Genomic DNA, 72089 nt, shown 5'->3' with positions numbered 1-72089 from the left:
CCTCTCTGTCTCTCCTCGTTGCTTTCGCAATCCTCCAGGTTTACCCAGAGCTAAACCACTGCCAATTTTTTTATATGCTTATTCGGCAGCAGTGCTTCTGTGGCTCATGTACTCATTTCCCTGCATTTTGCAGCCCACACTAAGCACCGTATCACATTAAGACTTGGTCCTTTTAATCACATGACAAGCACCAGCCCGATCTGAAGCCTGCTTATCACCAACCCCTGCTACTGCGCACGTACGCGGAGCGCCATCTGCATCACCTGAGAAGGCCACATATACTCTGCTCTGGAATTCCACGCTTCGTTCGGCAGCAGTGCTTCTGTGGCGCATGTACTCATTTCCATGCATTCTGCAGGTAAGCCCGCCTTTTCGAGTTCAAAAATATTGTATCCTTTTCTTTGCTGCTACCGAACCAAGTTGTGTTTTACGAGTTGTGCGGAGCTACGTTGTGTCTACAGCTTTTTACCCTGTGTGAGTAGCCTTCTTCTGATCCCATTGGGTCATGACAGGAACAATAGCAAAGAAGTATAGGGACGCGGAAGAATGTACTGAATGCAGCAGCCTCAGGCAGGGACTTCAAAAATTCTCAAAAGAAATGCTGGCTGGGTTCCAGGACCTGAAGAAAAGCGTTGACTTTTGTAGCGAATCAGCGATATATCCGAAACAAAAGTTGACATCAAGGGGGTAAAATTGTTACGAGAGACCAATCAGGCAATGAAAGAAGAAAGCTTGCTCGACGAGTAGATGAACTGGAACAATGTTCCGATAAATAACCTTGAAATAAAAGGGGTTCTAAAGACGGCGACGCAGCAGACGCTGTGGTCAAACTGGGAGCACTCGTTGGCGAACCTACCTCGAAAGCTGACGTTGATGTCTGCCATATAGAGTACCCACCTCAAAAGAAGATGAAATGAACATCATTGTGCGTTTTGCCCGGCGGAAAAAGCGCAATCTAGTGTTAGTAAAGGCAAAGAATACGCGAATAACGACAACCGACCTCGGCTTCAAGCCCGAAAGCGTCGTCTTTGTTAATGAGCATCTAACACACCAATACAAGCAAATGCTAGGGGCTCCCGTCACAAAGAAAGAGCAGGCTAACTCGAAGTTTACATTGACGAAAAATGTAAAAAATCTTTGCGCATCAAGCTGAAAGCACGACTGTACTGCGAATAAACTGCCTGGACGACCCGGAAAAAATGGCTAGGCAAACCGGAACATCATGATTAGACTACCGACCCTGCGCGCCGTCCTGCACCTGCAGTCTTAAATAGTTGTTTTTTGCAATCCTCATGAGAGTGCAACCTTCCAATCTAAAAAATTTCCATGTAAGGGTCTTTTATATTTTCTTCTCACGTTCATTAGAAAACAAGCACGATTGCCTTCATTATTTACTCAGTACAACTGACATTTCTTTCGACGCGATTATGCTATATGAAACGTGGCACACTGATACTCTTGTCCCGTTCCTGTCACACGACTACCAAAACTTTGCGCCAATTTGCCCGCTGAAGCGTGGTGGTGGCGTACTGGTGCTGATGAAAAACAGCTTTAACGTGTACCCTGTTCCTGAGTTTACTGTGACAACTGTAGATTATCTTTCAAAATTTGTGGAGGTTGCTGCCGTGCCCTCTCTCGCTGCCCGCCACGTCATTGACTTTCTGCAAGATCGGTTAGAATGGCGGCGCCACTGGCTCATTCTGCACGAATAACAAACAAGGTGAAATTCAACTGGATAGCTAAGCGGGCAAGTTGGGGATACATTATGCAAAAAACAGCGCGAACAAACGGGGACGAAAGCCAGAATACACAGGAACAAGTGCTGACTCTCAACTAAAGTTTTCTGTTTCCTTTTATGAGCGTGTTTCCTGTGATTAAACTTTAGTTGACAGTCAGCGCTTGTTCCTGTGTATTCTTCTTTTCGTCCCCGTTTGTTCGCGCTGTTTTTTGGATAAACAAGGTGAGGCGGACTGGGACCACCATCTCCGGGCGGCAGCATGCGCAGTCAACCAATCCCTGCAAAGTTCAGCTGGAACAACGCCTTATGAGGTTGTATGCGGACAACAGCCTCAACTTGCAGGCGTGTGCAGCTTGGAAACACCCATTACCACTGGGACCCCGGTGGAACGCCAGGCCGCTTTTCAGCTCATTAGGTATGAAGAACGGAAGCGAGCGTCTCGTGCGCAGCAGACCCAGAAGCGCAACTTCGACTGCCGACGTCGACCAGCTCCTACCTACAGAGTTGGAGACGAAGTGTGGCTGCGACATGGTCTCCAATCGGCAGGGCGTAAACTGGGCGCGAAATACGAAGGGCCCTACGTCATCAACGAACGATTATGCGACAACACGTGGCGTGTGTCTACTTCATATTTTCATGCAGGTTCAGACAGGCGGAGGAGAAACAATTTTGCAGGGCATGTGTCGCGGCTAAAGAAGAAGGTCGTCCGTCGGCAAGACATAACATGTTGTGGTGCCTGTTCCTTTCAGGTCCGCTGTCATGGCCGAGTGTTTTGCCGTGACGAGGAGTGTGACGGAATGGCCGCTGAAGCAAGAAAAGAGGACGACGAAGGCAGAAGAAAGCCAGGCGTTCGAGCGAACGGCCGCGTCTGCTTGTTAAATCACAACATATATATATATATATATATATATATATATATATATATATATATATATATAAGTAAAGAGTTGAAGTACACTTCTTAAAGAAACATTTATTTACCGACGGTTTCGGACGGTGGACCGTCCTTCATCAGGGTAAGAAAACAACCTTACCCTGATGAAGGACGGTCCACCGTCCGAAACCGTCGGTAAATAAATGTTTCTTTAAGAAGTGTACTTCAACTCTTTACTTATGTTGTTAGCAGTCGAGCAAGTTTTTTCATCGTAATATATATATATATATATATATATATATATATATATATATATATATATATATATATATATATATATATATATATATATATATATATATATATATATATATATATATATATATATATAACCGTCTGCTTCCTCTCGTGGCCTCTCCTTCACTGAAGAAGGGTCGGTTTCCTGGTGCTTTGGACTTGCACACCAAATTCAAATAAAAGTAGTCAGCAGTACCTAACAATGACGTTGAAAATTATTTTATAATCCCTCAAATTGGTAAATTGGTTTTTAAGAAAAGGAAATGGCGCAGTATCTGTCTCACTCTCACATATATCGGCGGACACTTGAACCGCGCCGTAAGGGTACCGAGGAAGATGGGAGTGAACGAAGAAAGAGAGAAAGAGGTGCCGTAGTGGAAGTCTCCGGAATAATTTCGACCGCCTGGGGATCCTTAACGTGCACAGACATCGCACAGCACACGGGCGTCTCTTGCGTTTCGCCTCCATCGAAACGCTGCCGCCGCGATCGGGTTCGAACCCGGGTGCTCCGGCTCGGTAGACGAGCGCCTTACCACTGAGCCACCGCGGCATGCTAAATTTAATCCCTAATATCTGAATCGACATTACCTGCTGTGCATGAAAAACTTCATCCCTAGAACATTCTGAATGAGTAAGTGGTATGGTTACCAAATATAATCACTTTCATAAGTTATCCTGATGGTATTTCCCCGTCTGATCCCATTTCATTAACAGGAGGTTCCACGACAGTGTGCACTCTCGCATCTATTTCTAGAGGCAGTATTTCTGTCCACTGTATTTTTGGTCACGCTATAAAATGAAATTTCGGAGAAAAAGTTGTGCCGGCGCCGACAATGATCCGTATAGAGCAAACGTAGTCATCGTCGCACATATGTGATGTGCTGATAGCATGAATCTCAACCGTGGCCTGTTTCTATACTAATGTCAGTCGACCTCGTAAATTTTCTTATACAGTTGTTGCCGCAAAATATTACAACACAGTACACAGTCGTTTGTCGTTGTTTGCCGCAGCTGGCGTATTCCAGCCATTTAGCGTCCCTGCAAACGCTTTTACAGCCTCTATGTGGGAGGTCACGAATATGGCATGGTTACAGCAGCCCGAAGCTTGCATTTCAAGGCCTTCTCTTCCCCTTTTTACGACGGTGCATCGCTACGCACCTCTGCGGCTAACGCTCACACGTCGCATCACCTCAGTTTACGAGTCGTGTCGGCAGCGAACACAATCCGACGATCCGATTATGTTTTTAAAACGCAGAAAAAGTACGAGAGACTGACCAAACATTCACGTTTGATTTACTTTTGACCCGATCTACATTCATTCGGGGGTCGCGAATCACCTCTGGCGACGCGATAGCGTAAGAGCGGACGTTCGGAGGTTACCCCGAGGGCACAATGAAATTCCACATTGGTTGGAGGTGATGTGACGTCACAAGCACATGAACTTCCAAGGGTGACTCAAACACTTCACAACGCTCACAAATAACAAGGGTGATGACGTCACTAGCAGATCGTCACTCATCTACACGGTCGTAACGGCATCGCAGTCCCGTTACATAGTGTCTGGAGAAAAAAAAGCAATTGCGCTGAAAAGAAAAATGACGCGGTCGGGAGTTACACCGCTGCTCCTTGGACCGTGAGCCGGGCGCCCTACTCCTCGAGCACTCACGAACGTTCGTCCAGTGCGACAGTTTTGGAACTTGATGCGACAACCTCACACAGCTAGCTGTCCCATTACACGCTGGAAGCTACTTCAGCGAACCCAGAGTTTTCTTCGTTTTACTGACTGCACCTTGAATCTAGACATCCGCGCAGACTTCCTCTAGAACATGAATGTCGCTGCTTTCGACTTCGACAAAACGCCGTGTTCGCAGACAGCTGCAGTATCACCTAGAAGGAGCGAACAGCCCACTAGCCTTCTTCAAGCCCCCCAATTCTGCACCAAAGAATTTTGTAGCGGGAAACCGTTTATGAACGCGATTTTTTTCATATAATGAACGATTCCGCCATAGCAGTCAATATATCCACAGATCAACCGACGGCGGTATTCTATTTTTTAATAGCGTTTTTGCTATCGTAAAACGCGTTCCCCGTTGCTTTTCTATGATTCGATCGATGGAAACACTTTAAACGAAAGATTTTGCTACATGTCAGAAGAAATACTCCTTTTTTCCACTCACAGTAAGAGAATGGAACAGCCTTGACCACTCTATTACCCGCAGCACATCACTAGACATCTTCACTCAGTCAGTAGAAAATTATCTTCACTCGTAAACACACTTGAATTCTGAACCTTTGTTGAAAACTTCCTTTTTTGCCTTGCTATTTTTCTTACCAGTGCTTGTTCGTTTCTAATGTCATATATATCCCATGTATTGATTATGTTATCTTGTCTTGAACTAACTGTACAATCCGACGATCCTATTGCTGTTCCCGTGACTTTTATGTATTTAACCTTAATTAAGTGCGACACTGTAGTCGTTTATATTGTCCTTCAATCCTTCTTCTTGTTCACTCTTTGTGTCCATTATTCATGACGTTGTTGTAGTTTTTACTTTGATGTGCTTTGTTCCAGCGCCCTTCCTGTTAAAATCTCCAGTGGATTGACAGTATCTCTAAATAAATAAATAAATAAAATTGATCATTACCTTCGATGTTTTCATAACAGTGTTACAATTTTCCCATTTTAAAAATTTTTCTGCTAGAATCTTGGACATTTAACAAACTTTACAAACCACTGCTGCTACTAGCCCCCTTTGATATGCATTCGCCATGTACTGAAAATTTTTTCTCGCTATCTGTACTACGCTGGACTCCTTGACAAGCTTTAAATCTTCTTGTAAACCCCTTCATCTATAACAAAAGGATGTTTAGCGCAACGACACAACACAAGAAAGACGACAACACGGGCGTCTTTCTTGTGTTGTGTCGTTGCGCTAAACATCCTTTAGTATGTCTGAAAACCAACTAGCTCAGCAGTTAACCCTCTTAAAGTATATCCCTTCATCTATTTTATCCACCCGATTCATTGCGACAGTATATTTTTGTTGTTTTTATTCCTGTATTTTTTCCGCGACCTTCTCTAACCGCCTTTCTTTTCAAAACTTCTTGCCAACACAGAGTAGCGTAACAGCGCTTTTTAAACGCCAGCTAGAATTCCCATTCTTCATTTAATAAGGACATACTTGAGAGGGAGAAATAGGGAATTCCCCGCTTTCCACAAGACGATTTCGCTTTTTGATGTACTGCTGGAGTCGCCTTGTTGCTGCCTGCAATTTCAAATGCAAGCTTTCACTAGAAATTTGTATCGGGCAGCGGACCACATCTGCAGTTTGTCGAACTTGGGGCGAGAACAACGCCAGCGGCAATAAAGGCCAGCCATACTGGTTCGGCTCTCGTTCGCTCATGTACGCAAATTCTTCAGCGACGCGTAGAATTCTGAGAAAAAAAAACGCCTTATTTCAGTACTGTGCAAGACAGTGGAAAAGTGAAAAATATCGAAGACTACATGCGAACAAATGTTGTGTTAAAAGATCGCGAAAAGCAGGAGCTAATCTGAAACTTCCGGGAAAGAGAGAGACAGAGAGAAACAGAAGAATGCAAAGGCACGGAGGTTAACCAGGTGACAAAGTTTGCTACCCTACATGGGGGAAGGGGAACGCAGGAGAGACATAGAAAGGGAAGACAGAAACCAGGTCCAGCAACTGGTCGTCCGGAGCACCAGTATATATATATAACCGTCTTCTTTCTTTCGCTACCTCTCTCTCTCACTGAAGATGGCTCGGCTTCCTGGTGTTCTGGACTCGCACACGAAACGCAAATAAAAGTAGTCAGCAGTACGTAATAATGACGTGCAGAATTGTTTTATCATCCCTTATTATACTTGCTACTATTAATAATTGTAGACATTGCTTGCTCTACATGAGAAACGTGATCGCTAGAACCTTCTCAAAGAGTAAGTGGTGTGCTTACCAAATATAACCACTTTCGCCCCTTCATAACAAGAACGAGGACTCGCATGCTACGGCTGACAAGAGAATGTCAGTAATCGGCGCAAAGTACACGTGCACTGCGCAACAACTTACTCCATAGTGGAAGTGACTACTACTCAGATTATATGCTTGGTGGAAATTAGTGCGGTATATGGAATGTAGAGCAAACGTAGCCACCGCTGGTCCCTGAGTGCGACGGAGTTGATTCCAAGAGAAGGCTAACGTTGCGTAGGGTAGCGGCAGTCAGGTTGGCTAGTGAGGTTAGGAAGTTAGCGGGGATGCGATGGTCGCACGTGGCGAAAAGGCAGGCTGAATAATAGGGCAGTGCGGGAGAACTTCGTCCTACAGTGTATGTAGCTATAACCTGATGACGATGCTGATGGTATCAGCAGTATCACGCAAAGAACAATTTTGCGACATACGTCATTTTTTCAGCCCAAGTGTGAATGGCAAATCAGATATCCGGAGACGCCTGAACAGCTTCCTTCGCCTACATTCAAAACCGTAACAAACTTTCCGGCGCACATTTAGCGGATACGTGTAATGAGGTTTTTTTTTCGTAAGTTATGCTGAGGGTATTTCACCGTCTGATCCCATTTCATTAACAGGAGGTTCCACGATGTGGTTCCATTTGTGCATGCAGTATTTCTGTCCATTGTATTTTTGGTCTCGCTATAAAGCGAAATTTAAAGGAAAAAGCTTTCTGCTGGCGTCGACAATGATCTGTATGGAGCAAACGTAGTCATCGTCGCACATATGTGATGTGCTCATAGCATGAGTCTCCGCTGTGGCCTGTGTCTGTGCTTATCGCCGTCGATCTCGTAATTTTTCTTTATACAGTTATTGTCGCAAAATATTACTGCGCAGTACACAGTCGTTTGTCGTTGTTAGCTCCAGCTGGCGTATTCCAAATATTTAGCGTCCCTGCAAACGCTTTTGCAGCCTGTAGGTGGGAGGTCTCGAATCTGGCATGGTTACGTCAGCCCGAAGCCTGCATTTCAGGGCCTTTTCATACCCGTCTGACGACGGCGCATCGCACGCAGCTCTGCGGCTAACAACTGATTCCCCGACCGCACTAATGAAACAACATGGAATAGCGACACTGGAACTGAGAAGAAAAATTCAGCGCTTAAAATTTATGTTCCTTCTTAAAAATAACCTTCTTGCTCTAACTCCTGATCCGTACATAACACTACTTACGGCACGCCGAACACGACATCGACACGATGACTCTCTAACGCCATACAGCACCAGAACTAATGTTTTTAAATATTCTTTTTTCCTCGCACGATAACAGATTGGAACAACTTACCTCTGCCTCTTCTAACCAGCATTGATTCAATTGAAACATTGAATTGCTCTTGAATATTTTTCTTGTCTGCTTTTTGGTTGCCCAAACTGATCGGTTTTTGCCTTGCTGCAAGTTTGACATTTCATTTTTGCATATTTCATTCATTGACTTACTTCTGTTTGTTTATGTTTGACTGTCCCAAATGAAGAGCTCGGTTTGCATTTCGTTTAGTCCTTGTTTTGCTCATGTTCTATTACCCAAAGAACAAGTGTTTTGAAATTATTATTTGCTATCTTCGTTCTGTACACTTATGTCATTTGTATGCCCCTCCTGCTTGGGCCGTAAAGGCCTGCAGTATCGAATAAATAAATAAATAAATAAAACGCTCACACGTCGCATCACTTCAGTTTGCGTGTCATGTCAGCAGCAAACACAATCCGTAGATGCCGCGATCTGATCCTGCGTTTGAAACGTTGAAAACGTACGAGAGACTGACCAAACAATCGAGTGTCATTTACTTTTGACGCTAACTACATGCATTCTTGGGTCGTAAATCGGCTCTGATGCTCATCATCTCATTGGTATGTATTTTCACACGATTGCACTAAAGAGGACGTTCCGCGGATACCGACGAGTCTCTATTCTTCATATAATAAAGACATTCTTAAGAGGGAGAAAGAAGGAATTCTCCGCTTTCAACAAGACGATTTCGCTTTTTGAGGTGCTGCTGGAGTCGCCTTATTTCTGCCTGCAGTTTCAAATTCAAGCTCTCAGTAGACATTTGTGACGGGGAGCGGACGACAGCTGCAGTTTGTCGAAATATCGGCGAGAATAACGCCAGCAGCACCAAAGGCCAGCCATATACAGGTTCGGCCCTCGTTCGCTCATGTACACAACTTCTTCAGCGACGCGCAGAATTCTGCAATAAACGCCTTATTTCAGTACTGTGCAAGACAATGGAAAAGTGAAAAATATCGGAGGCTACGTGCCAAGAAATGTTCTGTTCAAAGAGCGCTAAAATCAGGAACTAATCTGAAACTGCCGAGAAAGAGAGAGACAGATAGAAACAGAAGAATGCCAAGGCACAGAGGTTAACCAGAGTACACAGTTTGCTACCCTACATGGGGGAAGGGGAACGAAGGGAGACAGAAAGGGAAGACAGGAACCAGATGTAGCAACTGGTGGCCCGGAGCCCCAATATATACATAACCACCTCCTTTCTTTCGCCTTCTCTCTCCCTCTCTCTCTCACTGAAGATGGCTCGGCTTCCTGGTGTTGTGGATGCGGACACGAAACGCATATAAAAGTAGCCAGCAGTGCGTAATAAGGACGTTCAGATTTGTTTTATGATCCCTAATTGTACTTGCTGTTATTAATAATCATAGACATTACTTGATGTCCATGAAAAATTTCATCATTAGAACCTTCTGAAAGAGTAAGTGGTATGGCCACCAAGTATAATCTATTTCACCCCTTCATGACATGAACGAGGTCTGGCATGCTACTGCTGAAACGAGAATTTCAGCAATTGCTACAAAGTAAGCGGCACTGTGCGAGAACTTACTCCATAGTGGAAGGGACTACAACTGAGAATATATGCTTGGTGGAAATTAGTACGGTGTATAGAATGCAGAGCAAAGGTAGCCACGGTTGGTCCCTGAGTGCAACGGAGTTGATTCCAAGAGAAGGCTAACGTTGCGTAGGGTAGGGATACGATGGTCGCGCGTGGCGAAAAGACAGGCTGAATAATAGGGCGGTGCGGGAGAACTTCATCCTACAGTGGATGTAGCTAACCTGATGACGATGCTGATGCTATCAACAGTACCACGCAAAGAACAATTTATCGACATGCGTCATTTTTTCAGCCCGAGTGCAAATGGCAAATCAGATTTTCGAAGACGCCTGAGCAGCTTACATTGCCTAAATTTAAAACCGCAACATATCAGGCGCACATTTAGCGGATATGTCTAATGAGCTTTTTCTTGTAAGTTCTCCTGAGTGTATTTCCCCGTCTGATTCAATTTCATTAACAGGAGGTTCCACGACAGTGTTCACTCCGAGATCTGGTTCTACATGCAGTATTTCTGTCCACTGTGGCCCCGCCGCGGTGGCTCACTGGTTACGGCGCTCGGCTGCTGGCCCGAAGGATGCGGGTTCGATTCCGGCCGTGGCGGCCGAATTTCGATGGAGGCGAAATTCTAGAGGCCCGTGTGCTGTGCGATGTCTGTGCACGTTAAAAGAACCCCAGGTGGTCGAAATTTCCGGAGCCCTTCACTACGGCATCCCTCATAGCCTGAGTCTGTCCACTGTATTTGTGGTCTCGCTATAAAGTGAAATTTCAGAGAAAAAGTTGTGCCGGCGCCGACAATGATTCGTATAGAGCAAACGTAGTCATCTCATCGCACATATGTGATGTGCTGATAGCGTGAGTCCCCGCCGTGGCCTATACTAATGCCAGTCGAGCTCATAAATTTTCTTATACAGTTGTTGCCGCAAAATATTACAACACAGTACACAGTCTTTTGTCGTTGTTTGCCGCAGCTGGCGTATTCCACCCATTTAGAGTCCCTGCAAACGCTTTTACAGTCTGTATGTGGGAGGTAATGAATATGGCATGGTTACAGCAGCCCGAAGCTTGCATTTCAAGGCCTTTTCTTCCCAGTTTTACGACGGCGCATCGCTACGCAGCTCTGCGGCTAAAGCCCCGATCTCCATGGGCCCATCCGAAGCGCACGAGCGCAGCGCCTACGAGTACCAGCGTACGCCAGAGCCGGTCTGCGCATGCGCGAGGCGCAGACGCGAGCTGGCGCTGGCGCGTGGCAAATATGTGTCCGTGTCAGATATTCGCGCCTCGCTCGCGCCTCACTCGCGCCGGCGCCGGAAGTGGCTCGCTGGTTTGCGGTCGGTGTAACCAATCAGAGAGCGCAGTTGCCTCGGCATCCGGTACGGCCCTTCGTGCCGTTTTCTTCGCGGAGCTGAGCTGAGTGCGAGTATCAGCGACAGGAGGCGACAGGCCATCGAGTTGGGTATGCTTTCCGACGCCTGTCGCGGCGCGCCGCTGGGCGCGTACGCGCTGCGCTCGTGCGCCTCGGACGTGTCCATGGAGATGGGCCTTAACGCTCACACGTCGATTCACTTCAGTTTACGAGTCGTGTCAGCAGCAAACATAATCCGTCGACCCCACGATCTGATTATGCGTTTAAAACGCAGAAAAAGTACCAGAGACTGACCAAACAATCACGTTTCATTTACTTTTGACGCGATCTACATGCATTCCGAGGTTTCAAATCGGCTCTGGTAACGCGATATCGTTAGAGCGGACGTTTAAGCTAATACCCCGGGGGCACAATGAACTTCCTCATTGGTTGGAGGCGATGTGACGTCAAAACCACATGACCTTGCAAGGGCGACTGTAACAACCCACCACGCCCACAAAGTAAAAGGGTGATGACGTCACTCACAGAGCGTCACTGATCTACACGGTCGTAACGGCACCGCAGTGCCGTTAGGTAGTGCCTCTGGAGAAAAAAAGCAATTGCGCTGTAAAGAAAAATGACGCGGTCGGGACTCAAACCGCTGCTCCTTAGACCGCGAGCCGGGCGCGCTACCACTCGGCCACTGACGAACGTTCGTCCGATGCGATAGTTTAGGAACTTTATGCGTCATCCTCACATAGCATGCAACGCTATGCCTTACTAGCTGGAAGCTACTTCAGTGAACCGAGAATTTTCTTCGTTTTATTCACTGCACCTTGAATCCAGACATCCGCGCAGACTTCCTCTAGATCATGCATGTCTCTGCTATCGACTTCGGCAAAACGTCGTGTACGCAAACAGATGCAGCTATCACCTAGAAGAAGTGAACAGTCCACCACATTTAGCCTTCTTCACACCCGCGTGTTTATAGAGTTTATAGTTTTCTGCAGAAATGAAGGTTTAATTTAAGGCCGCAGAATCTTGGGTCTCTAAGAAGACGAGGATTAATGCGGAGAAGCGTTGCAGGCAGGAGTATGCGCTTCACTTCACTTCACTTTATTACCTTAAAGACCCCCCGTATCGGGGTTATTACAATTTGCAATATTCCCAATATTTTCATTTTTCTAGCAGTTCTGACGAGCTAGGAGGTCTGGCATTGCGATTAGGGGAGAGTGGGCATTGTTAAACGCCCCTCCCAACCACAGGTGACAAAACAGCGGGTGCAAACGGCATGCCGAGCCTCTGAAGGTAGACCATAAGGCTAAAGTCTCCTTTGTAGAAAGTACTCGCTGATGCCTTGCTGCGTCCGCAAACCTGTCAGTGGTATCCGGGCAATGTGGGTATTTCCGTAGTCCGAACGAGCTTCATCGTCAGCTAAGTCGTTTCCGACAATGCCGCTGTGCCGTGGTGGCCACTGGAAGATGATGTTGTGACCCTATTTCAGTGCTCGCAGTTGTAGATATCTTATCTCCACTGCTAATTTCTCGTGGTCACCATGGCAGAAAGCACATTTGAGATATTGTAAGGCCGATATAGAATCTCGGAACAAAGCCAATCTAAGGGGTGCTTGTTGACCGATGTATTGCACAGCCGCCAGAAGAGCGGCCAATTTCCCAACGTTACAGCTGGTCCCATGCGAAATTATTTGGTTAATGCCGACCTGCCTGGCTAGAATAACCACGGCGCAAACCGAGCGTTTAGACGAGGCCGAGCCGTCCATCCCCCGCGGTTATAAGCACGCAACCGGGCTAAAAAAGTCAATCACGAAAAAGGGAGGGTAAACATTTCTGCAGCTGGTAATCAGTGTGGTTACGGCGAGTGACACGAGATATTCATGCTGCGCGAAGTGAAAGAAGGTTGGGAGGTAATGGACAAGACGCAGCTGCTAGGTCTGCTAGCGAAGTCAACTACGCAGCGGATGAGTCTGTTGCTTTTGTCTTTCTTTCACCTTTCTCCCCCCCCCCCCCCCCCCATATCTGCAGTGCTAAACAAACTTTGTAAGCGAACCAACCGGCCGTATATTGTAAAACTCTCAATAATTGCGCAAAAAAAAAATAAGCATGAGAGGAAGCCATACCAGAGGTCATCGCAGGCAAAACCAATTGAAAAAAAGTGAAAATGGGCCAACGCCCGAGAAACAAATTAAAAAGAAATTAGAAAAAGGAAAAAAGCACAAATGTGCTTTTTTCAGCATCGGACGAAGGTGCTTTTAGGGCAGCGAGGCCTCAAAAGAATTGACAATTAAGAAGCAGGAAAAAAAAACATGGTTGAGTCCACTTTGCCCAAGAGCTTCAGACGTTCTCGCAGGTGGCAAGGATGGGGAATATGCGGGGAGCTGTAGGAAGGAAGAAAAGAAAAACAAACTAGAGAAAAAAAAACAGACATATGTGGGCTTCCGAAAGCAGAAGGTGTATATAAAAAAGTGCAGCAAGAGGAAAGTGAACCAAGATAACGAGAAAAAGGTAGGGAGAGAAGAAAAGGTAAAGAGCGATGGGAATTAAAAAGTACCTAAACAGGTAAAAAACGGGAAAAAGAACCGTTAGAATAAATGAAAAAGAAAAGAAATATTAAGAATAGAAAACAAACCAAACAAAAAAATATTAAACAAGAAGGAAACAAAAAAAACTGCGGGTGCACGCAGGCCAGCGGACAGCAAGGCTCCCATGCCCGCTTGGCAGGGGAAGGGCTTCGAGCCACCAAAATTGGCCACATGGTGCCTTCGACCACATGAGACATGTGGGAAGCAGCACTCGTTTCGACGCTCTGGCGTCCGAGAAGAAAGGTCAGGTATGCTGCTGAAAAGGCTAAACGGCTCCAAGGCTATTCGTAGCAACCTTCGCTGGCATAGCAAGACTGTCAAAAGTGGCATGCCACCTCGGTTTATTAGTTTCATCATCAGCCTGACTACTCCCCCCTGCAGAGCAAAGGCCTCTCCCATGCTTCTCAAATTAACCCTGTCCTTTGCCAGTTGCGGCCACCGTATCCCCGCAAACTTCTTGATCTCCTGAACCGCACCGTAGAGGAAGGGAGGAAGTGGGAGTCAAAGAAGAAAGACAAAGATGGCCCGTAATGATGAAAATTAAAATTGTATTTGAGGAAAGGAAATTACGCAGTAACTGTCTCACATATCTCGGTGGACACCCGTCAAAATTCAGGGGGGGGGGGGCGGGGGGGGGCACTTTTTTTACCTAAAGTGCGGTCACTGATGTGTGGTTAAGATTTTAAGCTGCGCCTCTAAGAGTGGAACGCGACAGCGTCTTGCAACGCTGCCAGGGAGTCCATAGAACGCCATCGCCCATTCGGTTCTACGCCTCGCTCGTCGGTAAATTGGTTTTTGAGGAAAGGAAATGTATCTGTCTCTCATATCTCGGTGGACACCTAAAACTCGCCGGAAGGGAAGGGAGGAGGATGGCAGTGAGCGAAGACTAGACGCGCCTTTGTTCATTCCAAACCATCGAGCTGGCTGTTTCTCGCCACTATAATATATTATGTACTGCAAATTATTCATTGCGCAAGACTTCCTATCCAGCGTTTTCACAGGGTTTTCGCTACTTTTGCGTGGGATTCGTCTTTTGAATCCATGAGGCGTGATAACCTTTTTCGGCCTGTAAGCGCTGGCGGCCTAGGTCTAGTTCACCTGTATGTCCGACAGATAGTGTCACGTTTCATGTTTTTCCGTGACACTACACACCCAATAGTACGTTCATTCCTGCAAACAAATTTAGTTCATGTTTTACCCAACCTCATTGTGTCTTCCAATGTTTGTGACCGTCCGTGTTTGTGGGGCATAATGCAAGAGGTGTATTTGGCTGTCCGTTTCCTACTTGTTCGTTTTTCTCCCGAGTTCCTTTTTTTAGTGCCGAGGAAAAAGTTGTACAAGGATTTGATTAGTATGCTCTTCCCTTCGCCCATGTACCGCTCTCTGTATTTTGGTTTACCGGGGCATGACGTGCTCAAAAGAGTACGTAAGATGCCAGTCTCGCCGTGTACAAAGACCCTTTTCTTTAAGTTACACACCGGTACGTTGCCCGTTAGAACATGGTTAGAGAAAAAAGGCATTTTTGTGTCTACTGTTAATTGCCACCTTTGTGATGAACCAGAAACAATTGTGCATTGTTTCATCAGTTGCAAAGACGCAGTACGCTTCTGGGATATCCTGCGACGCACATTTAAAAAAAGAATTCATCTGACTCCACATTCTGTTCGCTATCTCACTGCGCTGCCATTTGTTGATGAACCCCTGGACGTGTTCTTTCTGATTGGACTGCACAGCCTCTGGAAAACCCGCATGATGGACAGACACTGTGAACCTGTTGTGTCTACAAAGGATAACTTCAGTCGAATGGTTGTTCATCTAAGAGACGTGTATGCCCAGACTGAGTACGAACCGGAGTGGCACTCACTATTAGTGATGTGCTCTGCATTGCCCCTTTTCTAGTGCATGGTCTTTTCAATATGTATTGTTTAACACTGTTTTCATAATGGCTTGTATATAGTTCATGTACATAGAACATTACGTCACTGTAATAAATACCATGTTGAAGAAAAAAAAAGCTGGCATGGCGGAGTGGATAGCATGCTCGTCTCGCACTCCGAAGACCGGGGTTCGATTCCCGAGCTCGACCAATTTCTTACTCGGTTTTACTTGTTTATATGGCCTGACTAGAAAAATTAATTAGGCTAATTGGGCAATTAAGCAATTAACTAAGCTCAGTCCCACTTACTTGGAGCATCACTATACGATCCCTTCAATTGGTTGCATGGTTACTAGCCAAAGTGCAATTGGCCCCGTTTGAAATTCGCGCACTGTGACGTCACGACCGTTTCCACCAACTGAAAAGCGTGACAGTTCTGTCGACAACTGCTGCTTACAGCGATGAGACATTAAAGGCTTTCGCCTTAATAAGCTAATCGGTCTGCAATTCTTCAAGTCCTTGACGTCTCCTTATGAATTAAGATATATTAGCGTTCTTCCAAGCTCCTGGTACGCTCCAGGGCATAAGGCATTACGTATACAGGGTGGCTAGTTTCTCGAGCACAATCTCTCCTGCGTCCTTCAACACATCTGCTGTTACCTGATCCTCACCAGCTGCTTTCCCCATTTGCATTGCTCCTAAGGCTTTCTTTACTTCCTCCTTCGTTACTCGCGGGACGTCCCATTGCTGTGCTCGACTGCCTCTCTCAGTAACATTCTGATTACATTCGCTACTGTATAGATCGGTGTAAACCTCTTCGGCTACTTTAACTATCTTATCCATGTTGCTAATGACATTGCCCTCTTTGTATCTTAGCGCATACATCTGGTTTTTACCTATACCTAGTTTTCTCTTCACTGCTTGTAGGCTACCTCCGCTCTTTAGAGCATGCTCGATTTTCTCCATGTTAAACTTTCGTATGTCGACTACCTTGCGCTTATTTATTAACTTAGGTTGGTTTATGGGGTTTAACGTCCCAAAGCGACTAAGGCTATCAGAGACGTCGTAGTGGAGGGCTCCGGAAATTTCGACCACCTGGGGTTCTTTAACGTGCACTGACATCGCACAGTACACGGGCCTCTAGAATTTCTCCTCCAAAGAAATTCCAGCCGCCGCGGCCGGGATCGAACCCGCGTCTTTTGGGTCAGCAGCCGAGCACCATAACCACTGAGCCACCACGGCGGCATTTATTTAACTTAGATAGCTCTGCAAGTTCCATTCTGTCTGTGGAGTTACACGTCCTCATGCTTTGGCGTTTCTTAATCAGATCTTTAGTCTCCTGAGATAGCTTGCCAGTATCCTGTCGAACCATTACCACCTATTTCTGGGGCACGCTCCGTAACAATAACTGGGAGATTTTCGTTCATTGTTTCAACATTACGGTCGTCTTCTTCAGCTAGTGTGGAAAATCTGTTCTGCAGCGAAGTCCTGAGTTCCTCTCCTTTCCGTCTTAACGCTAACTTGTTAATAGCCTTTCGCTTCACCAGTTTCCTCCGTTCGCTCTTTAAATCTAAGCTAATACGAGACCTTATCATTAGGTCTTTTTATTAATTTATGAACGCTTAAATCGACCCCTCTAGCTCCCTCTCTTATCACTGCTGCTTTAGGCGTCCATACAACACGTCTATAATGAGATGTTGCAGCAGTGTTCATACAACGGTGCTTTGCGCAGCTGAGGGTCACACAGCAGATTTGGTTTACAGGTGTGCGAGCCACACGAACTACAAGGGCTCACAAACTTCAAATGTCGGATCGGAAAATGTTGCTTTCTATTCGGCTTTTGACCATATAAATCTATCCTGCCATTTAATTTGCGCTCTCGCCAAGCTGTGCGCAGCCGTTGAAACCAGCGAAACTGTCGTGGTCACTACCTTACATAGAAGCTTTTTGTATTTTCTCTTGTTTTTAGTTCTTTGTCGAGCTCAGAAAATAATGAAGGGGAAGACCTAGGGTAGGGAGTACCTCAGTTCATTTGGTTGCCAGTGCAATTTGCACGGTGCAATTGCAGTAAGCACGAAAGCCCGTAATAGTTGAAATATATCATAAGAATATCTTTTCTGCTCATATACGTGTACTGATAGCATTCCTGTTCTGTTCGCACTGATCTGCAGAGACCGTTGTGTTCGCTGTCTAGGCGGATGCTCCTCTTCCGGCCTCCTCTCCTCTTTTTTACCCACGTGTACCCACGTGTACGTGTACTGGCTTATGGCGCAGCCCGTTACTGCCGCTTTATGCGAGCTTGAAAGGAAAAGCCGAAACACAAAACGTCTTGTTTTAGTTAGAGGTTTCCGGCCATACAACGCGTGCCTTTCGGGAATGAAGCAGGAAGCGCGTGCTTCAATTCGCCCCTTCACTCTATTCTCATCCTTCCTTTTGCATTGTTGCCTTAGCATTGCCACCATGTCTGAAAGTTCAAATAAACCTGGCGCTGACACCAAAATTTGTTTTCGCGATCGCCTATTAGGGATATTTTGCCCTCTACTAATGTAGGCGGCGCTTCCGGCGTGTGAAGGCACAGCTGTTTTTGCTCACTTTTCACTCTCTACATCCATCACCCGTGCCAGGCGGAGTACCCTCCGAAGTGGAGAGGATACTACGCTCAGGTTCGTTGTTCCATCATAAGTTTTTACTTCTGTGCAGAAATTGAAACGCTATACGCGAATTCCGCTTTCCCAGGATGGGCTACGTGAAGCAAGTCATTCCTTGAATGGCGCTTAATGGCTTTCATTTAAGCAGCACAGCTGTAGAGAAAAAGTAGACGCCTAAGGCAGTGCTCGCCAGAATATAATTTTGGCTTGCCGACTATTTCTTTGGTTTGAGCATTTTGTTTGAACCCTCAGCACCATCAGCCCAGCTATGGCCAGTGCGGGAGATGGGCATCTCCCACTGGTCTTCAGTTAACCTGGTCTTGTGTCAACTGCGTGCACTTTAGCCCCTAAACTTCTTATCGTAATCCGGCCACCCCACTCCACTACGGCGTCTCTCATAGCCCTAGTCGCTTTTGGACGTTAAACCCCACAAAACAAAACCACTCCCTGACGAACTTTCCGCGTTTGCCTTTCTTTGAAATCTCTTCCGTTGCCCTAGGGAAGCATCAACTGTCTTCCTTTTCCATTACATTCCCTGCCATGCCCACTTCATGATTTCGTTCCACTTAATGTTCTGTTAATCTCCCGAAGGCATCACTTACAGGTGGAGCAAACACAAGATTTCTCTCCGGGTAGGAACACCTGGAAACAGTGAAATAACAATTAGGTAAGTGGAAAAAAAACCAACAATATTCAGTAGTTGAGCAAATAACGCGTGAGATAAACAGAGCTTTGTAAAAGGCACGTGTAGTTTTTTCTCGCAGGAACCGCAACAGCACAAATATGAAAACACAAAATGCTGCAGCAACAAGCACAGTGCAACATACATGGCATCAGAAAAACTCAAATAATAATTACCAGTCCAAAAAATTACGAAATATATACAGGCCGAAAGAGTTGTCTTCATGAAAAATGGTCGTTTAGCTTCTCACGCTAATATTTACGGCCAGTGCATGATACAATAGTATTTTACAGGGGGTTCTATTGGCTACGTCATCAAGGGAAAATGAAAAGTTTAGTGTTGACTCACTGCTGTTGACGCGTCCATTGTGCTATGATCATGGTTTCAGTCAGCCAGTTATTCCGTGTGGATGTCGTAGTTTCGCGTGTCTCACGTGTGGGTGGCAATAGAAATTATGAAGAAGACAGAGGCGGGAAACGATGTGGCGTAATATGAGCTTTGGAGGGGAAACAGTGTTTTGTGTCGTTATGCTGCCTTTTTTCTAATAACATTGAGTTATCAATCCGCTGGCGGCATTGTGTACCGCCTCAAGGTCGGCGGCGAGATATGATTGTGATGGGTGCCAGGTGGATGACGCCTATTTTAGCTTTGGACGTCGTAAACGGCAGAGCGTGCATGACGCTTCTGCACAAATATTTTTAACGCGCGTTTCCGGTGATAGCGATGGCGTTGGATAAAGACCAAGATATATGCAAGATAATCCGCAGCCAATGGAAAGTAAGGCACTCCGGTACTGTCCGAATGCGTTTGCCTATTAATGAATTCGATCTGGAATTTTAATGTTCAAGGAGAGGAATGATTTATTACGCGCAGATGCGAGTCTCTTGAGGTCGGATGGCAGCAAACATGCATATTTAGTTTGGTTTACGGTTTTGCGGGGTTTAACGTCCCAAAGAGACTCAGGCTATGAGATGCGATGTAGTGAAGGGCTGCGGAAATTTCGAACACCTGAGGTTCCTTAACGTGCACTGATGGCGCACAGTACGCGAGCTTCTGCCACTTCGCCGCCATCGAAATCCCAACCACTGAGCCACCGCGGCGGCAAACTTGTATATTCAGTCTATTTATTTATTTATTTATTTATTTATTTATTTATACAGAATACCCCTAAAGGCCCTCGAGAGGGTATTACTTAGGGGGGGGGGGGGGGGGGGCACAGGCAATTGAACAGAATAAAACAAAACCACAAATATAAAACAAACAATAAAAACACAGATAAGACACTTTGGATGACATAGGTAAGCAAAAGAATCAATCAAAAACACAAATAAGACACTTTGCATGACATAAGTAAGCTAAAGAATCAAAAGAATGGCAGCGCCGCAAAGAACGAAGATTACTGCAGTATTAAAATTATACAAACAGAAAACTAGTACAATGAATCTTTTTAGTAACAAACCCTTCAAAAAAGGAAGCCATGAAGAAATAAAATAACAATGTATGCGAAGAGTTAAGCAGTAGTTATTGAAGGTATAAGTTTAAAATATTTATCCGGATCAGTGGTGGTTGCGATATGGGAAGGCAGAGTGTTCCAGTCAGATATTGTGCGTGGTAAGAATGAATGCGCATAGGTAAATGTTCTGCACGTGAAACGTCTAACTTTAAAGGGATGATCGCGGCGGTCAAAAATCGAAGGAGGCAAAGAAAAAAAGTCGTTAAGAAGTGATGGATGATGATAAAGTTTATGAAAAAGTGATAGTCGTGCAATTTTACGGCGGAGACATAAATCCTGGAGACCTGCGCGTTTCTTTAAGGCTGTGATGCTGGTGTTACGTGAATAATCGGAGTAAATAAAACGAACGGCGCGGTTCTGCAATGATTCAATGTTATTTATTAGGTAAGATTGGTAAGGGTCCCAAATAGCCAAGGCATATTCAATTTTAGGTCGAATTAGAGTGGTATAGGCATGAGCACCGAGGTGAGGAGGAGCATGCTTTAGGTTATGTTTTAAGAAACCTAATGACCGATTAGCAGATGCAAGCATAAGGTCAATATGGTGGTTCCATGCTAAGTCTGAATGAAGGTGAAGTCCTAAGTACTTATACGTGGTGACTAGCTCGAGTGAGCTATTATTTAAGGAGTATGCTGTTTGAATTCGAGACATTCGGTTAGTAAAAGACATCAATTTAGTTGTTGAATGATTAAGTTGCATAAGCCAGGTTGAGCACCATGCTGTTACTGAATCCAGGTCAGATTGAAGGGACTGGCAATCGGTGTTAGAATAAATTTTGCGATAAATTACACAATCATCAACAAAAAGTCTGATATGGGAAGAAATGGAATCCGGTAAATCGTTGATAAATATTAGGAAAAGTAAGGGGCCAAGCACACTTCCTTGTGGGACGCCAGAGTGTACTTGGCTGAAAAACGAATTGGGTTATTGACAGTTGTGAATTGAGACCTGGAAAAGAGAAAATCTTTAACCCAAGCAATGACAAGAGGGTGAATATTAAGCAGTGCTAGTTTCATTAATAACCGGTTGTGAGGTACTCTGTCGAAAGCTTTAGAAAAATCAAGAAATATGGAATCTACTTGAATGCCAGCATCAATCGATGAATGTATGTCTTGAATGAATCCGGCAAGTTGCGTTTCGCATGAGTAGCCTTTAAGGAACCCATGTTGATATTTAAAGATAATGTTATGTTCTTCAAGATAGTTAATTCCAAATTACTCCGTAAAAGTCCCACAGGGTCATCTGGTACATGCAGATGTTGCTAACTTGAGACACCACGGGCTCTAGAGCATCCGCAAAGGCATACCCGCAGCAGAGGGATGATGGTGAGCAGTGCGTCACCACCGAACCGAGCACCCGCGCTTAGCCGTGCGTGGCGGCCGTGTCCAGGGAAAAGGGGATCCTGGTGGTTGATCCGATGCGGAGCGTTTCAACTTTCAAGACCCCTCGACGGAGGCACCACACAACTTTGGTCCCAGCTTCCTGTAGACGGCAAGTCCGGCCTGACCTGACCGGGGGAAATCGGCAGTCGCCTTTTCCTGTCCTCCCCTCCATCTTTCACTTTCCTATCTCTTTCTTGTAACTGTCCTATCTTCTACTGCCTTCTTGGTCTTTTTTTTTCTTTTTTGCAGCGAACGCTTTACTAGCTCCGTCGAGCAAAGGCCTGTGCGGACTTTGCCCCTCGTTTTCTCCTTTTGGTTATGCTTATGAACGTGGCTTATGAACGTAGGTGGCGCTGATGAACACTCTCAAGCTTAGGTTACTTGTAAACATTAATACCCGCGAAAGCAGAAGGTTTGACAGCTGTCGCCGTAGCTCAGAGGTAGAGCACCGGACGCGTAATTCGGAGGTCGTGGGTTCGGATCCCACCGGCGGCATGTGGTTTTTTTTCTTCTGCTTTTCTAGCAATTAGCTTTAAGCGATAACATATTCAGCAATATTCTAAATTGATCAACACCACAAAATGAAAAATATTAATAAAAAAAATCCCCTATGCCCCTTGGTTTCTGTGGCTGTTGGCTTCTGTCACACACACACACACACACACACACACACACACACACACACACATATATATATATATATATATATATATGTTCTTTCGAACATCTCCATATATATATATATATATATATAAGGTAAACTCACCAGAAATTGAAAAACATAACAGAATTTAATTCACGACGTTTCTGTCGAAAAAGTCTGGTCCTCCATCCGAAACGTCGTGAATTAAATCCTGTTATGTTTTTCAATTGCTGGTGACTATCTTATATTGATCAATCAGCTGCCAAAAAATCATTTTTGTAATATATATATATATATATATATATATATATATATATATATATATATATATATATATATATATATATATATTGGTTTGTGGGGGTACATGCACATATGAAAGAAAATAGATGTGAAAAAACACTACATTTCTTGACGTTTCGGCTCGTCCACGGCTGAAACATTCAGCAAAGTATTTATATTTTTCAAACCTTCCAACTGGTCGCTGTTATTTGCGTTTTTCTGATGCCATATATTTTGTACTGTACTTGCTCCTGTCTTACATTTTGTGCTCTTATACTTGTATTGTTGCGGTTCCCTCAAGAAAAATAATTACATGTACCTTTTACATAGCTCTGCTTATTCCAAGCGTCATTTCTTCAACTGCTATATATTTCTGTTTATTGTTTCCATTTATCCTGGTTATTTCTCTCTTTCGACGTGTTCCTACCAGCAGAAAAATAGGCTTTGCTCCACCTTTCATGCTTTCAGGTCATGCCTTCGGGACATTAACAGAGAAGTAAATGACCCAGAGTCATGAATATGTGGGTGTGGCAGGGAATGTAATGAAAAGGAAGACAGCTGTTGGTTCTGTAGTGTAACGGCATAGATTCCAAGAAATGGCAAACGCGGAAAGGTGCGGAATTGGATGGGCAGATGACATTAAGAAGTTTAGGGGGTAAGGTGCCCGCAGTTGGCACAGGACTGGGTTAACTGGAGACCAGTGGGCGATGCCCATCTCCGCATTGGCCGTGGCTGGGCTGACAGTGTTGCGGGCTCAAAGCAAAGAAATTGTAAGCAAGGCAGTTTTCCTCATACTAACACCAGCATGCGTGGACGTTGGAGTAAAGTTGTTCGTTTCATGTCCAACAATTTTTGACAAACATTTTGGAAATTGAAAAGTCGTAATATACTTTTACGGAAATATGGTCCATTATTCTGATATATAACAAAATCTTTTGTTTAAAATGTTTCCATCGATCACATCGAACAGTTAAGACTCCCATCGAAAACCAATGGGGAACGCTGTGGACTTTAGAAAAAACTTTATTAGAAAAAAAAATCACGACTGCCGTCGAGTGATCGGCAGGTTGTATTGATTTTTATAGTGTAATCTTACAGTATATGAAAATTTGCGTTCATACATGGTTTCCTGCTCACAAATGCCTTTGTCCAGAATCGTAGGGTATGTTTTACCATGGCTCGATCCACCTGCTTTTTTGTTTCACTGGATGCATACGACCTTCAATTTCCCCTTTATATATATATATATATATATATATATATATATATATATATATATATATATATATATATATATATATATATTGTAAGGCTAAAGAAGATGCGTCTGATGGTTTTGCAAAGACGAAGACGAAGTGACAGTGCTCTCGAGAGTCTTTGGCCAGCGCTACGCTTGTGTGCTTTTCGCCGACCTGATCCCGGACTGCTGCCGTTGCCATTCCCGTCGCCCCAGTACCTCGTACTAAACCCCCCGTTACATTTGGTGGAGGTACCGGGGTAAAAACATCGGCCCTGGAGCTCCGTAGTCGTGCTCTCCCGACGCGCAAGATGCCTGAGGACGTCCAACACCAGGCCGTACAAGTGGGCCAGGCTGTCATCTGTGCCGGCTCCCTTCGTCAACGGGACCCGACCATTTTCAGCGGCACCGACGAGAACGATGTTGAAGATTGGCTCACATCGTACGAGCGGGTGAGCGTATACAACAAATGGGACGATGTGACGAAGCTAAACAACGTCATCTTTTACCTCGCCGGTGTGGCTAACCTCTGGTATCGCAACCATGAGGCAGATATTCAAACCTGGTCCACCTTTAAGACTAAATTTTCCGAAGTATTTGGTCGGCCGGCTGTCAGGCAACTCCGAGCCGAACAGCGATTGCGCGAACGATCTCAGCAGGCTAGTGAAAGCTTCACTAGCTACATTGAGGATGTCGTCGACTTGTGCAAGCGGGTCAACGCTCGTATGTCGGAAGCCGACAAGATCCAACACATCTTGAAAGGCATCGATGACGACGCTTTTCAGATGCTTCTAGCGCGCGACTTGCGTACCGTTGCTGAAGTTGTCACGCTGTGTCAAAGCTTTGAGCAGTTGCGCAAGCAGAGGATGCTGACACGCCAGCGGCCACAGCAGGTTGAGTCGCTTGCCGGGCTCACGCCTGCTCCTGACCCATCGCTGCTACAGCAGATTAAAGACTTCGTGCGGGAAGAAGTGGCACGTCAACTTTCCTTTCTGCCGAGCGCTCACGACCGACCATCATATCTGGCTCCAGCCCTCCGACATACAATTCAAGAACAAATTGCTGAGGCTCTTCCACCGGCCCATCCGTCACCACCTGTCACGGTTCCGCTGACATACGCTGACGTTGTCGCCAGACCACAACCTGTGGCGGCTCCGCTCACATATGCCGAAGCCGTCGCAAGACCGCCTCCTGTCGCGGCTCCAGTGACGTATGCCGATGTCGTCGCAAGACCGCCGCCGCAAATCTATAATGCGCCTCCGGCGCATTTGCGAGGGCCAGTGGCTTACCGTCGACCTACTCCAAGGGTCAGCGATTATTGGCGCACAACGGACAATCGGCCGATTTGCTTCTTTTGTGGTCTCCCAGGTCATGTATCTCGGCATTGCCGCCGTCGTCGCCCGGACGCGGAAATTCCTCCCCAAGCTCCTGGGTACTGGCCTCCACCGAGTCAGTACTCTGTGCCAGCTGCGCCGCCGCAAAGTCGTACTTTCTCGCCGGACCGTTCTACCCTCTCCAGCCGCCGGCCCTCTTCTCCACGACGCCGGTCTATCTCGCCTATGCGACGTCGCCCCACCGCTAACCAGGAGGAAAACTAGGCGCCGCAGTTCCTGAGGCGAGAACTGCGTCCACAACGAACTTCGAAAGGCCTCATCCGTCAGCCGCTAACCTCATTGAAATTTCCGTCGACGGCGTTTCTGTCATGGCGCTTGTCGACACTGGTGCTGCGGTTTCCGTCATGGACGCAAAGCTGTGTAGTTCTTTAAGAAAAGTAAGGACGCCAATTGCTGGACTCTCACTGCGCACTGCCAGCGCTCAGAACATCCAGCCGTCAGCAGCGTGTACCGCTCGCGTTGTCATCCAGGGGACCATCTATGCCGTCGAATTCGTCGTATTGCCCTGCTGTTCTCATGCTGTTATCCTGGGCTGGGATTTCCTATCGCGCCATGCTGCTATCATCGATTGTGCTCGAGCTGAAATCGAGTTCTCTCACCTGCCCGAAGCTGTCTTGGACACTGCCCCCCCTTCTGGTGCCTGTGTTAAGGCCCTCGTTGCCGAAGACATTGACCTGCCTCCCTGCTCTTCTGTCCTCGTACCCCTTTCTTGCGGCCCTCTTCGCGACGACACTGTCCTCTTCACTCCGTCCTCTATCTTTCTGCACCGCAAGTGCCTGCCTCTGCCATACGCCGTACTGACTATATCCGCTGGCCTCTCCGTACTGTTCGTGTCTAACCCATTCTCGTTCCCCAACGCCTTGCGCCTAGGTGAATGTCTCGGCACTGTACAGCCATTCGCGTCTCTGCTCATCCGCGAAGAGGCGGACGACGCGCCGCACCTCTCCATAGCCGCACTCAGCCCACCTACTGCTGCGCCCGATCCCTCCTCAACCGAAGCATTCCTTCGCTCCATCGACGACAACCTTCCAGCGCCGCAAAGGGCACAGCTTCTCACTTTACTTGATCAGTTTCGCTCCTCATTTGACTCACATCAAAGTTCCTTGGGCCAAACTTCCACTGTCACCCATGCCATCGACACAGGTGACCACGCACCGCTGCGACAACGTCCCTATCGTGTGTCTGTCGCCGAGCGCCAAGTTATTGAAGACCAAGTCGACAAGATGCTCCAGAGCGGCGTCATTCAGCCCTCAAGCAGCCCATGGGCGTCGCCTGTGGTACTCGTCAAAAAGAAGGATGGCTCCATCCGCTTCTGTGTAGATTACCGCCGCCTTAATAAGATTACGCGCAAAGATGTCTATCCCCTCCCGCGCATAGACGACGCTCTGGACTGTTTGCAAGGGGCCGAACTCTTTTCCTCCCTCGATTTGCGTTCCGGGTACTGGCAAGTTCCTATGAAAGAAGCCGATCGCCCCAAAACCGCCTTTGTGACACCGGATGGCTTGTATGAATTTACGGTGATGCCCTTCGGGCTTTGTAACGCCCCCGCGACTTTTGAGAGGATGATGGACACCATTTTGCGCGGACTTAAGTGGAAGACATGCCTTTGCTACCTCGACGACGTTGTGGTCTTTTCCCCGGACTTTGACACCCACCTCTCCCGTTTGAAGCACGTCTTGACCTGCCTCTCTGACGCCGGCCTGCAGCTGAACTTAAAAAAATGCCGTTTTGCCGCCCGTCAATTAACCATCTTAGGTCATGTTGTCTCTAAGCAGGGTGTCAGTCCCGACCCAACGAAACTTCGTGCTGTGGTTGACTTTCCCAAACCCACCTCCATCAAAGACCTGCGCAGCTTCCTGGGTTTGTGCTCGTATTTCCGCCGATTTATTCGCAACTTTGCGTCCATTGCTGCGCCTTTGACTCAACTGCTGTCTGGAAGTGCGGATCTATCACTGTGGTCTCCAGCGTGCGACGACGCATACAACACCTTGCGCCGTCTCCTCACGGCGCCGCCCATTCTGCGCCATTTCGACTCGGCCGCTCCTACCGAAGTTCACACGGACGCCAGCGGTGTTGGCCTCGGCGCTGTCCTCGCCCAACGAAAACCTGGCTTTGACGAATACGTCGTTGCTTATGCTAGCCGCACACTCACACCAGCAGAACGCAATTACTCCGTAACTGAAAAGGAGTGTTTGGCGATTGTATGGGCCCTCGCGAAGTTTCGACCGTACATCTATGGGCGCCCTTTTGACGTTGTGACCGACCACCATGCGCTCTGTTGGCTTTGCAACCTGAAAGACCCCTCCGGCCGCCTCGCTAGATGGGCCCTTCGCTTGCAAGAATATGATATCCGCGTCGTGTATCGCACCGGCCGCAAGCATCAAGACGCCGATGCACTGTCACGCTGCCCCCTTCCAGCCGAGATCGCCAGCCTTTCCACCTTTTCCACCTCCGGCGCTTCTCTGCCCTTGCTTCGTCTCAGCGACATGCCTTCAGCGCAACGCATGGATCCGTGGATCGCTTCCCTACTCGACTTTCTCGCCAACCCGACGGCTGCTTCCCCGTCACGTGCGCTCCGCCGCCAAGCTGCCCATTTTGCGATTCGTGACAACCTACTTTATCGCCGTAACTACAGCTCCGAAGGTCGCAAGTGGCTGCTCGTTATTCCACGCCACTTACGCTCGGAGATATGCGCATATTTCCATGCTGCCCCCCACAGTGGTCACGCGGGCGTTTTCAAGACCTATACCCGCATACGGCTGCGCTACTACTGGCGCGGAATGTACACCTTCATCATGAAGTACGTACGCTCATGCATTCCCTGCCAACGTCGCAAGACACCTCCCCATCGTTTTGCTGCTGAGCTGCAGCCGTTACCATGCCCTCCACGCCCATTCGACCGCGTTGGCATTGATTTATACGGTCCGCTTCCCTACACTGCAGCCGGCAACCGTTGGGCTATTGTAGCGGTGGATCACCTTACACGATATGCCGAAACTGCTGCCCTTCCGGCTGCCACAGCGACGGACGTTGCCTCCTTCATTTTGCACCGATTCATCCTTCGTCACGGTGCACCTCGTGAACTGCTCAGTGACCGAGGCCGCGTGTTCTTATCTGAGGTGGTGAAGGCGCTTCTCAAAGAGTGCAACACGATTCACCGAACTACCACCGCCTATCATCCGCAGACCAATGGCCTCACTGAACGATTTAATCGAACCCTCGGAGACATGCTCTCCAAGTACGTCGCTTCTGATCACACGAATTGGGACCTAGTTCTTCCGTACGTTACTTATGCGTACAATACCGCTACGCAGTCCACCACCGGCTTCTCTCCTTTCTTCCTACTTTACGGCCGCCAACCCTCTGCTACTATCGACACAATTCTCCCTTACCACCCTGATGAATCTGAATATCGGCCTGTTTCCCAAGCCGCGCAACACGCCGAAGCCTGCCGCCAAATCGCCCGCTCACTCACGACTGACACCCAGTATCACCAGCGCTCTCGCATCGACCAAGACCAAACCTCACCGAACTATTCTTCTGGAGCACTTGTGTGGCTCTGGATCCCTTCAGGCACTCCCGGTCTCTCTTCAAAATTTCTGGCAAAGTACCATGGTCCCTACCGTGTACTGGAGCGCACCTCTCCGGTTAATTATGTCGTGGAACCCCTCACGCCGTCTCCTGATCTCCGCCGCCGAGGCCGGGAGACCGTTCATGTCCAGCGCCTCAAGCCCTACTACGACCCCGCCGTCTTGCCATCATCCTAAGTCGCCAGGATGGCTCCTCTTGTCCCCGGGGCGATTGTAAGGCTAAAGAAGATGCGTCTGATGGTTTTGCAAAGACGAAGACGAAGTGACAGTGCTCTCGAGAGTCTTTGGCCAGCGCTACGCTTGTGTGCTTTTCGCCGACCTGATCCCGGACTGCTGCCGTTGCCATTCCCGTCGCCCCAGTACCTCGTACTAAACCCCCCGTTACAATATATATAAGAGAAGCCAACAGCAACAGAAGCCAAGAGACACGGGGGATTTTTTAAATTTATTTATTTATTTTGTTGTCTTGATCAATTTAATATATTACTGAATATGTTATCCTGAAAGATAATTGATTAGAAAATAAATTATATATATATATAAAGAGAGAAAACGAATATTATTTTGCGGCTATATATATATATATATATATATATATATATATATATATATATATATATATAGGGTGTATACATATAGCCCCAAAATATTATTCATTACAGTATACGTATTAGTATTACTATTATATAAAATAGTATTAGTGTATACATGTTTATATATATATATACATATATATGTATTAGAGAAACCTAGGAACACAGAGAATATTTTTATATAATTATATATTTCGTGGTATTGATCAATGAAGAATATTACTGAATATGTCATCGCTTAAAGATAATTGATTCTAATCAATTATCTTTGAGCGATAACATATTTAGTAATATTCTTCATTGATCAGCAGCACAAAGTAAAAAAAATATAAAAATTTCCGTGTGCTCCTTGGTGTCTATGGCTTCTCTAATATGTTAACGAACCCCTCAATCTCCCTTCCCATATATATATAACCCCATTATAGTCTTCGTTTGTTCACAGGTTTCTATGTTTATCCTGGGTGGCACGCGGTGTTACCACTTTTTCAGGCGAGGAGGGAACAGATTTCACAGGAATGACTAAAACCTTTGGACCATTTTTGTATGATGTTCGAAGCTCTCTTTTAGGCAGCTCAGCTTGATATTTCTTCGTCACCTCTAAACTAACAACAGCCGAGACTGACCAGGGCTTTCATTAAGTACCGCCTAGGACACTTAACGTATAGCCGCCGCCGAGTTAAGTTCCTTTGGGCCACCAGGTTCACTCAATAAGCAGCTTCCTTTGAAAGCTATCAGCTGTCTTCTTGAAGTCTAACTCCCGCTCACATGTACCAATCATTTTGGTGATGGGCTGGTTGTCACAAATACAACTGAAGTTTTCGCCCTTTTTCTTTGCATTAATCCAGATGGCGATATTCTTTTCAGAATTCCTTGATTAGAAAGAATAAATACTACTGCGTATATCATTACTGTTCGCTTTTCTTGGAAATTTATGTAAACATTTAAATCGTTCTGAAAAGAATGACAGGTTCCAAGGTTTCAAACATAACCATTTTATTTTCTTGATGCCAGAGGTGAGATGAACAAACATTAATGAAATGTGCAAGCCGTCATACATGCGGGGGGAATATAAGACCGCAAAACATGTCCTCTCGTGATTCTTTGTTGCTTCATCCATGTACATTTGCCAAAAACGTAGAAGTAACCTTCCCTTTAATTCCGTAATATGACCTCATCATTCTCCCTTCACTGTCGTCAGAAATGAACCGAACAACTACTTTGGTTCGTTTAAAGCACTCATACCGAACCGAAAATTGTTCTTCCAGTTTCGTTTTTTTTTTCAGCTGCAATGTAATGTCCTGGTGTGCTTGACTCGTCGTTTAATCTGATCGTACTTGGCTTCGCGGGATTCACTCTCCAGTGCTGCTAAAGCTTGAACAAATGACCACTACGTGTGGCACAGTGAACAAGCGATAGCGTATGACGTCGTCTCACTCATGTACACGAATTAGTGCTTGCGATTCGAGGTTTCGCCAATATACCAGCTGCATCAATGTGCACGGCGGTGAAGCCACATGAATATTTTAGATGAGCACTTTCTCTCGCACGGCGGTGAAGCCACATGAATATTTTAGATGAGCACTTTCTCTCGCATAAAATTGAAAGCAACACATGAAATATGAATAGCTCAGATCATTTGCATGTTTACAAGGCACAATTTCCAACAAAAACAAAGATATACAGCTTAAAATAGATATTTTTGTGAAGCAAGCATATGATTGATGAAGATGATCACAGAAACGCTTGAAATTTGACATTTAAGTACGGTACCAGCTGCACAACTCTCTTCACCCGTAAAACGTCCTTATTTTGTTTCGCCCGTTTAAAAGGAGCTTATTGAATACGATTTGTCAAAAACGGTGGATAACTGTTAGACCAGATTTTTTAGCCAAATTTCGCAACATATACCTTAATATTTCTGTACATGTCATTCGCCCTTTGGAAAGGTAAAGGAAAGGGCTCTTCTTAATGTATACGTGGAATTGCCTAACTGTCTGCACGAACCATGTACTACCACGGCCAAAAGTGACTAACCCCCTCCAACTTCTGAACCCGTACCGGTTCATCTTACCGGTACTCACCTATCGGGCAGAAACGTGGAGGCTAACAAAGAGGGTTCAGCTTAAGTTAAGGACAACGCAGCGAGCTATGGAAAGAAAAATGATAGGTGGAACGTTAAGAGATCTTGGAAGAGGGTGGAGTGGGTGAGGGAACAAACGCGGGTTAATGACATCCTAGTTCAAATCAAGAGGAAGAACTGGGCTTGGGCAGGGAATGTAATGCGAAGGCAAGATAACCGCTGGTCCTTAAGTGTATTCCAAGTGTATTCCAAGTGTAACAGTGTATTCCAAGAGAATGCAAGCGTAGCAGGGGGCGGCAGAAAGTTAGGTGGGTGGATGAGATTAAGGAGTTTGCGGGGATAGTGGCCGCAACTGGCAAAGGACAAGATTAATTGGAGGGACATGGGAGAGGCCTCTGCCCTGCAGTGGGTGTAGTCAGGCTGATGATGATGATGATGATGATGATGAACTTCTGAACCATGCTGCGCTCTAGGCGGACGCCACCTGTCGATGTACTCCTGATGTCGAAACCGGCGTACTGCCACTGTCTCGACACCAGGAATGCATAGTCAAGTGGCGCCCCTGCATGCAGTGCGGCAAGGTTGAGAAGTAGAAGAGGGCGAGATCATTCAATTTTGACTTCGATAGTACATAGAATCTGCAGCTTCCTTGCAGCTCGGAGTACACACGCTGACCAAGCCACAATAACAAAGCAATATTCCAAAGACAAAATCATAAAGCTGGGTACTCTTTCACGGGCGCTTAGATAACGCATCTATTTGCAGCTGGAGTACCGGCGCAGCAGCAAAGTATCGACTAGAATTCGTCCGGAAAAACTCGCAACATTCTCCTAGAGTGCAGAGCAAAATCCGCTTCCTTCAGCAGTTAAGCAAGGCGCGTGGATTTCGAGCCATCAGCTCAACTACAACCATCTCTCTGAAGTGTGCGTGTCACTCGAAGTCTGCGGCATGAGACAGCCGAGTACTCGATGAAACTCAACTTACTATCTCACCTCAAGATGTGCTAACCTAAAACCTGGGGCAACCAGAAAGAGAAACTCCAACACTTCCCACTCATATGCGTCAATTGATGGCGGAAGGATGTGGTATGTAAAAGGTCTATAACGGAAACACTAGGTAAACAACACGAACGAAGAGGCATGGTAAGAATATAAGCCGAATATGTTGCCCATGTCTCTATCTTTGTCACAGCTTGGTTGTTGTTTTTTCATCATTCACCAACGCGAACTTGCCCGTGCTTATACCCTTTTCGTAGACATGAAGCAAATGATGTTGCCCTGGCACTGTTGGACAATGCGTGCTGCCACGAACTGTTCTGGAAAGTAAACGGTGAATTGGGGTCCCTGTTTCTTTGCGAAGCAAGCAGAGTCGGAAGTAGGGTGCCAGCTATGTGACTCCCGGACCATATTCTCGGTACGGAGAACGAGATTCGGCTCGTCTCGTGACTCCTTTGCGAAACCTCACCACTGGACCTTCAGCAAAGATGCGACCTTCAACCGAAGCTCTTCAGTATTTCGCTGAGAGGCGGGAGGAGAGACTTGGTCTTTGGCTTTTCCACTGGGTGGATGACTGGCAGCGACTGACAGCCGTCCCCATCGGGCCGGTATCGGGTGCACACAGCGTCCAGGATATCGCCCGCGTACTGCTGCACGATTCCTTCGGCGTACTTTATGTGGTCCTCTGAACAGGTGCCGCGAATGGATTCGACCACACACTGCCGGTAAGTGGTGAACGTGCTGAAATGCAAAATCAAGGCACTGTATCAGTCCGTGCATGGCCACAATTATCTCTTAAACTAAACAGATTACCTCCTTCATAGCGAAATTTCTAACAGCAAAATTAATAGCCTATTCGCTTATAGGCAAATGCATCGCAAATGCATCGAATAGACTATCCGGCAGGCTATTAGATTCCCTGAGCATCTGCATGGACGTAGCCTTGACAAAGGCCTACATTGGAAGCACGCGTAAACTCCACTGCTTTTTGGAGTTTACGCATGGAGTTTAACACTGCATGCGACATCGTACGCAAATGTAGAGCATACATCCCCTACAATAGGCAGCCTTCAATGGCCTTTTATACCCTGCCTGTGGACAGCGCAGACATATGCACTTCTGGTGAGTTATTTATCAACAAAGCTATCTAAAAAAAAATATTACAACTTCATATCCCCTATAAGCCGAGTAAAACTGATCTGGCTTCCCTCTGACGTTCTGTTAACAGAAGTCCGCAGAAGCTGCTGACGTCAAAGAAATTAGCGGTATTTCTTATTTAATTTTACATTATTCCCCCTTTTTAAACTGGCACAAACCCTACTTGACTGATAGGTACCTATAAAGCGAATACAGAATTTATTAGACAAATATTGAACTGCACTGAAATTTATTCTCATCAAGTACAAAGTGCGTGATCCAGGAGGCATGAGGAAACAGCTGTTGTACTATATTTCAATAGAAATACCAGCAGCTCCACTACGTGTGAGATTGAGGACGCCCGAACCAGGCTTTACTGCCACCCGCACAAATAGTGTTCTCGACGAAGACGAAGGTTGGAGGTGATTAAGATAATCAAATGAATATGAGATTGGCTCACAATGCTTACGATATTTGTATCGGAATTTCTGCTAGGGAGCCACCTAATATCCTACTACTTCCGCGTATACGTAAAGTTTCAAGCACCATATAGTAACGGAAAACGTACTGTACTCCACTCCCACATTTTTAATCCTAACCTTAGCAGCACGAGAGATGCGGGCTTAAGCTGGCGTATAGATCACGCATTTTGTTTATGAGTTTCGGCTTTATGTGATTAGGGTTAATAAGATTTTTTATAGTCTTTTGCCAGCACCACTTCACCCTTGCCAATAGTTTTGTTTGGCTGAAACTTTCACGTACCGCCTTTCCTGCCGAAAGCACCGTTCCAACACGGAGTAACCTGTGCGCACTTTTCAGACGCCGCCTAAACCTTCGGCTATTCTTTAAGCAGCCCCTCCCTCTCTTAATATGAGGCATCGTTCACATGCGCCCTTACACTCCGAAAATTTCCTAGCGTTACGTCCTGTATCACTGCCTGTGTGCAGGTTTGTTTTTCTTTTGTTTCTGAGGATTCCCTTCAATTCGTCGCGAGAAGCAGCCTAAACATCCGTGTGCAAGATTGCAGTCATTCTCTATAGAAAGACCATCGACATTTACCGATAGCCTCGTATTAGAAACGCCGAGGCAGCCTTGAAAAAATTTTAAACGCGGCCCCACGGAACACAGGCGGAGCGGCGCTGCACTGAGTTGGCCTCATATGACCTGCGAATAAAGGATGTCCTCTCTTATTTTCTCCTCTTCATCGGGGCACATTTCCGGCATGACTTTTGCATCAACATCGGGCCGCCTTGGCGCAAATTTCCGGCACGGTACGCCGACCGGAGACTGTAGGAACATCTCTTTGCAAAACACGGCGGTGCTGTCGGAAGCATGAACCACCTGCTTCCTTTCGACGACGCCATAATTTAAGCTGCTATCGTCCACAACTAATGCTGACTCCGGCTATCTTCATACTAATTCTAGCCGCAAAGTATGTTGATAAACTTCCCACATTTTTATTACCCAGTCTAGGCTTCCGGTCGCTTTGGGCTTATCGACTGTGTTTCCGTCGTCATGGAAACAACCAGCACAACCACCTACACCCGCTGTGGCGCTCTGGAGTTGGCGGCGACATCTAACGTGGCCAGACATCGACGTCAGGCGAGCGTCACGTCTACGTCGGCTGCAGCCTACGCCGAAGTCGGGGCATGAATCCAGTCCGCGTGGTTGCTCTATTTTTAAATGGAATCATTAAAACCTGCCTAACTAGACTGCAGGTTACTGTGCATCATCTAATAAATCGGGTGCAAGAAAAACCGTCTTAGGATGTATGACGAAATAAGGTAGTATATTAGCTCTGAAACAATGCCAGCACTGTTCCCACTACAAGTTATTAATCCGCTCTCGCCCTACCATAAGCCTGCCGTCCCGGTTAGCTCAATTGGTAGAGCGATTGCTCCGGGGTAGCGGTGGTACCGGGTTCGAACCCCGGACCAGGACGAATACTTTAACTGCGAAGTTTCTGAGAAAGCTGAATAGCCTTCCTTTGTAGCCGTAAGGCTGCGTTCGGGTGGACGTCAGTGAGTAATTACTCCCTTATTACATTACAGAATAAGGTACTAATATGCCCCTTGGATCGCCATGATGAGCTCTTAGTGTATGAAAGAAAGCGATCCGGCTGACCCCTGACTGCTGTCTTCAGCTCTAATACACCAACTACCTCTACTCGACAGCAACCTAGTTCCATGCTTTCCGTTAACATTCCCTCATCAGACTCATGCATTCTGCCCCGTTTTTCGCCTAAGATGCTCTGCGATTTTTAAAAATCGGCTTTTTGGGTTAGAGCAGTAATTTTTTTGGCACAGCATTGTCGGATGTGTAGCGCGTCAGAATACGGCTAACGCGTGCTAACTATTAGGCTAGTTGACTAACATTAAATGGCTAACCTTTTAACTATTAAAGTTAATCTCCTTACTTATTGACTGACGTGTAGCCCACCATAAGAAATACCCATATCAGTTTTTAGAATTTGGAAAACGCCGTTACCCTCGGCACTGTGGCTCGACAAATTTTCCCCACATCGCCCCAAAATACATGCGCTTTCGAAAATCTTCCAGGCAAAACAACCACTCCAGTGCACGTAACTCGTCGAAATGGTCAAAATTTGTGGGGCCACAGCGCCGAAGTTAACTGCGTTCTGTAACTATAAAAACTGATACCGGTATTACTTATGGTGGCCAACACGCCTCTTAATAATTAAGGAGGCTGAGAGTAATAATTAAGAAGCTAACTGCTCAGTATTTGTTAACCAGCTAGCTAGTAAGCACGTATTAGCTGTATTCTGATGCGCTATGCACCAGTGACAATGTTATGCCGAAAAAAGCACTCTTATAAGTCAAAAAACCTATTTTTAACAATTGCACGAGATCTTAGATGAAACACTCGGTGTACCTGCGAGTGTTATAATCTTCTCATTGCCCCGTACGAATCTTCACCATCCCGGATAGTGTTTTTCCTTCGGCTGCTGATCTGTCCTTTGCCTGCGCCACCGACAACCTGTTGTACGGATTACCTCTCCCTAATCCAGATATAAAGTCATTAACTTATTGCCGTTCTCAAATGCATGCTGCTCTTATTCTCTTAGCGTTCACCATCGTCATTTATTTACCGTTCAGGGTCCCTAGTGGACCATTACATAAGGGGGATAGGGCTGTGATTTCCTCGGAAAGCAGTAGCCGCATGAGGGGCGTTTTTCGGATGTTAGACGCCATTCTCCGTTGTTTTTGACTCATTGCGGACGTGATGTGTCCCAAACAAAATCTAAACGACTCCGATACATGACAGTGAATGCAACGCCGGTCGTAATTCTGCTTAAGCGCAGTGCTAATCAAACGAAAACGCCATATTGGGCACTAGATGCCAGCCAGGTGAGTCCAGGCAATGCGAGCAAGAGGGAGTAAGTTGTCCTGTATACCGCACTCCCATTCATGAAAGGGAGTGCACTAGATGGCAGCTTGCTCCGTTTTTACTCCCACGTAGGCGTATTAGTGTTTTTAAAGTGCACGAGGGTTCTTTGTTAATTCTTCGCTCTGGCTAATGGTCAAAATCCTCCGAGCATTTTTTCGTTGCTTCTTACCTTGTCCGCTGTCATGTTATAGCTTCTTCGTTAGTGTACGAGTACAAAGAAGCACTGCGATTGTACGTTGCTCACCAGCAGGCGTAGCCAATCTTGTGCTTGTTCTCAGAGACTTCCGAACTCGTCTCGAGCACGGCAGTGATGTTCTTGTTGCACTGGTGTATCTTGTCACCGACGGTGTTCATGCACACCACGTAGTTGAGGTAGTCTGCGAATGAAAGAAAGAAAGGAAAGTCGGGTGCTGTATTACAGAAGACAGAGGGTGCGATTCAGCTACCTCTAAGAGCATAGCAGAACGAAAGTGTAGTCGGCTTGCGACAGCTCGTACATTCTGTAAAATAAGGACGCGCCTCGACAACTATAGGCAGCCGTGGACTGAAGCAGTGCCGAAGCCATGGAACTAAGCTGTACCGGGTGGAGTGTTAGCACGTAATCGCCACAAAGCCCGTGCCAAATAGGCTTAAAATTTTCAGGTTATCGCGAGGGCAACAAAACTTTTTGTCTGCAATGCGCCGTAGAAAGTGGGGATCATTTAACGCTACAGCACTTCCGTGATGAACCACGTCTTTTGTACGTTGCGCAACTTAATGCACACCATATGCCTAGGCTTGAGTACTGAGCTTTCGTGTAATCCTTATTAACGGCTTATGTCCTTTGCATGGCCCTGCGCAAAGTACAGAAGAATGCCCAACTTCAAAGCGCGTAAGCAATCCCACGCATCCCAAAAAGTGGTGGATGAAAGACAGCTCGCTTTGAAATACGCTGTCTAGGACAAGAATAAAGAAAAAGAGGAAAGGAAAAATATTTTGCCCCTTTTCGTTATTTTTTAATATTTTCTAACGTAGCGTGTTTAAAAGCTCCTGCCCCCGCAATAACTTGTAGATGCTGGCTATCTCCCGTCATGCTGGTTTCTATGAACTGTTAACAGCGTGCTTCATTTTTCTACTAATCATCAGCAGTGCCTTTAATACTCATTACCACTAGTCGAAAAGTATTCGCTGTGTTGAGCTCAGCCGCACAATATTACGCATGAGAGACCCCGCGATGCGCGATGAAACCAGGGCATTTCCCTTTATGATGATTCACTGAAGCGCCTACGCATTCTTGGGGATTATCGCAAGTGACTTGCATGGGATTCTCGCTTGCGTAGTGCGGCACAAAAATGGTTTAGTTTATGATTTCTTGGGGTTTAACGTCCCAAAGCGACTCAGACTATGAGGGACGCCGTAGTGTAGTGCTCCGGAAGTTTTGACTACATGGGGTTCCTTAACGTGCACTGTCATCCCACAGCACACGGGCTTGTAGAATTTCGACGGAGGCGAAATTCGACCACCGCGGCTTTGATCGAACCTGCGTCTTTCGCGGTCAGCAGCCCGGCGCCATAACCACTAAGCCACCACGGTGGCTTGCGGCACACAAATAAATCGTGGATGTAAGCATCTGGGTAGACAGTGCCACTACAGGGTGACAGCGAAACGTGCAGAAAATAAAAAGATTGCCCTGTAACAAGCCCTTCGGGCATTTACACGGAGAGACCCATTTAAACAAAACACGTCGTAATGCAGTTAAATTCGACTTTCAAAGTATCATGACCGACAACAATAAGTAAGGGATTACTTAAAAACACGAAGCGATGATAGTGCTCCAAGGAAAGCAGAAATCACTGCTAACTAAATACCGTTCATCTTAAAGAAAAAAAAGAGCAGAATAGAAATGAAATCGCGCTTTCTCACTTTTCACTTTGCTTCGGCCTTAGCTGTTCGTGTTGGTGCCGAAAGAATTCTGTTCTTTGTCGGTCGCTTTATAATTCTGGAATTTAGTGTGAGTGTGCTTTATGCGTTTCCATCGGAAGTTAGTGCGCCCATGTGTACAGCTATTAAAGACGTTATAGTCACTTGACTTATCGAAAATTTCATCTCCAGTCCCGACATAAAACAGCTGCATCGCTTCTAGTCCTGCCACAGACGCGGAAGTGCAGTGTCCTGCCAGCGAGTGAGACTGGTGCATCAAGCACACATCGCGTCATAGCCAAAGTCGAGATGGTGACGTCACTCACTGGCGTGCTGGGGGTGCGTAGTAGTGCATTTCTCGAGGGTGACGGTGGTGATGCCGTCGAGTAGGAGCTGCACCATCCCCTTGGTGATGCCGCTGAGGCAGTTCTTCGTGTAGTCCTGCAGACACTGGATGTCGTTCTCCTCAGACCTGCGCAAGTTTGACATCAGTTGCAGACCTGTGAACACGATGAAAGGGGGGAGAAACTTGCTCGCTGAAGCTAGAATCTCTGCAAGTTGTGGTATTTTTCAAAAGCACCGAAGTTTGGGTCAGTTGGTATTGATCCATCTTGAAAACGTAGCAGCACGAAAAAACGGAGACAAAATAGACACAGGTACGACCGGACAGGTATTTTTCAGTTCATAGAGCGAAAACTGCTATGGCTTTGGTTTAGCCACAGAGCCCGGCATTCTCCGTTGCAATCTACGGCGTCAGTCGTAAGCCCTCGATTACTTAGTGGATTAGTTTATTTTAACATAATTAATTCACTTGAATTTAGCTTAAGGCAATCTAACACATTCAAGCTAATGGAAGTGAACCTAATGGCAGCGATTTAATGCACCGGCCTTTTCTGCGAACTGAGCCCACCTACAAGACGAGAACGTAGAGCCCGCAAGCTCCTTCCAACAGTTTGTAGTATCAAACTTCACGAAAGCAGCTGCGTTAGCAAAGTCTCTAGTCGTAGAACAAAACTGCCTTCTTGCAGTGTTCCCTAAAGCTCATTTCACATGCCTCGATACGGAAATGTTTTTTTTTTTCCTTGCAATTTGCAATCTATGATGCATATTGCAATATTCGTATTGCAATAAAGAAAGGTAGCCAGGGCCGGCAGTGTGTGAGGTAGGTGGAGGAGATTAAAAAGTTCGCCGGAACGGGGCGGCCATAGCCGGTGTCGAACAGGGTCAATTTCAGGTCAGTTGGAGAAGCGTTTGTCCTTCAGTGAACGCAGTTAGGCTGAAAGTGGTTATGCATAGAGGAATATAATGTGAATTTACGCGCCAAATTGGGAAATAAATGGCTGAAAATTTGCTAGCGCTATGTCTGTTTTTCCCTATTTTTGTCCGCATTCCCTATGCCGATTGTAAACAGCCGCTTCACTGAAATTATATAAACTAGCTCAAATAACCCCGCTTGTCACGTGTTCTAAAGCCATAAGTAATGGATTTTTTTTTAATCTGGCGGGGATTTATAATAATTTTGACTGTAGTGATGACGATCGTAACATATATTTCTGTGTACTGCAAACTGCCATATGCCTAAAAGGTACACCTGTAAGGGAACAAAGAAAAATTAGAGATCACTGCGGTGACCCCCCTTGGGAGAATGCATTGACTCCTCCACAGCACTCGTCGCCTCTTTTTGCCTCTCTTTATCATTTTATTTTTGTTTGTTAATTAATTTAACTCCCGAAAAAGCGTAATCATCTTATGCTTTAATTAAAGATCGATTTATCTACTCTCACTATACCTTCTTTTATCTGAATCAACCATTTTGGTTTTTCAAATTTGGCGACATGGTTGCTTTGCCGTCCACTAACTATATCCCCGTCCAGCCTATTCAACCGTCCAATGGTTTTTGCTGATAATTTATTTGCTAATTAATCTATGTAAATGAAACTTTTGCGCTAGATTTACACTCATCAAATATATTTCAATTCATATGAAATTTTGCCTGTTTTCCACTATTTTGCCGTCCACGACTGTTTTTTTCCGTCCACTCACTATATAGACGTCCAAGCTATTTCGATGTTTCATCGACATTTTTGGCTCTAATTAATTAACTACTCATCCTAACGAAGTATTTTTTTTGCGCAGCATCCTCACACCATCCTCTATCTGTCGCAACATTCGTTTGACGCTACCTCTTCAGAGAACGTCACAACTGCTGCGGAGGACACGTTTTGCGGACACGTTCTTGTGATACGATCCCCCGCCGACGTAGCCTAGAAACGCCTTCGCGTGGACAGGGCCACCCACTTGCAAGCGGCGGCCAGGTTCTCGGCGCCCATAGGTATGCTGGGTCCGCTTGCGAAGAAGAACAGGCTGGCGCTGCACTTCTCCAGGGCGTCGCGGTCGCAGCCTATCTTGGCAGCCCCGCACACCGCTGTCGCCGCCAGGATACACGACAGCGCCCCTGTTCGGTTGGAAAGTAAAACACCGTCTTCTTTTAGCGCGAAAGCACCACTCCACATGTCTTGCAAGACCAAACCGGCTCACCGGGTTCTGCGAAGCTTGACCTTGACCAGCTTACTCGCAACTGAAGGGTTTATTAAGAAGCTTATGTATACACACACCCTACCAACACAGAGCATCGACGTGTCAACCTGTGGTCCCACTTTGTGTCTGTGTTTGTAACGCTTGTGTTAATCACAATAAAAAGCGACCGTTAGCGACACGGGTGAGCCTTAATTTCTGTCTCTTGGCTTATCCGGCTGCATTACACGGTCACAGAGGCGGCACCGCTGGCGCCGAGCATTCGGAAGTAGAGAACCAATTAATGAAACATGACCGAGTCGACGATTTAGAAAGCGTAGCCCGAAAGGCTGACGACTAGAACACGTGCCCCGAGGTGCTGCGCCGAGGTATGGGTCGTGTAAGGCACTGGGAAACGAAGCTGCTCTGTTACGCCGGCTTTGGTTCCAATTCCACTAGGGGTATCGTACGATCTAGCTTCTTCTTCCGCTCGATATCATTCAGAAGTAAAACATCGAAACTTTTCAGAGAGGTTCGGCTTCACGTTCGCCGAGGTTTCCCAAAGATGTTCGCCTGAGTTCGCCGAAAATAGGAACAAGAAAATTCACGTTTTTTATGCTTATACAGCTTGCGATAGCACGTCTTATTGTAAATTGTTTCCCTGCAGGTAGCCTACGCATGCAGCAGGTATGCATGTTGTTTACGTACGCATTACAAAAAAAAATTTCAACCAGCGTTCGTGAATATTTAACCGCTTCGATCATGGCAACCGAAAATAGGCGCCATGATCCGTGCGACAATGGCGGTCGTAGAGGTCGACAATCGCGCATGTCTATTTTGTGCGGTTTCGTGTGCAAACGAGAATCGGATTGCTCCTGAGGTACCGTGAAAGAAGCACTTGAACGGGAACCGCGTTTGAAGACATTTCAGCCTCGAGCTTGCCTCAGGGTGGCTCAGAAACGGTCTGGTTCTTCGGGGATACCAAGTGCGAGCATTTTGTTTTTGTTTCCAGATTCCACACACGGCTTACCCGGACGCGTGCGAGAACTCATAGCACAGCATGTGCTAAATTGTTCTAACTTGACCATGGAGCTCGAACGGATATCAAGGCACAACCTACTATTTTAAAGAAACAAACTAAAGTAGTTTTCTAGCTAGCGTCCGAGCAGAACCTGTTTGCCGGAGTCGAGTTCACCAATGAGAACTTAAGACACCATAGAGTCATGGCGCGAGGCCCTCCACCATCACAAAGAGGTCAGGAATGAGCGACGGAGATTTCCGCCCCAACAGGCAACGCGTCTCGTAGGCAAGTTGCATGCTCAGTACAAGCCCCATCGTCAATCCCGTGTAACGTTACGTGGAAGGCTTCCAAGAATGCCTCTGAAGTATCACGCCAGCGTGGCACAGCACTTGGAAAACAGGCACGCTTAAGGGAATATCCAAAACGACAAAAACCAGGGGGCCTTGTTAACCACATTCTTAAAGAAGAAAATGTGATAGCATTTAAATCGCCTGCTATGATGTTTACAAGGAGTGTCTAAAGTTCTTTTTGCATTTTTCCCGTCAAACCTCCGGCGTTTTCCGGCCAAAACTCCATAACCTTTAAATGCTGATCATGAGCCACCACCTTCTAGAATGTTCGAGTACTTTCCATTGGATTATCATACACACTAATTCACCTTAATCCTTTTTCTGAGGGTGGGCCTACTCGCAAAATTTTTGGGGTACTTTGTAATTTTGAGGGGTGGAACAACTTCTAAATTTTTGGGGTCTTCAGGTTTTAGAATTCCGCGCTGCCGTGTGGTTGTTGTACCACTGCTCACGTGATGCTCATGACGTCACGACCTCTTCAATCGCGTTCATAGATCGCGGGCTGTCCTCATGCCGCTACTAGCTCTTTGGTGCAGTGGTAATCGATGCGCCACTGCAGCGTCAAGTCGCTGTTTCAAACAGACAAAGCCACCGCCCTTACAAAAAAAGTTTTAGACAGTCTGTAGAGTGCCTATGGACTGCTGTCTAAAAACTCTATAGACTGTCTACAGACAAATCCTAGAGAACAGTCTATAGACAATACAAACGCCATAGACAGTCTATAGACAATCTATAGATTTATGGCCATACACTTTTAGTAGACTTTTGTCAATACACAGTCTATAGACTATGAATAGACAAAAAGCAATATCTATAGGAAGTCAACAGAGTCAATAAGAAGTCTATAGACTGCCTATAGACCATCTTTGTAAGGGCGGTGAGGCTTGCGAAAGCCAGGTTGCTCTTCCCGATCTTCAGGATCATGCGCAACGCCATGGCGGACAGGTTGAGATGACGCCCAAGGTCACGTGACTTCTGTAGATTAGTCAGGGAATATTGATCGACGGGCCGGAATATTTTTGTGAGATGGCAACCTAAATTCTGCAGCATTAAAAGTAAACTCACAGTGCGAAAACAATTAACACACGTCTATACTACAACAAACATGCGAAAAAACGTTAGCACCAACACCGAACCTACGTGCCTACGTACGAGACTTCGCTTGCTAAACATCAACCGGTTTAACGCCAATGCCGACAACGAGGATGGCAACAGAAGGGATTAATACTATCAGTCGCAAGGCGGCCGCTGCTTAACAAGGTGGCTGGGGTTATTGGCTGCAGGAAATAGTCTATCCATCCATTCATCCCGCTCGCACTGACTTCCTCCTTTCGCTTATGATGTCCTAAGGATCACCAAACTTCGCACTCACCGAAGACGTAAACGACGTTCTGCATACTCTTCATTCCTCGGCCCGAAATGAGCTCCTATTCTACAAAAGTCTGTTGACCTGAGCAGTGTCTAAAGCCGCGGGGCGAGCAAGCGTCGTGGATGCGTTCTCAACTCGCCAGTCTTTTGAGAGCAGCCTCTGCTGTTGTGGCCATTCTTATACCGCCGCTCGTGGGCACGTGCGCACGGAAGGCGACCGCCATTCACGGTCGGACGACTTTCACCTTCGCTCTTGCGTTCCGCCTTATCTCTGTCTGCTCGATCTGTATCGAGGCGCGTACGGGCCGAGTCAGCGAGCGAAAATGAAAGCCATTACCAAGGCCTGCGCTGTCCAAACCTGCTCCTAGCGCGGCGGACGCGTTGTCGGAAAGACGTAGCGCCACCCAGAGATAACGGGGTCACCTCAACCTTGTCCGAACACTCGCGCGCAGTAAATGAAAACATGCAATGGTGCGAGAGCACGGCTACCGCGTGATCGAGCCCCATTTTCGGTCCACGGTTTTGCGTGGAAGCCTGCTTACGGATATGCGCCTCAAGTCGGTGTGTGCGCGTAGTTTTATGAAATCAGTACTGGACACGCACGTAGATATACAGGACGTTTCACCTAAGACTTTACACAGGCTTTTTGAGTTAGGAGAGCGCTTTCTTCTGCATGGCACTCACAGCTGTGAAGTGGATCAGAATACAGTTAAGGTGTGCTGGCTAGCAGGATTGTTAACTAATATTTAATAGTTAACTTTTTAGCTATTACTGATAGGCTCCTTAATTAATGAGAAATGTGTAGCACACCGTAAGTAATATCCACGTCAGTTTTTAGAATTTTGAAAACGCAAGTACCCTCGGCGCTGTGGCCCAACACATGTTGGCTTTTTCGACGAGTTATGTGCACTGCAGAGGTTGCTTTTCCCGCAAGTTTCTGGAAAGCGCTTGCATTTAGGCGCGATCTAGGCAGAATTTTTTGGGCCACAGCGCCGAGGGTAACCGAGTTTTCGAAATTCTAAAAACATATAGATAATACTTACGGTGGGCTACACGCCTCTCAATAATTAAGGAGCCTGATATTAAGAGCTAGAAAATTAAGGGTTCAGTATTACTTAACCATCCTGCTGGTAAGCACACCTTAGATATGTTGCGATGTTCTTCACCGTTGACAATGCTATGCCGAAAAAAGCCCTCTTTTAACTCAAAAAGCCTGTTTTTAAGAATTGTGTAAAGTCTTAGGTGAAACACCCTGTAAAAGATATGCAGACGCTGTTGTCCCCACCTAAGGAGTAAGACCCAAACGTTCTTCGAAAATCGCTTTCTCATCATCCTGCAAACGTCTGCCTAATATGAATCTCCCATTCTTCCTTTCTCTGTAGGTCAACGCTTTTTTTATCTACTTCCAGCCGCCGCGGTAGGTTAGTGCCTGCACTGTATACTGAGCATAGGGTCGTGGGATCTAATCCATGTCGCTGCCCCATGTTCTGAGGGTGCAACTCATAAAATGACCGTGTGCTGTGCGATTTCAGTGCGCATTAAGGTGGACGAAATTTATCCTGTCCCCTCGACTAAGCCGTCTCTCATAGTCGATTTGCACTTTGCGGCCGCTAAATCCCACATAACCTACCTTAACTCCTTCCAGCACATTATTGCTGATCGGAAACTATTGCTCTTTGTCCACACTTTTCAAAATTATTTCGTGTTTGTTAATGTCCGTTTTCCACTGCCCGTTGCACCAAGCGACTCTGTAACTGCAGTGTGTCTCTCAAGTTGCTACATTTTTTCCACTGCAATTAGTGGAAATTGGTGGTTGCTGAGGTGTTCCATAACGGTCCTTGCCCCTAATTTTTTTCTATATGAACGCCCTCGATGCTTGCAGAAATGTACTAAAAATTCAGGGGGCACTTTGACTGTCTAAAGTGCGTAGAGACGAAAGTGTTTTCCGCACCACTTTGACTGCCTCTGTGGCACTGGTGACGTCACCACTGAATGACGTCACACCTGATTACTGACTAATTACTAATTAATTAGTCAGTAATCAGAATTAGTCAGTAGTCAGAACGGCCGCCACGGTCAGCGTACCCGCTGACCGTGGCGGCCGTTCAATTCGCCACGGTCAGCGGGTACGCTCGGTTTGCTCGAAACGCCGATGAGAGCGCTGCAATTTGGTAGCGCACGAGCGTAGTCACGTGCTATTTTTTCATATTTCGCGGGATTTCTTTAAATGCCGGAAAAAAGGACCCCGTAGGAGATACGATGATACAATAAACTGGATGGGTTGTTTATAAACCTGCCCTACAACCTAACGTAACGGTCTTGGCACTAAAGTGAATATTTGAAAATTTGCATAATTCATCTTAGTTAATTAACTAGTTAAGCGCAATTAAAATACTTTGAGAAGCGCCAAATGATGGTTAACAATGAATCGTTGATTTCAGCAGGCTGCGGTCTACCGTTTTTTTTTTATTTTTGGTTCAAGTTACGTGAAACACCCTATAGTAGCACGGCATGTATAAGCGACAAAAATTCGCGTCTCCACGCCGCGCCGTGGACACACATACAGGTGATTCAGGTAAGCCCGGCACTATTTTTAATAGACTTTTTGAGGTGTAAATTTCGCTTCATGCCCTTAGTTTGAAGTACTTGAGCAACTAGCTCTGTACTTCCCCTGCTATATTTGATTGAATTCTTTATAACTCTTCTTATTTGATTGTACTGGATTTGTCTTCATTGCACTCATTGTGTATTTATATCTATAAAAGATAAAAAAAGATATAAAAGATATTATTATTATTATTATTATTATTATCTGAGTAGATTTTTATTTTTATTTATTTATGTCGATTTTTTTAATGAATTGGGTCATGTACGCCGCCCCCGCTCCCTTAGCTAATACCCTGTAAAGGGTCCTCAAGTGTTCAATAAATGATGATGATGATGACCGTCTCTGCAGCAAAATAATACCAATGTGCGCGGACACCAGAAAACTGGTGAATAAAGCTAACTAGTTGGCTGGTTAACTAATTTATAATAATTAACTTTCTAGCTATTACAATTATTCGCCCGGTTGCAATTAGAGCAATAGAAGTCGGAGCAAGTTGGTTCTTCACTCCTTAAAACAGCGCAAAGCACGCGGTCACTATTGCCCACTACTGCCATTGTCCGCGCCCTTCGCGCTATTCAGTTAGAGGTCTGCAGCCAGTCGTTAGCTGCAGCCATGCAGTTTTTAGAATTACATGTGATCGCCCTCGACGCAGTCACTCAAGAAATTTCGGCCACCTACTCTCTCCCATGTGGCCACAAGCAACGAGCAGTGGAGAGCACCGCAGCGAGGGCGGGATAGAGAATGTCACGTGGTACTTGCGTCATAGAGTGACGTGCACGGGGCGTACAACTTTGCGCGCGGGATTTTCAAAAGCGCGCGTCTTTTGGCGCGAGATCGCCAAAATTTCTGAAGCCACAAAGCGGAGGGTAGTTGCGTTTTCGAAATTCCAATAACTATAATGGCTATAACTTACGGACAGCTGCAAATCCCTAATTGCAGCCAGGCTCATCAACATATCAGTTAAGGAGACGACTATCAGAAAGCACTTAACGAGCTTAGTAAAAATGGCATAAATTCTCTGTTTGCTGATGTCCGCCAAAACTGGTATTACTTCGCCGCAGAAGCCGTATCCATGCTTCCAAAAGACTATTTTTAAAAAAATTCAGAGGGCACTTTGGCTCTCTAAAGTGCTGCAAGGCGAAAACCCTTCCTGGCGCACTGTCCGTTTTTTTTTTATTTTTAATATTTTATTTCTATTTTTATTTTTGTTTCTTTTCTTATTTCTTTTCTTTCATTTATGAAACCCCTTCACCAAATGCGCCTTCATTCATGCTCAAACCCTGAGCATTCGTGACGGAGTGGTAGCGTCTTCACTTCAAATGCAAAAGGTCCTGGTTCGATTCCCAGCCTCGATACAGGTTTTCCTTTTAAACGCCGAAACGCGGTCACACTTGCTAACCCAACTTGTAAAGGCTTTGGCCTTAAAATGAGTGGCAAGTTTCCCTGAAACGCCTGGTTTGTTGGCCCTGTTCGTGTTTGGATGCTTTCCAGCCGCCGATTGCGCGTCGCTGCCCTTGCATGTGGGGAGGCCCTGACGCTACGAGCAGCCGAGGCCGCAGACCGTGCCGCCCTCGCCAGATACCTCTTTGTTCAATGTCGGTGGCCTGGCGTCTGCTGACGGCAGAGATTAGACAGAAAAAGAAAGACCCCAATTAGCTTTACTGAGAGGGAAATATGGGCTAGGGTCGACGGCACGTAGCGGTCTGTTGATCAAGGCGGTCTAGGCAGAGACGTGCAATCGACGCTGCAAGGTCGAAGGATACGCTCTAAAGTGCTCTGCCTGTTTCTTGTTTTGCAGTCTCGGACGAAGTTTTCCGCTGCTTCGGGAAGAATGTTTTAAATTTTCCGCACGGGAAAAACCGCAGTGCCCGCAGCAACGTGGGTATTAGGCCAGCACTTTTATTTTGGCTTTATTGTACCAGGCCGATAACCGTATATTTCAAAACGGTTGGCATGTTAAAGTAGTATACGGGCCAATCAGGTTTTAAATGAGAAAAATAAAAGATCGCAGAACTGAGTTCGACTTGTGACAAATTATAAAAGGCCAAGTTAGGGTTAAGAAACGGTGAAACTATTCCTAGAGAAACTCTTCTCAGAATTGGAGAACGCGCAGATGAGGGCCAGCTGTGTTACGGTGTCACCTGAGTGGCGAGGGCGGGTCTCGGATGATGATTCGCGGCCATCTCCGATGGAAAGAAGGTATATTGCAGGGAACGGGAGGCACCGCCCTGGGGCTGAACATCGGACCCTATTGGCGGGCATTGTGTGTGAATGTTTTTAACCCCGTAGGAGGGAAGAGGTCAGACTTTTTTATTCGGACGATGATGTGAACGAATAAATTTCAACTTGTAACCCGATGCTTGTGTGGAAAGCTTCTTCCGCGTGCCAGCAGATAAAAAAGAACGCATGTAGAAGTCATAACTAGAAGTTCTTGGCATCTTTCACTTTCAACATTGTTCACATTAGAGGAGCAGTTGACGTCTTTTGTCGACCTGCCTATCTGCCTGTCTTTTTTCGGTCTGTCTGTCTGTCTGTCTGTCTGTCTGCCTGCCTGCCTGCCTGCCTGCCTGCCTGTCTGTCTGTCTGTCTGTCTGTCTGGGTGTCTGTCCGTCCGTCCGTCCGTCCGTCCGTCCGTCCGTCCGTCCGTCCGTCTGTCTGTCTGTCTGTCTGTCTGTCTGTCTGTCTGTCTGCCTGTCTGCCTGCCTGCCTGCCTGCCTGTCTGTCTGTCTGTCTGTCTGTCTGTCTGTCTGTCTGTCTGTCTGTCTGTCTGTCTGTCTGTCTGTCTGTCTGTCTGTCTGTATGCTTGATTTATTGCATTGCTCGCAATAAATACCGGAACATTCACATAACAAAGGAAGAAAAGGATAAGTCCTTTGTCACTGCTTGTCGTCGCTGTTTGCAAGATATCGAATTTATTTTCTCATTAGAGCCATCGATGGGGTACTTACCGTATTTTCCGGTTTATAAGACGCGGCTTTTTTTCAAAAATCTTGCTGGTGCGTCCTATACAAGGGTGCGTCTTATATGCGAATTTTTCAACTTTTTTTTTGCGAGTTCATCGATTACTCCGGTTCATGCTCAAGCTTTTTTCACCTAAAAAATATCACTACCAATAACGCGGTTGTAACACGGTTAATACTTCAATACCGGGACCGCCGTGCGCGACATATTCTAGGTGATCTTTATCATGAAACGGCGGGGATCACGACTTCCGGGATCACAAACGCGCGGCTGTTTCGGAGGCCCCACGCAAAAGTAATGAGAAGCGCCAAAAGATGGTGACAATCGCGCTTCTCGCCATTGTCAAGACAAGCCGGCGTTCTTTTTTAGTCACCCTTTGCAACTTATTTTGCTGCGTGTACGTAGTGCATGTTTCAGCCGAGTTGCTTCCAGAAATGGGTGAACCTTTTGATAGCGCATCTGAAGATGAAGACTTCGAAGGTTTCAAGTAGAAATAAAATGTTGTTATGGACATATGGGGAGCTGTATCATTTTTTCTTTCTTTTTTGCCAAAACGTGGACGGGTATGGCGTGAGTGTTGCCTTTTTCGATCACTTAGGGTTGCTTAAGAATTGCTCACAGGTACGGTGCATTTCGCGATAGTCGCGCAAGCGTGTTTAATTAAGCCTCACTATCCTAACTGGGTAAACTGGGGTGCGTCTTATACACGGGTGCGTCTTATATACGAACTTTTTCAGTGACAGCTTGCATATATGGCAGGTGCGTCTTATACAAGGGTGCGTGTTATACACCGGAAAATACGGTACACATGTCACGCGCTTCTTTTCTCTGACGTCGACTTCATATAGCTCGCGCTCGTGCTCATTATTATACCTCCGCAGAATCGTGCAACGTCCAAAGTGTGGAGTGTAGTCATAATCAGGCTCATGATTGGCCGCCGTATCCGCGTCCATAGTAACGGCAGGTACTCTTAGGCGGTCACTGACTCAGCGTCCTGTCTGAACCGCACAAAGCGCTCCGCAGAGCAGTGGAGTTTCATGTACTACCACCTCCCTGCCCCAGGGAGGGAATATTTTCTCGCGCAGCTTTTAACTCCACGATGCTTATCGGCCTTCCTTATTCACCATCTTGCATAGCATAGAAAGCTTCTTGAGCCCGGTCAGCACTAGACTTAGGCAATCCAGCCCCACTACTCTTCATCGAACCTGATCAACGTAGAACGCTGATAGAAGGCTAGCACTTCAAGGAAACCGTTAATTCAGTACGTATTCCGGAACCATTGCTCCGGTTGCTTCAATGCCTTCTCCTACTGTTTCAAACCAAGCGGCAAAGTGTAGTGAAGATTTTTGTAGATCTGTTGAGATCATTCCTTCAGGGTTGGTGCTCTTGAAGAAAGTGGAGACTTCTAGCTTATTGGCCAAGAATGGGTCCTCAGTGGGGCGAGCAAGGAGAGCGATTCTGTTGCTGACTGCGTGAGCGCGCTGAATAAAGTTCAACGCGATACCGTTAGGGGTCCTGTTCTGAAGAAAATCCGGAGTCTCGATGCTGTGAGCAAAAATATCCGGAGAAGGAACCCAGGCGGCCCACATATATAGGCCAGGTGACCTTGCGGCCTCATCACAACCTGCGCACCGTATTGTGAGCAAACAGACCACCGTAGGAGGTGGCAGCTAAATTAATTATTGGTCGCCAGAGGTGCCTCGGCAAGAGAAACCTGGGTTGCACAAGCCCCACGGGTGGCAGCACCTGCTATTGCAGTCCAGTGGCTTATCGCTTAACCGCTGCACCACCAAGTATGACTCCCAGGGATCTTATAACGTGAAGCCGAGAATGACCAATTCCGAATATGCAGGGTGTTTCACCTAAGAGTTTACATAATTTTTAAAAATAGGCTTTTTGAGTTAGAAGAGTACTTTTTTTCGCATAGCATTGTTAGCAATGTACTACACCAGCAAGACGTGCTAACTAGCAGGCTGTTTAACTAATATTGTATAGTTAACTTTTTAACTATCACTATTAGGCTCCTTAATTATTGAGAGGCGTATAGCACGCCGCAAGTAATATCTATATCAGCTTTTTATAATCTCGATAATGCGGCAAGCTTCGGCGCTGTTGCCGAACAAATTCTGGCTATTTCGACGAGTTGTATGCACTGGAAAGGTTGCTTTGCCTGCAAGCTTCTTGAAAGTGCATGTATTTTTGAGCGATTTAGCCAAAATTTGTCGGGCCAAAGCGCCGAGGGTAATCGCGTTTTCGTAATTCTAAAACCTGATATGGATATTGCTTACGCTGGACTGCACGCCTCTCACTAGTTAAACAGTTAACTATTGAGTATTAGTTAATCAGCTTGCTAGTTAGCACGTCTTAGCTGTATTCTGAGGTACTACACACCGCTGACAATGCTATGCCAAAAAAATCGTTCTTCCAACTCAAAGAGCCTATTTTTAAAAATTGTGTAAAGTCTTAGGTGAAACACCCTGTATACCGCATGGGCATTAACCCATTACGGCTATTCCGTCATACCCTTCAGGCGGAGCTTAATTGAGTGGTGTCCCCTCCGACTTTCTTGTCTCGTAAAAAAGGAAGTTAACAACTCTGATGAATTAGAAGTTTAGTTTTGGCTTGTTGGTCATACACATATAGAGCACTCAGGCAGCGCGAAGAGACGAGGACAAATAGGTTTTCACTGGCTTTCGATTCCTTTGGAATGGATGTGTTGGCTGCATGCCGAGCGGGGTCGTGGATGATCGCCAACCTGGATATTGTTCGGGCTTTGCACATTTCAAAAAAAAAAACATTGAAGTCAAGCACTAAAAACTGTCTACATTCCCCGTTTACTTCTTGTAATGCGCAGGCACAAAGGCTTCCAAACTCAAAAAAAAAACCGTTGTCTGAGTGCCTCAAGCCAACTATACCCAGCAAACCACAATCCTCCCAGAAATGTCCAGATTAAGTTCAAACGTCTACGTACCGAGGCATAACCTCTGAGACGTTTTATTTACCAACCTTTTTTCATGGAAAAGCTGAAGACGTGCCCACGACATTATATCTGCCTTAACCTAGACTCCTTGTAGATATTACTTTTCACATCCTGAGAATGCAAGTGAGATATAATTTAAGAATTCCACATCTTTCAATCATTCGATATTTCGTGTTGTCTTACTACATTTAAAGTTGGAAATTGCTTTTGACTACAAGTTGGAGGCATGACCAGCGCTGCCTGTGCTTAAGAAAAAATCTAATGACTTTCTTTAGAAAGTCTATTGACTTTTGACATTAGGATCTTATGCCTTTCTCATGACTTTCTGGTGATTTTCCTAATGAATTCCTAATGGCTTTCTAAAACAAATTGGCCACCGTGGTTCTAGTGTGTTCTTAATGTATGCTTTTCTGATGATTTTTTCTTGACTCTCTCGTGTCCTACCTGCCGTTGCAAAACGTGATCCAAATATGGGGATCACTAATGCAAAATAAGAGGCAAAATAAAAAAGTGGAGCAAAAACAAAAAAAAACAAAAAAGTGAAATAAAAACCGCCGGCCTTCACGAGGATTCGAACCGCTAACCACTACACCACGCCACCAGACGTTAACTAGTAAGCTTATGTGGCGTGATATGCGTAGCCACAGTTGTTTCTTGTTCTTTCCATTGCGAGCACCTACATGCTAGCACGGGACAACAACGTTGTTCAGAAGGACCTTTCAGGCCTGTTGGAAGTGCCAACGTATTCTGAGCCTTGACATACAGCGCATTGGCCGTATCAAACCGCTTGGGAAACTACAAGTCTCAGAGCGACAGCTGTCCGTTTTACTGTCTTAGCGCTTCTAATCCTTGGTACAGACCACAGCGTTGTGCAAAACTGCACTCCGGGGCACACATTACTCGAATAATGCGCTAGGTAGCTTCAAAACCTGCGAGCATGTTAGCGACTCACATCTTTCTAATCCAGCTAAACGTTTGAATGTTGCAAACACACATGAGGAGGTGACTGAAGATCGAGAGACTGCGCTGTCTTCTTTTTTTATCTGGTACATCGCATGCTTGTCACTTGTTTTTTTTTTCTTGTTGCGTTCCTTTCTGCACTGTTCGGAGTTATATTAAAAACAGCGCGCGCTTACGCTTTCGAGCCTGCGACTGAGCCAGCCTTTGATATTACGTTGTTCGTTGCTGTATTAGTGTCTTCAAGCCTATATTTTGCACTTTGCAGACAAAAAGAAAAGCTTCCTTTCACCCTTGCTGGTAGCACGTTTTTTGGTCACTCGTATTAACGCCACCGCGCGGTACGTTCATCGCATTGAATAATGATCACAGGTAACGACCACTAATCTGGACACTAAAGAGCAAAAAAAAATCGAATTTTCCGTGTAATGTTTCAATAGTTGTCGACAAGCATATTATTTTTTTTTTCAAAAAAACCTTCACTGACCAGTAAACAACCTCTCTCTTTCTAGAGTGCCAACACAGTCATAAAAGCGTAAATTATAGCGCCCCCCCCCCCACCCATGCACCCCCTTCCCTCTTAGTGCCTCCGGCGCTTGCTGCATTTATTTCATGCATGCCTTTGTGCGTACCACAAAGGCAATGGCATGAGAGAAATTCGTGTGAAATAACATCTGAATCTTTGCGGTATATTTCTGCATGGTGGTTAACGGCGAGAAAACTCACTTGAGTGTCTGATGGCCAATGACATAAGGAAATCTTCTGTGCTAACGCCAAAGAATCTCTGCTGAGTTTTTATTGCCGAAAGACATGAATACCTGACTTCGTGGTGACTTTCTAATGTGTCACAAGGAATGCATGAACATGACACCAAAAACTCAACGCCCATTTTTGTAAGTGTGCGTTCGTGCTCGCTTCACGGCAACATTATCCTACCTAAAAAGAATAAAAATATTAGAAGTAGTACAAACAAATTTCAACCGTTCCTGGCTCAACGCCGACGTAAATATCTCGCTGACGTCCATGTAGCGTGTTATGGTTTACTGGGTATCTACCTGCGGAAATAAGATAAATATGGCCGCACGCGCCTTGGTTTAGAACCCGCGACAGCGCGAACAGATCAGCTTTGCTGGCCACTGCGCAAGAGCACTATGCTATCGCCGCAAATTTTTTTTTCTTCCATGGTATTTATTCTACATGGTTATGTACAGAAAGGATACATATATATGTTATCACCCATCGTGTTGAACTGCCACTCTCTCGAGCTTCTTCGCACAGTTATGCAAGTTCGTTTATGTCGATTGCTACCAGGAGTTGTAGTATGCTCTGTTGAAAACATGCGTGGTACAGTGAGAGGTTATCTGCGTGAAGTTGTGCTTGCGTACAGAATGTTACAAGTGCGATTTTCAATGCAGTACCTCTCCAATGTCACTAGGAAAAATCTGTATAAAGATTTAATTGAATCACTGCTCCCTGTACCCATTTATCGATTGTCAAACTGCGGAGGCCCAGGAGCAGATGTGCTCAAAAGGGTTAAAAGAATGCCAGTTTACCCATCTTTGAAAACTTTCTTCTTCAAACTTCACACCGGAACACTGTCGGTCAGAACATGGATGCATGATAAAGGACTCTTTGTCCCTTGGTCAACAGATTGTTTTCTATTAAAAAACCTGAAACAATAGATCACGTGTTTTTAGATTGTTGGGGTGCGGTTTTCTTCTGGGATGTGCTTCAAAGAACTTTAAAAAAAGATTTACCGCTACACCCGCATGGCATCAGGTTCTTACTGGTAGGAAAACAGGACATCCCTTATGACACTATGGTGCTCCTTGGCCTCCATAGTTTATGGAAAACAAGGACACAATTCAACAATGCAGAAGTAGTTGTGAGATCTCCACGCGAGCATTTCATTGAAGGTGTCATACGTCTGAAGGAAGTGTATCAGGCACTGCCTGATCAGCCAACTTGGTTAAATGTGTTGGATGACTTGCTTGAACTGAAAAAATTTTAACCTGCCGTGTCAGTGCAAGTGTTGCTGACATATTTTACTTCTTTATACCCGTTGTGAAAATGCAATAAAGAAAAAAATCTCTCGAGCTTTGCGTTGCACGTCATCGTCTTCATCAACTTCCATCTGTTCGCAATGGATCCAGAAAACTATCGCAGTGCACCCGTAAGGTGTGTTAAGCGGTCCCAACATTTTATAGTCCACTACCACTAAGACCCCCAGTCACCGATCTCGCAGATGTTTGCCTAAAGCCTGACCTTGAAACCCTAGCCTCGGAACGAAAGTGAAATGAAACGCGACGTGCTACCGCACATACTAAGCATTTGGACAAATAAGCTAAATCGGCTGTTTCAATGCGCCAGTGTTACTGGCCGCGGTGAGCGATTTCAGCAATCTGTGCGTGGTCATTCTGCGTCACACAAACAGAGAGAAATTCCAGCAAATACAGTTCCACGTGTCGGATTCGAACCCAGGAATTTCTCGTGGGTAGCATGTACGGAACCTCATAGCCCCGACGAGTTTTTTTTCTTTATTAGCGGGCTTCGGCATAGCACATTTAAAAAGAAAAACATGTGCATGACACAGAGAAAAACCAAAAGAGCACGAGAGTACAGGTACCCACAAAAGTTTTCAGAACAAGAAGAATGTGCCTCTACGCAGTGAGAAAATTCAGGCTTTTTGTGATTTCTGCGTTCCAAAAACTTTTCTGGGCACCTATACATCTGACGTCGTTGTGATCAGCCGCGGGTTGCTTTCGTCTTATCAAGATTCGCGCAGATGCAACAAGGGGTCTTGAGAGCCAACCGGGAATTTCCGCCGCCTCTTTCTGGATTGATAGAAACCAATGCATACTTTCAAGAAAGTAAATTCGCCCCGGCTTGGCTTCCGGATCTAAGTGGTAACCTGCCATTCTGGAGCGAAGCACACAGTGGAGTGCCATTAGCATAATTAATTATAATGATACTCCGTCTTCGTTGTCTACACATAAGTGGCGAATGCCGTGTGACTCTAATAAAAATTATTTTTTTATTGTATGTTGTAATACATCCCAAAAGTATCCCTTCCCAACAATGCAAGAAAACATGATCTGTTGTGCCTGGCTTCTTACAAATTAAACAATGTGATTCCCACGGCAAAGAACAAAAAATCTCTTGCCTTTAAAAACTTCTTGACAGACAACGTTCCCGTATGCAGCAATTGAAAGAAATTACAAAATTGTAAAGAAGGTTACGATACTCCCTAATTTCAGAGCGGCTTTCTCTGCTTCGGTGGTGCAAACGGCAGGTTCCTCTCGGCGGCGGCAACGAGCTTGTGGTTCGGCGGCGCTGACCTCTGCTCGGGCAGCTCGTTTAGCAGCAGCGCCAGACGAAGCATTTCCACCCGCTGCGTCGCTCATTCTTTGCCCTGTTGAGCGAAAGCACGTCTGTGTGAGTGGCAACACTCGACGGTACCGGCAAAGATCTGGGGCCTGACTACTTCCTTCGACAAAGCCTGACCAAGAACCGCATAACAGCATGTTGTTGTTGTGGCTGAAGGAAGAATGCGAAGGAAACAGCACGGGTGCGGTGTACTAGAATCACGGGCCTGCCTACCGGCTCGAGCTGAGCCACAGTCGCTGCCACGAGCAGACAGAAGAGGCGTTAGGGGAAAGAGTGAAAGAACAGACGCGCGTCGCAGCAACCGCGTCCGCCGAAGCGACACCCCAGACCGGCGAACAGAGAGGATGGCCGGCACCCTGTGCTGGGAAGGCCAGCGGGGTGATGATGAAGAAACTTTATGTCCGCCAGAAGAAGACCCGTGCCCCTCCGGGTCCGCACGCAGGCGTCCGGGGAGGGGAAGCGTCGCAGCTGGAAGACTAGCAACGATATAGTTGCACAGCTTCTGCTGCCAGGCGGGTAGCGTATCGTTGTATACGCTAAGGTCGGCACTTCTGAGTGTGGTCTCACATTCCTCTGCATTATTAATTCTGCCATATCCTGGGGCACTGGGGCGTATCCATAGTATGTGTTCCAGTGTAGCGGTATGCCCGCAGAACTCGCACACCTCCGCATCCTCCCTCTTGTCACCTCCTGTCCAGCTCCTCCAGAGCGGGGATGCGAAGTTTCTAGCTTGGAGTCTTCTCCAGTCATATGCCTCAGCCGAGCTGAGCGATCTATCCGGAGGAGGATAGATCCTTTTGCTCTTTTTCTGATTGTCTGTTATGCTATTGAAGGTGTTGGTTTCCTCTTTAGTGCTGAATTTGTATGAGGTGTCCACGGCTCCCCGGGGTAAAGAAGAGCGGGAGAGCCTGTGGGCGGCCTCGTTTCCAGCCAGACCCGAGTGGGCTGGGGTCCAGATGATTAGAATATTGTGGGCTGGGATGAAGCGGGAGAGATCGCCTTCGTGCTGCCCTTGCACTGCTCCCCTCCCTCCCCTTACGCGCGGTTACCCCCGTTACTCCTTCGACGCTAACGCCGCTTAGCCCACGAACGGATGCCTATGAGCTGAACTTTAGACAGTTCTTTGCTCCTGGCGGCACCTGCTCATAGCCACGACGAGTGCCGTGTTATTTGCTCAATAGAGGTGAACACTGTCTTTGCAGAAAAGGCGACGGAACTTTCATGACACCATCTAGGTGGCTTGAGCGAACAGAAGGTGGATGACGTATACGCAGACACCGTCATGAAAAGGTACCGAGCGCTGGCCTATATCATAAATTCTCCGCGTGTCGCCCCGTCAGATCGACCTCGCGCCAGACATGGATCAGGCAAAATGGGCAATGCCTCATAGTGTCTTATAAACACGCCACTGTTGTGAATAAAAGCTACAAAAGAAGAATGATGCGGTGCGATCAATTAATCTGTGGGGGCAGAGGTGGCAGTGCTTCAGCAGAGTGAGGGAATTACAGGAAAAGCGGCTATTTGCATTGGATTGTAAAATAGCCAAGTCGTCGTTGTGGTCTACTGCTGGCAAGCGCATTCAAACCTTGCTCTTGCGAAGCATGACATGACCAACCATTGTTTAGGGGGCCTTTTTCCTGGTTTTGCTCTCACGATGGGTTGGACACTGCTCGTCTCGATACATAATATTCGTATATATCCAACGCACCTCCGGCTTGTTGGTTCTTGGTGCGGATCTCTTCGTCTTTACTCGTTCCCCTGGGAACTGCGCTTCGGCCCACTAATTGTAGAGGCCAGTGGTGTTTCGGATATGTTTGGTCCAAGCGTAGCACCGGCAACGCTCGAAATAGGTGGTGATCAGGAGATCAGGTGTTAGTGTGTGACAAGCCACGAAGGTGAAATTCTTAGATTCACTAAGAACTGATCAACTCGCCCAACAGCGTCATGTCGTACGAAGGTTCTTTGAAATGTGTTCTTCAAAAGACGTCGAGCCGCCGCTGAAAATCCTAACTGGTCCCAGCTGGGTTGTGGAACAATTCCCAGTTTGCCCATAAACCAACTGGCACGAGTTAGGATGTGCCGCTTCGTACGCAGTCATGCGTCCTGCCTATCCTGCGCTGTATCGATCTCTTCGCCGGCGGAGCGGGAGGGCGGATGCTTGGAGACGGCCCGCATGCGCAGAGGATGTATGGAAGTTCCTTCTGGAAGATGGGGTAAAACTAGTGAAGCGGAAGGCTATTAAAGGGGCTGCGAAACACTGCTTGAGGGGATACCGGCTATACTTCAGGTGGATTCTTTATGTCACACAGATGCTGACTTAAAAAGAATTACAGGAATCGATGCACAGAAACGGGAGTTATTCAATAAAGAAATTTCAAAGCAAAACGCTGCCCTCAACTCGATTTTGGCTGGGCTTCCCACTCCTATTTAGCTCTCCCAATGACTGCACCTGGCGCAACCAATCCAAACAGCCTGCCAGAGCACGTCGCGGAAGTTTGCACTCCATGGTTGCCTGCTCTCTGTAACTCGTTCTTGCTGAGGCTGGCAGCGTCGTTTCCATGCCAGAGCTCCTGGTGGTGTATTTTTATTTTGCTTGCTTTGCAGGGCTTTTATCTAAGACAAACAAGTTGTTTTTGTTAATCTAATATAAAACGCAGACAGGTGACAAAATGTGTCTATTTATTCACTCAATTTGCAGTATATTTACTGTTTGTCCAATCATCAAGAGCCATGAATTTGTTTTTTGGAGGACATTAAAATATTAAAAACGGAATATACCCGGTATTACCGACGCTAGTAGCACCATTATAACTCACTGTATGCGATCAACAGGCAAAACAGTCAACTAAGATTGTGTTTCTGGGCTCCTTTAACGAGTTAGCGTTAAGAGGGAAAGTAGAGGAATTCAGGATTTCGGTGCAGAGCAGATTTTCCGCTTTAACTGAAAATGACGACCGTAACGTTGAAACAATGAACGATAATCTGACAGCTGTCGTTACGGAGTGTGCAGCAGAAGTAGGTGATAGGATGGTGTCGACGGGATACCGGCAAGCTATCTCAGGAGACTAAAGATATGATTAAGAAACGCCAAAGAATGAGGCCGTCTAACTACACAGACAGAATAGAACTAGCAGAGCTATCAAAGTTAATAAGTAAGCGCAAGGTAGCCGACATAAGGAAGTTTAACATGAAGAAAATCGAGAATGCTCAAAAGAACGGAGGTAGCCTAAGATCCGTGAATAGCAAACTGGGCATAGGTAAAAACCAGATGTATCCGCTAAGAGGCAAAGAGGACAATGTCATAGCAACATGGATACGATAGTTAAAGTAGCCGAAGAGTTTTACACAAATTTAGAGAGCAGCGAATGTAATCAGAATGTTCCTGAGAGAGGCAGCAGAGCACGCAATGGAACATTCCGCCAGTAACGAAGGAGGAAGTATAAAGAAAGCCTTAGCAGCAATGCAAATGGCGAAAGCAGCTGGTGAGGATCAGATAACAGCAGATTTGTTGAAGGATGGAGAAGAGATTGTGCTAGAAGAACTAGCCACCTTGCAATGCCTTGTGACCTCGAGCGTACTAGGAGCTTGGAAGAGCGCTAATATTATCTTAATTCATAAGAAAGGAGACGTCAAGGACTTGAATAATTACAGACCGATCAGCTTACTGTCCGTTGACTACAAGGTATTTACGAAGGTAATCGCTAACAGAGTCAGGAGAACCTTTGGCTTCAATCAACCAAATGATCAGGGAGGCTTTCGTAAAGGATACCCGACAGTAGACCATATTCACGCTATCAGTCATGTGATAGAGAAATGTGCACAATATAACCAACCCCTATAATAGCCTTCATTGACTACGAGAAAGCATTTGACTCAGTGGAAACCTCAGCTGTCATGCAGGCATTGCGGAATCAGGGTGTAGAAGAGTGTTCTGTGAAAATCATGGAAGATATCTATAAAGATTGCACCGCTACCATAGTCCTCCATAAAGTCAGCAACAAAATTCCAATAAGGAAAGGTGTCAGGCAGGGAGACACGATCTCGCCAATGCTACCGCCTGTTTACAGGAGGTATTCCGGGGCCTGAAATGGGAACAGATGGGGATAAGAGTTTATGGAGAATACCTAAGTAATTTTCGATTCACTGATGACACTGCCTTGCTAAGACATGAACTGCAAGGCATAATCAATTAGTTGGACAGGCAGAACAGAGCAGTGGGGCTAGGAATGAACATGCAGAAAACCATAGTAATGTTCAACATGCAGTTCGTAGCGAGGTGCTGGAAGTAGTAAGAGAATATGTCTACTTAGGGCAGGTAGTGACCGCAGATCCGGATCATGAGAGGAAAGAACTAGAAGACTAAGAATGGGGTGGAGCGCATATGGCAGGTTCTCTCAGGTCAAGATTGGCAGTTTGCCAATATCTTTCGAGAGAAAAGTCTACAACAGCTGTACCTTACCGGTACTCACCTATGGGGCAGAAACTTGGAGGATAACAAACAGGGTTAGAAAAATGATAGGTGTAACGTTAAGAGATCGGAAGCAGGCGGACTGGGTGAGGGAACAATTACGAGGGTTAAAGGGGTGGAGACACCAAATTTTGAAGCTATAAAAAGCCTGCTATGGGATTCCTATGTATGCAAGGGCAGTCACAGCCAGGTTTTGGACGCAACAAACGTTTAAAAAATATTTTAATTCGGTTCCAAAGATTACCTAAATGCTCACTCTCACGATCTAGACCCATCGCTAGCGCCATCAACCATGACGTCACAAGGGGTGTAGAAAAATAAAGTTTTAGTGACGTCATACCAAAATACAGTGACGTACGATGAGCGGGCCACAGACAGCCGCGTGAGCGCAGTCGACGCACCAGCGAGCCGCGTTTGCTGCTAACCGCCACTCGCTCGGTTTGCGGCGCGCCGTTGCGAACAGCGTCGCAACGTCCGATTGCAGCTCGTTGCCTGCGTCCGGCCTGCTAGATGTCAACGGCGGGCCGCTCGCGGAAAGAACGACGGGAAGCGGCAGCCAATGCGAGCGCGGAGAGCGGCAGCGTCATGATGACATAGGGCGCACTCCTTGGAGCCGGGCGGCCTGCGCCAGTCTTCGTGCCGAACGCCGGCATCTGAAGAACGCGATAGTATTGTTTGTTCACGTTCATAGCAAACCCTGGGATATATGAATATCAAAAATGCATCGTTTCTGACGATCGTTGGCAAATACCGAGTTCCTGGTAGAAGTGATGACTGCGATGCAAGCAAATTTCATCCCATAGCCGGTTTTGGGCTGCTGCTACCTGGCGCGGTTCGCCTGCCGTCTGCTAGCTCTGTTGCTGAAGACGTCGTGGAAATCGAGCATATCTTTTATTATAGGACGAGTTCACAGTAAAGGGGTGCCGAGCGGAGCACGTTTCTGAGCGCTGGCCAGTCCCGAAGCGCCCTCAGCTGCGGAGTCGATATGCGAAAGCAGCTAGGCCTAGCGACGACTAGGGCAGTCTGGGACCAGCGCGCAGGTCGTCGGCCGGCGTTGCCGCAGGCAGTGTCGCTGCCGAAAGATCCACTTTTAGCACAGTCATGCTGTCGTATCTCGAATCTAGAAAGCATCCTTTCTGGTAGCATGGCTGTTTTGTATTTTCTTGTGCGGACGTGAAGTACGCCGAGTCTGCCGGCCGGTAGGTCAGCCTGGATACCGTCTGCCGACGTCATAAAAGCGAGCTAAAGAGTGTTCTTGACGTAAATAATAAACCATGGGACAAGAAATGTGAAAAAAGTGTCATTTTTGAGGATCGCTGACCAATACTGAGCTGCTAGTAGAGGTAACAACTGTGATATGAGCAAATTTCTCACAACCGCGCCTAGCAGCTGCCGCTGGCGCGACGTCGGGGTCCGGCTCGCCTGGCGCCCGCTAGCTCCGCTGCCTTAGGCGTCGAGGAGATTGACCATACTATTATTTTATTGTGAGATGATTCTGTTAACACTACAGCTATTTGTGAAAAGTAGACCTTTTATTATAGCGCAGGCAACTTCCGAAGCGCCGGCCGCTTGCGAAAGAGGCTATAGGCCTAGCGACGACCACGGCAGCCAGGCAGCAGCAGAGCTCGTCGCCCGGAGCGCCCGCGAGCGGTGCCGTTGCCGAAAGCTCCCAACATAAGCAGCCATGCTTTGTCGCTGCTCGAGTATAGCTGGCAGTTCTGATAATAAGGCGATCTTGTCTTTTCTTGTGATATTTGTACACCATCCCAAGCAGCGCTCAGGTACTGCTGCACGGCAGCGAAGTGTGACACCGGTTGTGGGCGCAGCTTGGGTAGAGCGGCGCAGCGATGCTTACTGGCATTTTGCAAAGTGTTTCGCATCCTCACGCGAACCCGCGAAGGCGATATTAGCGTGCGAACAAAAAAAAAGTCGATGTCCTCACTCGTTGGAATCAGATCTGTCAGAATCCGAGCTGCTGGGACTAGACGTGCAGTTGTTTGTTTTCATATGCGCTGGTCAGCACGTGTGTGGGAAAGCAGACGATGCAGCAGTAGGTGCGTCACAACTTCTGTGGGCCCACGTGACCAAGCGAAGCAGTTGATCTTCCCCCTCTGTGACGTCACTGTACAACTCGGCGTTCTGAAACTGAAACCGAAAATCGTTCACCTAAAAATGTTATAATAAATTATTCACTGTGAATATATGAATCTTTGAGTGTGTATCATGCTTCCTGGAGCCATAAGAAACGTTTGAAACTAAGAACGCGCGAACCACAAATTTGGTGTCTCCACCCCTTTAATGACATCCGAGTCGAAATCAAGAGGAAGAAATGGGCTTGGGCAGGGCATGTTATGCGAAGGCAAGATGACCACTGGTCCTTAAGGGTAACGGGGTGGATTCCAAGAGAAGGCAAACGTAGCAGGGGGCGGCAGAAAGTTAGGTGGGCGGATGAGATTATGAAGCTTGCGGGGATACGGTGGCCGCAACTGGCAAAGGTCAGGGTTAATTGGAGAGACATGAGAGAGGCCGTTGCCTTGCAGTGGGCGTAGTGAGGCTGATGATGACGATGATGATGATGACATCACGTGTTCCGCGTTTGTCTGTCAGCAGTAGTTGTAAAAAATCCTGCACAAACTACTGGCCTATCTGGGCTCAACCGTCGACCACAAGGAAACTAATGATAAGTCTGTATTTATTATCAGTAATTTAACACTAGAACTTGCCTGGATTGCACGGAATCGGCGTATAACTGAAGTCCTCTGCGTGCAGAGTCAAGGCGAGCGACGCAGCAGATTTCACAGGCAGCGCCATCTGGGGAACTACGGGACCTACTCCAGCTCCGAGCAGATATATAACTCTATGCCGAGCAGGGACGTTGGTTGGATCGCAGTTCTCCAGAAAGCGCAGCCTCTCAAATCAGCCTCGATGGTATAATTCTAAACCACTATATGCATGCAACCGGGCGTCCCACCCAGACTGCTCGTACAGTCTGCCACACGCGCGATTATTTAGCGACAGGAGGCTACGACCGCGTGCCTTTGTAGTGCTAGAGGGGAGCGGCGCAGTCGTGCCCTCCACTAAGAAATGCAAACGAAAGCAAATCAGCGCGCGCCGAGCCTCCAAGAGTGGTGACTCTGCGTAGACATTCGTCACTGCTGTTGGAAAGCCATCCATGAGTTCCGGCAACGCTCGCCACCTAGGTGGATATTGAGTTAACGCCGCCGTGAAAGCAGACGACTCCACTCTCGCAGCCTTGTCTTCTGGCGTTCCTCAAGTAGAATGCTCAAGCACTTGAACTTAAATTTTCAGCGCATGCTACGCGAACGGCTTTGGTGCTGCGGCGGCCGCGACGCCGTGAGAAGCAGACGACGCGCGCCTCCGTCGCCATAGCAACTCCGCGCGTGCGCAGAGAGCACTGTATTCGAGTTGTATTCGATAGAGAACTGGATAGCAGCACCAATCCTGCAAAAGTGCCGCTGGTGCCAGCGCGGTGCAGACCCAGTTCCGTGCTGCAGGTGCAGCTAGGTTACCGTGAGCTAGGTTACCGTGAGCAACCACGGCCGGGCTGCATGCAGCGGAGCGCGCTCTCGCGCCGGTGCATTCAGTCCGGCCGTGGTGCAACTAGGGGCTTTAGGTGCAGAACGTCAGCAGCGCCACAACTCAAGGATGCGACAATTTTCAATATTCGCGCGTGCCTCTGCCACCTCTGCTCGCCTGCTAGCCGCAGAGGTGTTCAGTTCTCGCGTACATTTTATGTGCGGCCGCTTTTTTGCCTAATGAGTCTTGATTGTTGTAGAGTAGTTCTACTCTTCCAACAGTGAATATGAGGAAACCGGCATCCGCGGTGTGTTTTGCCGCAACTTACTGTTTGGGCCAACCGCAGTCGAATTCCGAAGTACTATAAAAAACGCCAGCCCTGGTGTCCACGTAGCTGCAGCAGAATGACTTGGCAGCGGCGAACCAGCAACATATCTGCCTGCATGCTTAGAGCAGCAGGCAAAAGTACCGGAGCCGTCACAAACCATTCTTGCGCCATCTGAAAAAAAAAAAAAAAAATGAGTGAACTCGCACACCTGCCAAGACATGACAGCTGCAACACAAAATGTAGAAGGTTACCTGCTGTCGCGTAGTTTTCAACGCCTTTTTCTCGCAAAATGACATCGAACCCGTCGACAACAGCGAAAATATTTACGAGCATGTTATTCTGCGCGTGGCCTGCTGAAAGTCGTCTGTACGTGCACAACCTTGGTGGCTGGTGCCGTGGTTTCTTGTACCAAAGCTGCACCACGGCTGCACCCAAATCAGTCGCGGACGGTGTTACGAACTCGAGGGCTTTGGTGCAGTCATGGGTGCAATGCACCATGAACCGGTGCAGGCGGTGCAGTGAACCACAGCTGTAGCGAATGCAGCAACTGTAGCCCGTTAGCGCGCTGCGTTTGTCGTTGTCGTGTATTAGGCCGTTGTTCTTGACGGTTTTTCACAGTTATATATGTGTGCCCAAATGACAGCATGATTGGGCGTAATTTAGAAGTCAGGCCGAGTTGGAACGTTGGAATGCCCGGCTTGCGACTTGGTCTTTTCGGCTATTCTTCATACAGCGTCGGTCGCTACCGCCAGTACTTTGGTGGCGAGTTTGCACGTGCAGGTGAGTCCGCCCATACCGCATTTAGTTCATTAAGCTGTTGCTATCTCTCCAGTTCGCCAGGAAACACCGTCAGGTGAGCTCTTCAGTCAGTCGGGACAACTTTATTTCGGAGACATATTAAGAGCCTGGAAAGGGGGCACGCCTGGTTATCCGGCCCTTCGACTTCAGCGAAGGGCTCCGAGTTGTGTTTGGCAGTGCAGTGTTGCATGTATTAAGCGATGGGCTCCGTGTTTGCGATGACTGGGGCAATATGGGTCACCGTGGAAGCCAAATGGTCCGTGCGGGGTTCGGAGTCGCACTACGTTGCTTTGGATTCTGCGAAGGAACATTCGCGGTTGTTTTTATCATGTGAGATGTGGGTGCGCGAGATAGGCATGGTGAGGAGCGTCCCCCTCGCATTTTGCATGGTATTCGTTTAATTGCGTGTTGGTTGTTGGTCCTGCGTCGTTGCTCGTCGCCGGGCGTGGGCAGGGGGATTGCTGTCCGATGTATCGGCTCTTCTTGAGTGACTTGTATATCTGACATTTCCTCGATACCATCTAGAGTCATTGCCAGGCGCATTGTTACCTTGCGTTTTTCGGTACGACTGCATATTTCTTTGCTTAAACCGCCGGCGTGCAGTGCTTATTCTCTCAGTGTAAGGCACACGATAACGGCAGTTGTATGCAGTAACTCATCACGCTGCCTTGCAACATCAGCGTTAAAAGTTCGTCAAAGGGAGAGGATTTGCAACTTGGTGGGCGTTGTGTCAGCAAGAGCAGCTCGACTTGCGTGCGTTATTTCGACGTTCGCTACTTCAGGCAGTGCTGCACTTAACAATTGAGCTTAATGTCGCGAAGGCGTGACATTTCGGTTTCTTCCGCGCTGGGAGCCAGTTGTTTGTTCCGAAGTGTGTGAGGCATTCACCATTATCTGAATCTAACAACTAACGCCAAGTGCAGTAACGGTTCAGGGTCAACAGAGGAATTTCTTCTGCATGGCTTACAATAACCCGCACTTCGTTAGTGATGTGGGAATGCAAAGTCGTTGCATTTTTTCTCGAGACCCATATCTGTTGTTCGCCATGCCAAACGTTGTGTAGCATGGCACAGGAAGCTACTAACTCGGGATTCTCCTACAATACAGTTTTTCATTCATTCATTCATTCATTCATTCATTCATTCATTCATTCATCATTCGGCAGACCGCTGACCGACCGTCTTTCACGCGCTCGCGGCGCGCATCGTGAACGTCCTCTTTTGCCGTTACATGTGTTTGGGAGTTAGAAATAGATTTTAATTTTCAGCAGGAATCATATTTTGTTTGTTAAATCTGTTGCTTAGTTTCTGACAATGGTGTTTGCTTGTATGCTCTGGTTTAGTTTGGAGACCTACCTCTGCGCCGGACCTGGTGACAGCAGATTGCCTTGTGTTGCTACCATACTCAGAGGCAAGTTGATTTTGTTCATTTATGTGTCGCCTTGATAGCACTGCAGACACATGTGGAACACACTTGTGCACCCTGAACTCATGAACAAATTGTGGAAATGTTGCTACACAAAAAGGTAATACAGTGTGCATAGACTGAAGTGGAAATGTGGAATGGAAATGCAATTCCAAAAGGAATTTTCTTATTCCAGTTTGTTGCAACAGTGGCCTGGTGGTGTGAGAATCCACGTGACATGTAGGAGGTGTGGAATTTGATCCCCAGTGTCGTACAAGCTTTTTTTTTATGGTAGTGAAATTCTTAGTAAAGTGGGCCTGGGAGCGTACCTTTTATATGGGCCAAATAACACGTTAGCCACATCGCTCTTTGGCCAAGCTTGAATTTTGCTGTTAAAATCGAATCACTGTCTTTTCATGTAGGAAAAGAAAAAGACCTCCACCTTTTGTGTTCCTTCCTTGCAGTGAATTAATTGTTGGCGTGGCTCTACCTACCCCTAATTAATGAGTGCTCACTAACCAACCACTGGTTAGCTCATTTTCAGCCAGCACAAAAACTGACTTTCAGGGTGCCTACTTTCACATAATTTTCGTCGGTCAGAATGTTGACATCGTGTATTTTGCACTAACCGGTGCAACTGCATAGGATGTCTTGAATTCCAGTGCCTCAGCTGCATCTCATACAGCGTTGCCCGTGCTCTGTACACTGTCCCATGGCATCGTTTCATTTTTTCTGCGCTCACCTAACTGCAGCAATAAAACTGCGTCATCAGCCACAACAAAATCACATGAAAGGCTATTAGAAAGATTCCTGAAAGTTCCTACCTCTCCGCCACAGTGGCTCAGTGGTTATGGTGCTCGGCTGGTGGCCCGAAAGACGCGGGTTCGATCCCGGCCATGGCGGCCGAATTTCTTTGGAGGAGAAATTCTAGAGGCCCGCGTACTGTGTGATGTCCGTGCACGTTAAAGAACCCAGGTAGTCGAAATTTCTGGTGCCCTTCACTATGGCGTCCCTCATAGCCTGAGTTGCTTTGGGACATTAAACCACCATAAACCAAACCAGTTCCTTGAACTCGTGTTGTCTCTCTGCAAGCATGCTTAGAGTGCAATTGGACATGACCAGTGCTCTCTTGAACCACTTAAAGCAGGTCAAACTTGTTTTCAGAGTTTTACTTGGCAAATCTAAAGGCTGAAAGCACTGTAGATTGATGAAAAGTGATAATGGCTATGCTGATTTTCGTTCACCTGCGGCGGAGCCAATTCTCAAGTGCCAAGCGGCCTTTGTGATTACCATTAAAAGGGATAGCCCTCGTCTCTGCTGCTTTGCCAACCATTTTTTTTTGTTTCGCCAGCCATGCAATGTCAGCAACCTCGAATGTTATTGCAGCAATTGCACTGCTTGCAGTTGCATTGTCTATGCTGGAATCATTCAGAAAAAGTTATGACGTACTTGCAAGCTTCAGTTTCAAGGTGGCGGGGATGAAACCATTCAATTACCATTTTTGGGAGCAAGATTGCTGGGTGGAGCCCCTAGTCCGGAACTCGATTGCCTGTTGGTGCTGCCCATGCCCTCTTGAGGAGTTGCTCCCGGTCCCAAGGATAAAATCTTTTCTGCATTTTGTGCAGTTTCTTTTTCATTGGGAATAAATGTAATATTTTTCCCAACATAATCTTTTTCTGTTTGCTGATTTTAATTCTTTTGAAAGTAAAAAGGGGCTCTGCCATAGAGGCCAAATTTTGTTTTGTTTTTGCGTTAATGTCATGAACATCACTTTACTGCCCCAAAAACCGAATTTGCTGTCAGCTCTCAGTGTTTGGCAAGAGCTGAAGTTTTACAAGGGAACTTAAGTTTCCTCCGCTACCAAAGCTAGAATATATGATAAAAATGCTATTTTTCTTCCTGCAAAAACCTGAAATTACTCTTAAAAATTGCAGTTTCTTCGAAGGAGGGCAAAAAGTTGGGCAAGTTGGTAAACATTCATGAACACATGTTGTGTGTGTTCTTTTCCTTTCTTCTCCGTCTTGTCGCGCTTTGAAACCCATCATGAATGCAGTTTCTTCTTCTACTGGAAGCCTGTTGTCAGTTCCACCACCAATGGTATCAAGTTCATATTTGCGGCACTTCTTATAGCGTTGCCAGTTTTAAAATTTTTCTTTTTTTTTTTGCTCGTTAGACATGAAACATTCACAGTTGTTCCCAAAGAAAGTCATGACTCTTTAAGCGGGGAGCCTGGTCTTGAAAAGAAAATCTTATTAATCTAGTCTTAGTAATGAAATTTTCAGGGCACATGTATTTTTGTGCGCTGATTCTAGATATGTCATTTAATTTCGTGCAAAACAATTCCTTGCGCACTTATGCAATTTTCCTGCATGTATTTTGTGAAGAGCTTTGACAAAAATTTATTGTGGGAAACTTGCTGAAATGTGTGCCATTGGGTTCTCTTGATATCGAGGAATGCAGTAGGGGTAAAATTGCCATCCTGGCTATCATAGAACTTGAGTTATAGGGTACTGAAGCTGCCACTTCAGAAACAGGAATACACACTTTTCTTCTCATTTCTAAAGCGACAACTTCAAAACCCTATAACTCAAGTTCTGTGACAGGCAGGAAGAGAATTTTACCCTTATTGCATTCCTTGGTGCCAAGAGAACCCAGTGGCGTACATTTCAGCAAGTTTCCCGCAAGAAATATTTTTCAAACCTCTTCACAAAATACATGCATAAATATTACATATGTGCTCAACGAATTGTTTTACATGAAATTAAATGACATATTTAGAATCAGCCCACATAAATGCATATTCCCTGAAGTTTTCTTAACTGTGACTTCATTAATAAATTATTTTTTTTTTCAAGACCAGGCTCCCCCCTTTAATTCGATTTAATTAGGGAAATCGGCCACACGGGGCAATAAGTCGCAGTTTTTAAGAATGCTAGGAACGTGTAGGTCTAGTTGCAGCGGCAAAAAGACGAGTTCAGATTCCTCTTCAGTGCACCTTTAAGATGCCTGGCAAATGAGATGGATGAATATAGCTGGTGTGCCATGCTGACGTATCGAGCCGCTTTGTAGATGCCAGGAAAGGTTGTGTACCTTCAGTTTGCTGGACTTGATTCGCCAACCAGCTGCAAGCTGTAGGCTGATGAAGTTGTGTCAAGCTCACCTATCTAGATGTGCCAGGTCCTACCTACGTGTGCCAATCTGGGAAAGGCTTTTGTTTCACTTGGCTCAAGTTAACAGGCCAAGCCCGCACTGCAGATGTGTTGTAAGCCTCAGTAATTGGGTGTTCCTATCACATTTTTGTGTCCTTTACCACTGCCTCGTGTTTACTTTCCGCTTGTGTGTTTGTGTTCACTTCCTTTTCTGTTTGTTGACTGTGCCGTGTCAGTAAATGCTAGTGATATCTGCTTCTCTTAGCGTTGCAGAGCACTCGTTTTAATTGATGGCATCCACCCATGGTCAGGAAAGTTATATTGCCAAATTTATTTGCTGCTAACCTCGATGGCCAATAGCGGTGAACTTCAACATGTAGCAAGCAGCATTCTTGTGGCATGGAGTCAAATAGACACTGACAGCTAGCAAGCCTGTCCAAAGAATTCTTTCACTGCGCAGAATTCATCTACTGCATCCGGTCAACATAACGGGCGTTCTTAATTAGGGTGCATTTAATTTAGCATTCCAGTGTGTGATCACTGATTCATGATTCAGCAGATATGTGACTTTGAAGACGAATATGCTTTCAGAGTATTTGTTGGTGCCATGTTGGGGTAAACCTTGCATTTTCTGGTGCAAAGTATTGTGCTTCAGGAAATATCTGGCAGATATAACTAATTCACGTGATGGTGTTTTGTGCAGCGACTAGGTATTTGACAAGCGCTCCGTAAAGTCAGTTTGCTTTGAGATGCTGTGCTTGGTTACTCTGGGTTTAGCCCTGCTTATTGTGCTGGCTGATCGACTGGAGTTCAGGGATTGAATACAGGCCTTTGTGTGGAGCAGATTTCTCTCCGGCTGCCTTGCTTCACAATTGCACACACAACAAACCTGAAACCTCTTGAACCAGCTCTTAAGAGCCGGGCAAATTTTTTAACGTTCTCCTAGCTTCCCGGCAGAAGAAATAGAGATGTTTAAGGGGGGGAGCCTGGTTTTGAAAAGAAAATTTTGTTAAATCTAGTTGTAGTTATGAAATTTTCAGGCCACTTGTATTTTTGTGCAATGATTCTAGATATGTCACTTAATTTCGTGTAAAAGAATTCCTTGAGCACTTATGCAATTTTTATGCAAGTATTTTGCAAATAATTTTGAAGAAAATTTGCTGCAGGAAACTCGCTGAAATGTATGCGATTGTGTTC

General features: G+C 46.4%; 1 protein-coding gene across 1 annotated transcript; it reads right to left on the bottom strand.

The window, feature by feature from the left end:
- Positions 1-32439: 32439 nt before the first annotated feature.
- On the bottom strand, positions 32440-44344 carry LOC149334250 (uncharacterized). Its single transcript, XM_089556224.1, has 5 exons — positions 44320-44344; positions 41361-41517; positions 39389-39534; positions 37408-37540; positions 32440-33359 (listed from the first exon to the last, which is right to left on the bottom strand). The coding sequence occupies exons 1-5, from the start codon at positions 44342-44344 to the stop codon at positions 33116-33118; spliced, it is 705 nt and encodes a 234-aa protein (XP_089412350.1). The 3' UTR covers positions 32440-33115.
- Between the last annotated feature and the right edge of the window lie 27745 nt (positions 44345-72089).

Source organism: Amblyomma mixtum, chromosome 8 (genome assembly GCF_055824585.1).
Source record: "Amblyomma mixtum isolate Tamu chromosome 8, ASM5582458v1, whole genome shotgun sequence".
In the NCBI taxonomy this organism is placed as follows: domain Eukaryota; kingdom Metazoa; phylum Arthropoda; class Arachnida; order Ixodida; family Ixodidae; genus Amblyomma; species Amblyomma mixtum.
The sequence above is the reverse complement of the archived record's forward strand: the minus strand, read 5'-3'. Positions and strand labels throughout refer to the sequence as shown.

Bases quoted from the DNA above. Each gene is read 5' to 3' on its own strand.
- LOC149334250 (XM_089556224.1), bottom strand. From the start codon at position 44,344: ATGCAGAACGTCGTTTACGTCTTCG. The intron at 39,535-41,360 runs GTGGGTGGCCCT...AAACTTGCGCAG, and splicing joins AACCTGGCCGCCGCTTGCAA to GTCTGAGGAGAACGACATCC. The intron at 33,360-37,407 runs GTGAGCAACGTA...TTTGCATTTCAG, and splicing joins AAGATTGGCTACGCCTGCTG to CACGTTCACCACTTACCGGC.